This window comes from Phoenix dactylifera, unplaced genomic scaffold, assembly GCF_009389715.1.
Source record: "Phoenix dactylifera cultivar Barhee BC4 unplaced genomic scaffold, palm_55x_up_171113_PBpolish2nd_filt_p 000188F, whole genome shotgun sequence".
Lineage (NCBI taxonomy): Eukaryota > Viridiplantae > Streptophyta > Magnoliopsida > Arecales > Arecaceae > Phoenix > Phoenix dactylifera.
Window position 1 is genome coordinate 35,738 of NW_024067715.1, and position 72,089 is coordinate 107,826.

The 72,089-nt window shown below is 38.3% G+C and overlaps 2 protein-coding genes across 7 annotated transcripts; one reads left to right on the forward strand and one right to left on the reverse strand.

Moving 5' to 3' along the window:
- Positions 1 to 5,739: 5,739 nt before the first annotated feature.
- Positions 5,740 to 30,784, forward strand: LOC103697128 (nucleolar protein 14). Of its 6 annotated transcripts, none has more exons than XM_039117157.1 (16): positions 5,740 to 5,847; positions 6,725 to 7,298; positions 7,514 to 7,648; positions 9,331 to 9,463; positions 14,024 to 14,106; positions 16,845 to 16,904; positions 18,862 to 19,074; positions 19,811 to 19,939; positions 20,081 to 20,740; positions 20,883 to 21,075; positions 21,275 to 21,468; positions 22,269 to 22,373; positions 22,495 to 22,637; positions 22,733 to 23,011; positions 23,635 to 23,968; positions 30,291 to 30,784. In XM_039117157.1, the coding sequence occupies exons 2-15, from the start codon at positions 7,068 to 7,070 to the stop codon at positions 23,897 to 23,899; spliced, it is 2,823 nt and encodes a 940-aa protein (XP_038973085.1). In that variant the 5' UTR covers positions 5,740 to 5,847; positions 6,725 to 7,067; the 3' UTR covers positions 23,900 to 23,968; positions 30,291 to 30,784. The 6 variants fall into 6 exon arrangements, with proteins under 6 accessions (XP_038973085.1, XP_038973086.1, XP_038973084.1 ...); XM_039117158.1 differs by having other exon boundaries at positions 6,926 to 7,298; XM_039117156.1 differs by having other exon boundaries at positions 6,929 to 7,298.
- A 2,475-nt stretch (positions 30,785 to 33,259) lies between these two features.
- LOC103697127 (DNA repair protein XRCC4) lies at positions 33,260 to 55,154 on the reverse strand. The gene is made up of 5 exons (XM_008778923.4): positions 54,898 to 55,154; positions 54,667 to 54,809; positions 52,588 to 52,716; positions 47,996 to 48,118; positions 33,260 to 33,706 (listed from the first exon to the last, which is right to left on the reverse strand). The coding sequence occupies exons 1-5, from the start codon at positions 55,046 to 55,048 to the stop codon at positions 33,551 to 33,553; spliced, it is 702 nt and encodes a 233-aa protein (XP_008777145.1). The 5' UTR covers positions 55,049 to 55,154; the 3' UTR covers positions 33,260 to 33,550.
- Positions 55,155 to 72,089: the final 16,935 nt, after the last annotated feature.

Below are 72,089 nucleotides of genomic sequence, written 5' to 3' on the forward strand. Positions count from 1 at the left end.
CTTATTTTTTCCAATGTGGCTTCGGCCCCTCGGGTGGATTTCTAAATCTCGAGGGCTTCGGCCCCTCGAGCGGATTTCTACGCTCGAGTAGATGCCTATCCCCAAACTTATTACCCCCGAGGTGGCTCCGGCTCTCAAGTGGATTTCTAAATCTCGAGTCGGCCTCGGCCCTCGAGCGGATTCCTACTCACGGAAGGATGCTTGTCCCCAAACTCGCCTATGCTCCTGAATTAACAAGAGCCCACCAGACGGGCTTCTATCATTAAGATAATGTGCAATTGTTTGTCTTTTGCTCTCCTGAGCATGGCTTAAAGCGGCCCGCACTATTAAATGAAGAGCCACGAGCTAGCCTCACATGAGTTTTATTTTTAAATTAGTGGTGTACCGGACTCGGAGATCCCTACGCGTACTAAGTGCACCTCTGATATGCGAGATGGGCCCGGGTCTGAATTACATGATTCAGATCTTAATATCCAAGCATGAAGCGAAACAAACTCGAAACACTTGCTGAAAGAAAAGGGATACAAGAGCACCCGACCTCATGGTCAGGAGAGGCCTAAACGGCCAGCCTTACAAGAATAAGAATAAAAATCAATTGACATGGACGACCTTCGTATTAATATCGGCTACGGCCTCCGACTCAGTTGCAACCTCGGGAGCATCGTCCCCTCCTGCCTCGGTGGTTTCAGCTCCAACGCCGGCGTCAGGAATGACTGATGATTCCACCCTGTTGGCAGCTTCGAGGGCAATCTTCGGCCTGGCCTCGCCAGCGACTTCGGCAGTGTCCTCTTCCTCCTCGGCAGCCCCATCCAGGTTCGTCTCAAGGCCACTGAGGTCGACTCCAGGGCAGAACTGCTGGATTTGGAAACGATAATTGTCGAAACCTTGGACCATGGCGGCAGCAGCCCCTTCCGCCAGTTCGGCAATATACTCCCCCGACTGACGAAATTTCTCATCGGCCTCGCAGGCAGACAATTCCACCAGGTCCTCGAGCTGCTCGATCTTTAGCTCCTGCTCTTTCGCCTCGCCCCGGAGGCTGGCTAGAGCAATTTCGAGCTCAGAAATATGGCTCACCGAAGAGGAGCGAGCCCGGGAATGCTCAGCCTCCATGGTTTGGATCTGAGCCAGCTTGTCCTTTATTACGGCCTCGAAAGCACGCACCTTCTTCTTGGTCTTCCAAAGCCGTTGTGCAGCGGCTGCAGCTCTCTCTTCAGCTTCATGCCGCTGTTGCTCGGCGGCTGCCGCCTGATCCTCGGCTTCCTACTGGCGTTGCGTAGCAGACGCCGCCCGACCTTTAGCCTCTTGTCCTTGGAGCTCGGCACGCTCCGTTCTCAACCGAAGTGCCTTTAGCTCCTCTCCGATCGGTGAGCATGTTGGACATCAACACGTCGACCACATGAAGAGACTAGCACAGAAGGAGAAGTGTCAGCAAAAGTTAAACATACACAAAAGAAATAAACAAGGGACGAAAGGGTGAACATCACTTACCCGTATGCTCACCGAGTAGACATGGTGGACGAGGTCGCCGAGGTCGCCAAGGTCGCCCTCCATTAACGCACGGTCGCGCGAAAGCATGATGCTGCACACGAGCCCGCGAGCAACCTCTTCGGATCCGAGGGCCGAATCGCCCTCAGGTACGCGCCGTGATGGCTCCCCGCCGGACTCGGAAAACATTGGCTCAATCCTCACCAAGGCCGGAGCTTCGGAGAAAGTCGCAGCCTTGGTGCACAATGAGAATGGGGGGGGGGACTGAAGTCCTAGGCCCACGCCTCGGTTCAGAATCCAGCCTGGATGGTCGAGTTATAGCAGCGATCTCCGGGACTTGGTCGGTAGGCGCGACCACCGCCTGGGTAGGAAGATCTCCCCTAGTCGTCGACTGGGGCACCTCGGCCTCTTCTACAGGCCCCCAGCTAGGCCCGGCCAAAGCAGGAGCAGCAACCTCGGACTCTCCCTATCCGACCTCAAGGCCGGAAGCGACTCTTGCTTTCTTCGGCCTCCCCTCAAGACGGACCCCTTTGGGGGCAGCCCTCTTCTTCTTATATATGGCCACCAGTGTCTGGGTATTGAAAATCATCCCTGCGATATCCGAAGACAAAAAGTCTTGTCAGCATCCTCAACGTAAAAAGGAAAGAAGAAAAAGTCAAATTACTCTTACCCTCGGAACGAGCCGAGCTTAAGCCAAGATTCACCAGGGCCTCCTCGCTGAGCAGGTCAGGGAGCCGAGGAGTCTCTTTCAGTCCGAGCAAACTATCTAAGGTTTTCTGCTCGGACTGCGACAACTGCGGGAGCTTATTATTCACCGAGGCCAACGGAAAGCTCGAGGTCAGATTAAACCCCCACGACCGCTCGGAGGAGATATAGAAAAAATTATCCTTCCATCCGTGGATGGAAGTGGGCAAGCCCCCGAATAGCTTGCGGCCTCCTCGAGGGGAGAAGTGCCACCACCCTTTATCTACAGGGTGCCTTTTAATATAAAGCAACTTTTGAAGATATTCACCAAGGGGGGAAGTTGTGTACCAAGCAGAGGGCGAGAAAGTCGGTGATTAGCCTCCATGAATTCGGGGCAAGCTGCACAGGCACCAGGCCATATGCCGTCAGAAGCTCACCCACAAACCTATGAAGAGGAAACCTCAGCCCTGCTTGGAGCATGTCTACGTACACTCCGACCCAACCATTAGGTGGGTTGGTGACTCGGCCTCCGAGGTTCGGGAGTTCAAGGATGAACTCTGTAGGAATGAAACACCGGGCTCGAACCGAGCCCAGATCCTCATCAGTCATAAGCGAGCCGGTACCGTACAGGCTCGGGCTCACTTTGAGTTCAACCTTTCCTACCTCGAAAGAAACCAGAGCTCGCGATGGACCTACATCGAACATCGATGCCCTCGTTGGCGAGTCCATTACCCCGGCCTTAAGATTATAGAAAAAGAGGGGAATGGAAGACTCTCCGAGCGACCGAAAGGAGAGATAAAATGCCTACCCAAAAGCTCGCTGGAAAAAGATGGACGGCCAGAGAAGAAGAATGTCTGCCGGAAGAAGAAATCAACGGGCAACATAAAAGCTAGCAGGAAGCTCCCGAGAACACCCGAAAGAAAGCTCCAACACTCCAGCAACAATGACTGAAGAAAGGAGATCAGGAGCAGGAAGAAGGTCAACTAACGACCCTAAGACCCCCCTTTTAGGCCTTATATAGGCCACTGCAGTAGCCCCGATCAGACAACCTAAATGATCATGCGGCCTGAGATTCACCGCATGGCGAGCCATACGACGGCCTCAACAAATCTCTCCAGATCGCCTCACTAAATGCTGATCATTATGGAGGGCGCTCCGGAGCTCGAAATATTAATGATTGACCTCCTGCCTTCCGCCAGATGAGACGCTTCGAAGAAGGGGGCATTAATGGCCAACTCCTCATATTCCGCCGCCAGACGGAGTGCTTCGGGGGATGGGGAATTAATGATTGAAACCCTCCTCCTCCCAATCCAACAACCCTCTAGAAGGAAACATCCACATGGAACCCCGGAAAACTTCCGTGGCGAATTCTATTCCCGAAAAATCTAGCAGCTCGGACGTCCTGAGCCCGACGACGAATTCTCAGCCAAGAAATACGCCGAGGCATATTCAGCTCAGTACCCGCCTATTTTTACTTATATAACTGAAGCGCTGGACGACCAGGAGTCTGACTACTTCCATCGTCCGAGCAGCAAGGCAGCTCGGCCTCGAAAGTGGGGGGCAAGTGATAGAGAGAAAAATGGATCGTCCAGCCTACAACTAAAAGGCCACCCAGTTTTGGCCTAGTAAACACCAACGACGGATGACTGAATCTTCACTCCGGCCTAGGGCCAACTCATTCTTGAAACTCTGCCGAAGGCTCCACTAACTCCAGACACTCGCCGACTCCCCCGACCAAGCTCGGGGTACCTCCAAACAATCACCGACCCATCCCGACCAAGCTCGGGACATCGACCCCAGTGATACGCTCTGACCCTCGAGCTCGGGGCGCTCCTCCGAGCACATCTCAGAACCCGGGAAGCCAAGCTACTCCCAGCCTCTGCCAAGCCGACCTCATGAAATGCATGACATGACTACTTCACAAGCTTGGCCTCGCCAACGACCACACCCATGTGCGGGCCTACGCCCACCTATGTGGCCGTACTTCACCACGCTATCGTGTCACATCTCCATAATCGCCTAACAGTAGTTAGACGGCACATTGACTACTCCGGCCATACCCTGCTATAACTGTCAACACCCTATCGTTCTCAAGAACGGACTGTACTGCACGTCACCAGCCAGCCTGAGTTGTGCGCTATCCGACTCAGACAGTACCATGCCACCTCATGATGAGGACTGACAGTACCTCCGCCACCTGGGCCACTCCACCGAGGTTATAAATAGCTCGGTCAGGTAATTTCTAAGAGACCCTTTTTGGGTTGGACCAAATTTATCCACTCTAACTTGATCGTCGGAAGGCCCTCACCGAAAATACCGGTGAGGCTTTGTGCAGGTCCGCGGCCGTCGCATAGGAGGTGGCTCCCGTCTTCCTCTTTCTAGCACCGGCGGCTCCCTCAGCTCCACCGGCGTGGTCACCCTCGGGCCAGATTTGAACCACAACAGAACTATTGAGTGTAACTCCTAGGCCCTAGGCTCTAGGCTCTACGACTTTGTGCTAATAACTTGAGAAATATTGTTGATGTTTTAAAACAGCTGTTTCTTGTCTATTTGCAATTTTTTTGCCTGCAATGGACATATCAATAACTGATTTATTGTGTCTCAGCTACCTAAATATGGAAAGCAGAATTGAGTTAAGTAGAGTTTTGGTCGAACGTAAGGGTAAAGAAAGAAGATATGAAGAGCAGAATGATGGTATGAGTTGATAGACGAGCTATGTATTAGATGCATACCTAGATCCTTTGGCCTTGTTTATATATAGATGTAGCATAGATCCATTATGATTAGGCTCCGAGGTCGGGGGACAAGCTGTAACCCTTCTTCTTTATCTGGATCCTTTTAATCATGCGGAGTAGTAACCGGTCCTCTTGATCCGTTCAAAATTCAAATTTGCATGCCACATGTTGGATTATCATTGGACGCCTAATCCCAATTGTAACACCATTGGATGTCGAATTCGAGTTGTTGTAACTTGATAGCGGAATATTGAATGAGAAAGACTTAAACATAAAATTGGTACTACGGAATTGAACTATTTATTCAGATAAATTTTCTTAATTTTAATAATTAAAGAAATTTTTTTAATAATATTGAAAAGATTACATTTTCTTAATTTTGTAAGATATTTCTTATTCGAATGAGTTTATATTTTGGGGTGGCTGGGAATATCCTCATGCTATTAGGGCTGCAAATGGGTCGCGTTGACCCGCGTAGACCTGACCCGACCGAACCCGCGTAGACCCGACCCGACCCAAATTTTAGAATCCGCAGGGCTGGGTCGGGTCTTATATTTGAACCTATTCTTTTTTTTGGGTCGGGTCTGGGTCAACCCATTCTCAATCCGACCCGAACCTGACCTGACTCTTTGTTTGGATCAATTTTAGATTTTTTATTTAAAGACCCGATCCGACTCGACCTGATTTGAATCTGAATTATCCGACCTGACCTGCAGGCCCGCATGCGTTCCCGTGGGCTGTGACTCCTCATGCCCGCAGGCTCTCAGCCGCTAGCCATAGGCCCATAGCCCATACCATATAAGACATAAGCTTGATCGCTTGATTCACTTCCAAGTTCCGAGTGCCCTGGATTTGGACTTTGGAGAAGAGGAAGACCCAGGCCGGCTGCGGCGGAGGAACCTCTGGGGAAGACCCTGCCCGCGAGTCTCTTCGGCGTCCCAAGGTATGTCCCTCCTCCGGATTTTCTTTTAGCATAGGCAGGGAGGAGGTTCTGGCGAGGGGGGCTTGAGGCAAAGGGAGAGGGAGAGGTCGGGGTCGTCGGGGGTAGTCGGGAGATTTGGAGGAGGCGCGGGAGAAGAACAACCCCCCCCCCCCCCCCCCCCCGGGGGGGGGGGGCTTGAGGCAAAGGGAGAGGGAGAGGTCGGGGTCGTCGGGGGTAGTCGGGAGATTTGGAGGAGGCGCGGGAGAAGAAGAAACCCATCTAGCTCCCCCCCCCTCCCTGTTTTTTGGGGTCGTTCTCTCCCCGTCTAGCTTTGCTCTGTGTTTTTGGATTTTGGATTGGAGAGGGTCGGGCAAGGTGATGCCCTGGGGACAAGGTCGGGCTCGTCTTCTCTGTCCGCGGAGAAGAAGCACCGGTGGCTGAGCAACAGGCAGGTGGGTGAAAGGTTTCAGCCTTCTTTCGGTTTTCTCCGGATTTTTGCCTCGGGTGTGGAGGTTTTGGGATCGTTTGAAGCCATTGGTCTTTTTCTTTGAGCGAAATCAGCCATTGGTCTTGTTTTTGGGCTTTTTTTGGGTGGTTGAGGAATTTGGATTCCGGGGATGGTGTTTGCTTTCTTCCATGAGTTTGGTAACCTGGTTTGGAGTTTCTTTTGGGGTTGGGTACTTCGGTGAATATGCGATCCTATATTAAAGATTTCTGCTTTAGTTTCGAGCAGTCTCTGTTTTGTTTTGGTTTGGCTTCAACTACTATGCAATGCTTCAGAGAAGAAAAGAATGCAATGCTTCGTTGTTAAGTTCTTTAAGTCTTTTCTATTAGCATTTAGAAACAGAGTAATTTACCATGGAAACTCTTCTGCATTTATCTTTTGTCTGAAGTGTAGGTGGGAGGAAACGAAATCCAGATTTCAAAATTAAATCTTTTTCATCACTGTCACTATCATACCAGCCACGTTTCTTCCCTATTTCAAAATTATGTACAGAGATTTTTGTGGATGATGTGTTAATTCTGTGGTTAGTTGACATTGAAGCATCAGAAACAAAATATAATACATTATAAACTTGTCTCAACTGGCACTGCAAAGCAGCTGGGAAAAGCCATACTACACGACTGAGGTTAGGTGACCCGGACCTGGACCCGACCCGGACTAGACCTCTTTTCGCTCTGTTCTTGCCTTCTCCCCCTCCGAGTCCGACTTCGCTGGAGCCTCCATCCACCCGCCGCTAATGGCGAAGACGAAGGCCCAATTGAAATCCTCGAGCAGCTCCAAGAAGAAGAAGAAGAGCGCCAGGAGCTTGCTCTCCGGTCCGGCGGCTGCCGCCATGAAGGCAGCGAAGTGCGTCCGGGCGAACCCCTTCGAGACCATCTGGTCTCGCCGCAAGTTCGACATCCTCGGGAAGAAGCGCAAGGGAGAGGAGCGCCGCGTCGGCCTTGCCCGCTCTCTTGCCATCCAAAAGGTGCCCCCTTTTCTCCCTCAGCACCATGTCCATCTCCTTTCCAGTACATCCGAGTCTCATCTATACAGAACTTGGGTTGTCTTTTATTGATTACTTATATAAAGCTCACTTTTTATGAAAAGAATGGTATAAATTTATCAAGATTTGTATAAGGTGAAGTATTCTTGAGCTGGTATTATGTTTTCCTGCCTTTTCCCTCTGGATCTTGATAACAGAGAAAGAAGACTTTGCTGAAGGAGTATGAAGAGAGTACCAAGTCATCTAAGTTCCTGGATAAGCGAATTGGGGAAAAGGATGACACACTCCAAGAATTCGACAAGGCTGTCATGCGTATGCAACGTGAGCATCAGGTGATATTTTCCCCCTTTTTAATATTTATTTTTCTTTTATTAATTTGTATTTGAATTAAGTAACTTGATGCAGTTAGAGTTTCCTTTATATTGAATATGGATCATCTCAGTTGTTTTGTAAACTGTGCTTAAATTGGCTTGTGGTGTTTTCAGGTGTTCATGAATTTATACAAATGTAGCTGATACAATTGCTCTTCATTGTTTCCTGAAACCTCATTTTGTTTCCATCTATATTTTGTGTTCGATATAGTTTTCTTTGGTTTATGAAGTGTCCAGGGTTCATTCTTGTTCCTCTACCAAATCAGTTGTCAGAATATGACTAGTGGGATAATGCCATAAGTGCTTTCAAAGAGATACTTTTATCAATTGTTTCAGAGTAATCAAATGCTTTGAAAGAATGTAGGTAGCAAATAGGTGTCCAGGGGTCTTGTGCTTGGTTCTGCTCCTAGAGGTCAATGCTACCCAGGAGAAGTAAATTTAAAACACTAAGAAATACAAGAAGAAATTTTCAAAAAATAGTTGGAGTTCAAAAAATAAACATAATAAATCTCAAGTAATGTTGATAATTCCAAAATTATTAATCTTTTGGAGAGTATTTGTTCCTTTTGATTTCTTTATTTCTTCTAGTTGTGGTATATCACCTTGGCATCGAGTTCACTCTGCATCTCTTTATGCTTTTAGGAATAAAAAACTCTTGTTAATACTAGTAATGCCAAAGAAAAAAAAGCAAAAAAGGATGGGTAATGAGCCTTCATGCTAATGAATGAGCCATAGTCAGGGACCAATGTAAGTCTTCCTATCATAATCATTTTCATAACCATTAAGCCCTGTTCAGTGTCTGAACAATACTTTTTGAATTCAAATTTGTATTTGGTCATATTTTAAGCATTTCCATATTCTTTCCTATAATTTCTGCCCTTGTTACCTTGGGGCATCTCTTTCTGTTGACACATTCTTAAACAATGACCAAAGCACGCTCTTCTTACCTTCAGGTATTCATTATACATTCCTATATTGCATCAATCAATTTTTATTACTTTGTTTTTAATTTATGCAACTCATACATCTTCCCTTATATACTTATTTCTTGCTTTATCTCTTATAGTTATACTGTGCATTGATATAACATTGTAAGTTCTCCTGTATTCATCTTATTTTCTTGGACCCTCTTTGTTGTCCAACATCTTGAGCGGCAGAACATTGCCTGTCTTATTGTGATTTATAATTTCTTTTCCTTTAAAGTTACAAGTTATGTATCAGTTAGATACTTTCCAGGAACATCAATTTTTTCATTTCATCCAATTTAGATCTAATTTTGTTGTATATGTCTTTATCAGTCTCTCCTTTTTTTCTGTGTTGTAGACATAGAGAACTCTTTATTTCCTACGACTGTCTTGCTGTCACTGTTGGATTAAATTATTGCAATAATTTTATGTTCTTCAGTTGTGTCTTTAGATCTGTGATGGCTGAAACGTTTTCAGAGTTTCTGAATGAATATAAGTGCAGTAACCCTTATTTTTTGTCTTCCGAACACCTTTCTCTTAAACCACAGTGCTTCGTAATATCCAAGTGTTTGTCCTCCAGTATACCTTATCTGTTTTTCATGATTATTTCTCTTTAAACAATTTTCTGTACTTGCCTAAAACCTAGTGTTGATTTTTGGTTTCTTATACCTCTTATAGTTGAAGTTGAAAAGAACAAGCAAATATAATTTGTCTGATGGCGAGGAAGATGACTCTTTAATTTCTCAAGTGGATGACTTTGAGGACGAAATACCTCCAGATGATGATGAGGATGCGTTTCTTGGGACAGAAAGTATGCATTCTCTTTCTTGCAATGCATTTAGTTTCCCTCCTTTTCCTTGGGTATATGAGGTTGGCCTCATGAATAAATAAAATAAATAAATTCTAGTTTCTTCTTCTTAGGATCTTCTGAATTCATCAATGCACCAACGTTCTACTATTGTTTTAGTATATACTTGGAACTAAACTTGATAAAAAAGAAAAAAAAAGTACATTTCCTATCTTACATGTTATTTTATAGTTTTGATGTGTTAATATTGAGGTTTCTTGTTTGGCATTGTTAAGATGAATAAATTATCTCACGAACATGGCACAGTCATTTTGCTTGACTTGCTCATTTAGATTTTTTTTAAATAATTTGCAATTAATATTTTTAAAATCTTTAAACTTCCAATCTTGAATTTAGATTTGAAATACATTCTTGATTTTTTTCATTCATTTGGTTTTATTTTGAAGTTAAAAATTTATTTTTATAGTCATCAGAGGTAAATAAATCTTCTCTGTTGATTATTGTGGTTTTTGTGGATATGCATATTTGTGATATTGTGATATGTTATTTCCGTCCACTCAGAAAAGGCAGATAATTTATATTAGATGACAGCTGGCTATCAAGGGAGATGTCAAACTACAGAATGGACCGAATTCTGCTGTTTATGAATATTGGGTCATGGCCAATTTGAAAAAATAGAAGAGGCTAGCCTAAATAGGATTCTTTGAAGATTAAGGATTCACAAAGCTGATAACAAATATCTGGGATAAGGTTTGATAATTATGGTTATGATTATGTTGCATTTACTCATGGAATATGGGTGGCCGAGACTTCAATAGGGAGTCAAAGATTAGCAGAGGTTAGTGTGATGGCTCAAGTAGTGATTACCCATTTTTTTACTCAAAAGTGGAGGATCACCTTGCAGTTTGATTCTAGGAAACCAAAAGGTTCTTTTTCACATTGTATTTTGGGACACCTATTTTTACGAGTTTTGAGCTGCCAAGCAAGACTGCACACCATAGAATGATAGTGAAAGGTTAGTGCAGAATAGGAGGTTTGAGCAGCATCTTCATAAATCAGAAAAGATAAGATATCCTCTGTCATATTCTTTTGGGAGACTGGAGATCCTTTATGTTAGGAGATGGGCTGGAAAGGAACAAAATCCACATTTAGCAATCTGAATAAAGGTAAAGAGCTGTTTTCTTGTGAAGAAAGAGGTTTTGTTATAGAGGGTTCGAAAATCCAAAAATTGAAAAATCTGATTTGGGCCGTATGGTGGCTCACTGGTAAGTTTCCGTCTGAAGTGAGAGATGTAGGCTTTGTCACTGCACTAGATTTTTTTTCCCTTTTGTTTGCTTCATATATGATGATTACAGGAGCCCTAAAAGGAGGTTGAAATTTTGGAAAGGGAACATGGTTTATGGGGGTTATTGTCGCTGTACTCTATAGGTCCTTCAAAGCGCTTGCATTTGTTATTTAGAAGATTTAGAGCTTTCTAATTGTTTTCATATGAATTGCCCGGCAAGGAGAGGAGGCAAAGAAGAGGTTTGATCTTGTTGATGTTAAGAGGGGCGGAGCCAAGATAGTTTGCTAGATGGGCCAGAAAAAAAAAAAACAGTGACTTAAAAATTGGAATGCTATTTATTGTAATAAAATAACATTAGATATGAACATTTAAGTACCTAAGATTTTAATTATAATGTTCTCAGCGTTCTCCACATAGTTGAAGTTGAGTGCAAGAACAATAATTTCAATACATAGTAAGATGAGATTTGGATCACAAATTAATAACTAAATGGCCAGTATTAATATATCTAATGTCAGTATATCCAATATAAGGTGCAGTTGTCAGTCCTGATAGGAAGTCAGATTTCTGTCTTTGTTACAAACATCAATACTTTTAGGAAGTTGACTTACTTTGCTCTCTATAACATGATGTGATTTAAAATTAATCTATTGCATTGATAAAACATGATTAATGTGACATGAGTTCGGAAGAATATAAAATGCGAAATAAGTATTGCCGGTAAAAGAATATTAAAATAATTGCTAATCAATCTCCTTTTCCTTTCATCAAAATGAATTGCTAGCTATTAAGTACATCTAAAAAAAGAAAACTGGGCATGGAACAATTTTTTATTCTTAGAAGGATAAATTTTACTGCAAGAGAGAGGATACTGCCTTAAAGTGGTTCGAGCAACGTAGAAGAATTAGGTAAGATAGGTGGGTTGTCAACAATTATCAAGGATGCCTATGGGTCAGCCGTGAGTGAATCATATCCAAGAGCCAGTGCGCATGCGAGAGAGAGAGAGAGAGAGAGAGAGAGAGAGAGAGAGAGAGAGAGAGATTCTTAATGCAAAAAGGATGAAAGGTATAGACTGTAGAGATTATTTATATATTTATTTTTAAAGTGGAAGTATCAGCAATAGAGATTGATATAGTGGTGTTAATGTTTGAGAGGGCCATAGGGAGGAGGTTAAGTTTTTTAGTACTTATTGGACAATCTGATAAGATTTTGGGTGAGTTATAGAATGTTCCTTTTCTATTTGTTCTTAGAAAGAATGGGATTTTGGATTATTGATTTTGTGTTATTTTTAGAAAGAGTATATGTTACTCTCAATCAAACTAGGTTTCTAAAGGGAAGGCAATATTACGAAATTGTTATAGTAGGTGGTTCAGATACTATTTATCCAAGGACTAAAATAAGGGATCCATGAAAAGAAATTCCAAAATTTGTTGTCAGGGGGGCAGGTTAAATGGAGAAAGAGGCTATCATATAAAATATGAAGGAATTTCCACAAGCCAGGGGGGCTACAGCCCCCCTTGGCAGCCCTAAGATCTTCCTTCGTTTTTGCTTGATACATGATTTGGTAAAAGTGTCTGTTTTTTTTTTAAAATTTTGCAAGATATGCACAATCACCCACTCGGAAGGCTTTCATGATTATTGTCAGAGACAAGTCAAGCGTGGAGCATTTAGCCTATGTATAGAACACATTGTTTTCCTAATCCCTATGTTTCTTGTTTTTTTCTTTATCTTTTGACGTAATTGATGTATGCTGCCTGGATTTAGTGCCATTTGATATTTAATGCCTGTTAACTGAAAATTCTACTCCTGTCCTTGATTTCAACTGCGTATGTTTAGGCCTGGCCCTATACAACTGTGTATAAAACGGATATTACTATTATTAAAAAAACATGTGCAAATGTGTGCAGAACACTGGCCTAATTGAGTAAAGGGACCAAATAAAGGGCTAAATGTAAATGATAGTCAAACATATGATGGGTGTTAAATTGCCCTTAACCTTTTCACCTTGTCAAGGTGATGGAAGCTATCCTCTTCTTTCTTCAATTTTTTTTTTAATAATTGAGTGAAAAAGATGGAGGAGGGGATTGATTCTTTGCCTTCTACATTCGATATGCTTCCCTTTTAGATAATGGATACTTTCATTTCGTTATGTAGGTCTATATTCCTCTCTTGATGTTCTATAAATTACATACTCCTATATTGAATAGATAGTGGGTCAATGCCAAACTAGTTTACATACATCAATCTTTGAGCACTCATTGGGTAGATAATTATGCAAATGGTACATAACCATAACTAAATGAATGATGTGATGTCTAAATCTGTCAATAATGGTCAACGCGAATTTGACATGTTTATTAAAAAGGTCAAAAATCCAGACCCAGACCTCATCATTTTCCTGATAACTAAACCATCCCGACCTACAACGGGTTGAATCAAGTTAAAATGGGTTCAACATTGCCACCCGTACTTGACTATAAGTCTTGAAGATTTATTGCATCAACAAAGCTCTGGAGGTAATTGCCCGAAATTTGTTCACTAGAATATCAAAAATATGTGTCTAGAGTGATCGAGTGGATAAGTGTTTCTCAAGTGGTGTAACAACCACACACCTTTGTGATTTTTAGAAGTCTTTTTGGACAAAAATAAGCCTGCTAATATTGTGGTCGCATTGTTACGCAATATAATGCAGCCAGATGCAATAGATGGATGATGAAGAGATGCAATTGCTTAGGTGGATCATGAAAATATAACCGTGAAGGATGCTCAGGAGCCTGCAAATTGTGGATATGCTCAGGAGCTGAACAAATAGTGGATATAGTAATGGAAGTCTCACTAAGATGATATGGCCATGTGCCATGATGACTGAAGGCCCTGCTATTGGAAAGTGCTCATACTCTGTGGAGGTTTGGGAATGAGAAGTGAATGATATATCAAGAAACCTTGACAAAAGTGGCAATGAAGGATAAGGAAGAGCTTGTTTGGTCTGTGTACATGAAAAAAGATTCGTAAAACCTTTGATTAGCCGTGATAATGCTTAATATGTATAGGTGAGACAAGGCCCTCAGTGAAACAATGTCAACTGGACACTCTTCTATAATAAGCTCTCCACAGCTTATTGTTATTATGTTTGTCAAAAGAATTTATACTATTAATTTACCTCCTCACCTTAGGATGCATGTTTAATCTACAATTTGTTTTGTCAACTTCTAAAATGATATCCAACCTGTCTTGTATTGTCTTTTCACTGTTTAAACTTTTTTTTTACTTAATTACAGTGAGTGCAAACTCGTCAAAACACTTAAGTTTGCATCTTATGCCTGATTCTTCAGAAACTAGCTTGCCAGATGAAGAGGAAAAGGTGAGATTTTATTTCACTAATATAAATAATTCATGATCCTTGTTGATTAATATGAACTTAATTTTATTGTTTTAGTATGTAACGTTTCTCAATTATTGGTGTTGCTCTTTAGATTCTGTTCTATTATTTTCTTATGTAACAAATTATACGATCAATCTTAAGTTGGCTTTCAGTAGATTTGATTTCTGCTTTTTAAGTTGACTCTTTACTGGTGATATTTAATTTTATTTTGCATATTTATGTATAATGCTTAGGTGCTGTTGCCAAATTGGCATACCATATCATACATACACTTTCTATCGAGTGGAATGTTTCAAACTAATTTTTGAATTGACCATAAGTTGACCAGGTCCATCTCTGATCATCATTAGCTTCATAGCTACCCCAATTGTGTAACCTATCACCAGCTGGAGTTTGAAAAGTAGGACAAAGGACTCTACAACTTGCGGAAATTATGGGTCAAACTGTCAAAGTAAACATATTGCTTCTTTCCTATTGTTTACAGTTGGACAAAATTCCCAAGATGGAGAGCTAAAAGGGAATAGGGTTGATATCTTTATGCTTTTTAGGGGTAAAAAAGGAATAGTCATTCCATCATCTTCAACATTATCCAAGCAGAGACCAAGTGGTGACATATATTTACTCCTAGATTATGCAATACAATGCTTTCTAAGTTTGAATCTATTAGTAAAATACAATTCTCTAGTGCGAGGAAAGTGGGCTAATCTAATTCAGACAAGCGAGAAAGAAATTTGGAGATCTAAGTGAATAGTAACCTAATTACAAATATACAAATATACTACAACAATCTTAGATGAAGAAAGTTACCACGGAGTGTAGCAGACCAATTCCTTAGACCGTCATACTATAGTCTCAAGATTGATGATTGAAAAAAATGGCAAGCGTGGAGTCTTGAAATTTTGAAGCCAAGGTATGCTGTGCTAGTACTGGGACCTATACCAATTGCCCGGCGGGTGGTATGGGACGGATCGTGCTATTCCATTCCAGGCTTGTATCAACACAACCAAAGCCGACAAGGTAGAGGGAGAAGGTAAGAGAGGAAAAGAGTGAGTGAGAGAGAGAGGGGGAGGGACAGGCCGAGAGAGGGGGGAGAGAGAGATGGAGAGGTCGAGAGTGGGGGAGAGCGAGAGGGATTTTGAGCCCCTTTTCCTTCGGCCGCACGAAAACAAGGCCGGAGCCCCTGTTTCTTTAATAAGAGAGAGAGAGAGAGAGAGAGAGAGAGAGCTAGAGGGAGGGAGAGGGAGAGGGAGAGGGAGAGAGGGCGAAGCTCTTGTTTCAAAATGAAACAGGGGCTCCGCCCTTTTTTTTGATTTATTTGTCAAAGTGAAGTCGGCATGTGCTGCTGACTTCATTAAAAAATAAAAAAAATTAACTGAAGTTGACAGTATGTGCCGATTTCATTCGAGAGGGGCAAAATAAAAAAAAGCTACCCTCTGGCCCCTGTTACATTCGAAATAGGGGAACTGGAGGGCTTTCGGTCCTCCCTCCGCCTCCCTCTCCCTTCCTCCCTCCCCCTCTCCCTCTTTTCTCTTTTTTCATTCGAAATAGGGGAACTGGATGGTTTTCAGCCCTCTCTCTGCCTGCATGCGCCGCTCGCCCTCCTTCCCTCCCTCCCTCTCCCTCGTGTTGTCGGATTTCTCGAACCGAGGGGCAGAGTCGTGCTGGTCCACCCCTAATACAGCTTGGTATGCCCCAAGTTAAGCAGTTCGAAGCGGTACTACATTCTTTGCTTGAAATAGTATGGAGTGGTCATCAAAGTTTAGAAGGGAGTTAAATAACTAAAAAATAATGAGGAAAATTTAATAGAACTAAAGAATGTTGGATTATGTACATTTTATTTATTGGGTTATGTAAAAACATAAGGTAGACAAGAACTTTAACAACAGCGAAACCACCACCATAATTAGTAGCACATAGAATTATTAACTAGCAACAAAGATCATTTTGAAAACAATAGCATCCTGCTATTTGGATCTGGCTTGAGCTGTATGCAAGGTCTATTGGTTAACAAGATGTTAGGTTAAAACATAATTCAATTTTGAAGGAAATTTGGCTGGTTGTGTTGGGATCAAGGAGATGTCGGGCCTTAACTTCAGGTTTTAAGTAAGATTGATGGTGAGCTAAACAAGTCAGGGCTTAGGTTCATCTAAGGAGCGTAGCAAGTTTTAAGCTTAAAGGGACAAAGAATGGTCTTTTTCTTAATAGATTGGTGGCGCTGCTGTTGTTGGTAAAGAGGGTTATAAAAAAGGGTCTGTGAGGGTTGTTTCTTACTGTAACTTGGAAGTTGATAATGATAAACAGGAGATGGATTAAAGTCTTAATATCCACTGGTTGGGGGCTATTTTGTAGCTTGACAGATCAGAACTGGCAGCAGATCAGCTGGTCTGTTGTCTAGTGAATGTGTGGAACATGTGCAGATGCTGTAATAACTGTTTCATGAAATTTACAATGAGCGAAAGGATACATGCAAGTATCACTTTGAACATTTGTTCTGATAATTTGTATTTTTGCTGGCAATATATAGGCTTTTACTAACATATGCATTACCCTGGTCTTCTTCTTGATTTTCATATTCTATAAAATCTTATGCCTTGGATTGTTTCCTTAGCAGAATGTGTCTTGTTCCTGGATTCTCAAACTTTGTTCTCTTAATTAACTTTTCTTACCCATTATACGGCAGTTTTAGTTCCTCACTGTGTAATGTTTTTTGCTGGCAGGCCCATAAAAGCAAGAAGCAAGTAATGTTGGAGATAATTTCAAAGAGCAAATATTACAAGGTAGTGTGTCTCTGAGCCATTCTGTTACTTATCTAATTATTTAGTCCTCACTATATTCTGTTTTATACATATGTCAGGAATCTGTTAAAGATTTATTGTGTCTGTGATTAAGATTCATTAGTATCAAATTTGCATTGGTTTTTTAGCAGTTCATATTAGCTCAGATTCTCCTCAAGATGTTTGACATGTGTCAACAAATGCTTAAATTTGTGTGCTAAATGCTGAAGCAACTTACTCTTATAATTTCCATGAAGTGCTATTATACAAGATGGAATTGACTTTACCTAGAATCTGTTTCTTATTGTAAAGTTTGGAGGCAGTGAGTCTTCACTTTGAAAGCTAAAATTTCTTTACTCCCTCTGTTACCTTCTTTAGTGTAATCAAGGTTCATTCACTTGAGCTTTGTATTTCTTTTTTAACATCAACCTAATGGCTGCGCAATATATAGAGGTTCTTAGACAACCACCTCCTAAATCCCTGAATATTAGTTTCATCCACTCAAAAACAAGGTGCGCCGTCTCAGTACCGGGCTTTGTACTGGTGCCATCTTGTTGTTGTGTCGATACGCCTAGTATGGAGGCCGGTTCGGTGTACCGATTGTTGGTACGCTCCTCTATTATATATCGGTACCGAATCTGTACGGTACGGTATGTCCTATATCATCCGGTTCGGTGTGGTATGCTTCATACCATTCGATTTGGTACAGTATGACATACCTTGCTCAAAAGTGAGGTTGAACTTCCATTGTGCTTGTAACTGTGCGTAGTATATGCTGCATTGGTTACTGCAAGTGCTGAAGTAAAGGTCCCAGTGCTTTATTCAGATCAATGGATCCTGTATCTTTCCCTTTTTTGTTTTTTTTTTTGGCAGGGGTAGAGTATAGGCTTAAAGGGGCCAAGGTCCTGTTACATTCTTAAACAAGATACAATAACAGCATCAGCTTAAATAAGGCCATTGGGTTCACGTGGGAGGGTACATTGACATTGAGATCTTGTTGTGTTCCAGAGAACAAGCTAAGCTCTCAAGGAAATTGGTGAGTTGGTTACCTTCTCTGTAGACATGCAAGGCCTGGCTACTATTGGCATTTCCCATGATCTTCCAGGTATCAACTAAATAGGATGAGAGATTGAGATATCTGATTTCCCACCCATGAGATGATAGCAAAGGAATCTCCCTTGAGCCATACATGAGCTGAAGCCTGTATGAGATGCAGCCGTTATATTCTTCCTATGTTTATATTCTTTAAGAAACCTTGTCTACTTGTCAGCGTTATGGAAACTTTACACAACTTCAATATGATCAGGCATCAATAAAAATTCACTATTATGTAGGAAAATGGTGAAGCATTCTTGCATTAGGCCATTGAATTTGACCTTAACCCCATCCTTTTCTTCTGCCAATATTTGGTGAAACTGCAAGCCACATTATGTCCATTCTGGTTGCTTGAAAGTTTGGGATGCTCTGGGGAAGCTGTGGGCATTGATTAAAGTAACTTCTTAGTGTATTGCCATTGTCTGAGTCAATTAGCTAATCATCTTTTTGAGTATCATTTGGAAGATTTTCTTTTTGTTTTTTACTAATCTATAAATCTGGAGAACATATACTGCAATCCATGTATTTAAATTAAATGCTTCAGTACCGGGTGCGACATTATGTTGCTATGTTTATTTGCTTGCAGGTATACATGAAGGGCTTGTTTGAATATTTATAGTTATCTGGCCTGAGTCGCATATACATGTCTATGTACGTGCATGTCCTTGTTAGCTGTCAAACATGTAACTTTTGTTCAGTGAAATGAACATGGCATTGAACTAAATATTGTTTAAAGTTGCAGGCAAGCCATAAATGCACTTAAATGTTTGTGGTGGTCTTATAACAAAATATAGGAACTTAATGAGCTTATCATAAATCAAAGGCAAATTAGGTCATGGGTTCTTACATATTGTTCTTTCTGCAGGCACAAAAGGCAAATGATAGGGAAGAAGATGAACATCTAACGGAAAAGCTTGACACAGACTTCACATCCTTGGCCCAAACAGATGCTCTACTGTCTCTAACGCAGCCAAGTAAGATCAATGCTCTAAAGGCTCTGCTGAATAAGAGTGATGGAATACAGTCTTCTAAAGAAGCATTTTCTGGTTCAGCAGACAAAGAATCTTTCTTTAACAAGGTAAGCAGATCCTATGATTGTTTCTAAGAAGTATATTCTTACTTATAAGTTTTTAGAATAGTTAGTAAAACTGCAAATCTGACTTTTACTAAGAATTATTTTCTTTATTTTGTATCATGTATTATTTTAAAAGTATATTCTTAATGGTAGTTTAAGTTAAAACTTCATTACTTTGCTAAGCATTAATGGAAACATGAATTCCTTGATGATTCAAGCTGTTAAAATTGGCCTCAATTTGCTACCCAAGGAACACTTTTTCATGGGATATTCTATGTAGCTCTTTTCTGCACATTTGATTGCTTTGCAATTTTGTGTCAGTGGTGGGATTGCTGCATGACACGTCTATTGTGGGATACATGGAAGCCTTGCACTCATGAAAGCACTATGTTACTTTGATGATTCTATATATATGGTTAGCTTATTCAGTAAATCTTCAACACGTTGCAGTTCTCTTGGCAAAAATATTGTAATCTTGCTAGCAGAAAACAAGTGCAGTTTAATAATTTTTGTGGTACTATCTTCCTATGTGCTAAAGGTGCCTTCTCCATCCTCCTAAATTGTTTTTCAATTGATATAGTAGTGATGGGATATCTTTCTAAAGGCAAAAAGAAACCCACTATATTATTTTTAACTTGGTAATCTTTTATTTTTTTCATTACTAGGTTATGACCAACTTTATCTTTTACCTGAATTCATACTTGCATCTTTTGTCAATCTGTTTTGTTATTATCTGCAGGAACAACCTGATGCTTATGACAAACTTGTCAAAGAGCTGGTGTTGGACAGGCGAGCTCAGCCATCAGACAGGACGAAGACTCCAGAAGAAATAGCCCAAGAAGAAAGAGAACGGCTTGAAAAACTGGAGGTATGCATAGACTGTCTTCTATGCTAATGTATTAAGTTGCAATTTCTATTGTTCTTTGAATGAGCAATTGTTATGACATGTTAGATACATGCTTAATATTTGGTAATTTCAAGGTATATTTTGATTGTTCATATTTCCTAGGAGAAACGTCAAAAAAGGATGCTTGCTACTGATGATACCTCTGATGAAGACAGTGATGATGGTGAGAATCGCCATGAACCGGCATTGAAGAATTTCAGAGCTGTTTCTGGTGATGACCTTGGAGACTCTTTTTCAATGGACGAGAGTATTGCAAATAAAAGCGGCTGGGTCGATGATATTTATGAAAACCAGGATGTTGATGATCATGACCAAAATGAAACAAACTCTGAGGATTCAGAAAGAAATGGCCACGAAGGAAGTGATGATGATGATGGTGAGGGTAATGAGAATGACACCAGTTGTAATGACTTTCAAAGTATGTCCACCATGAAAGATTGGGAGCAAAGCGATGATGATGATCTGGATTTGGATGGAGAAGAAGCAGAGGGCCCTGATGAGGAACATACGGACATCAATAACAAAATGAGCATGGACATGCAGAAACAAGGCCCATTAAAATCTCATAAGTCTAATGCTATGGACAAACTGACTCCATCTGGACTGGAGGCACTTCCGTTTGTGATTGAAGCTCCAAACAACCTGACAGAGTTATGTTCATTGCTGGACAACCGTTCGGATACTGAAGTAATTGAGGCTATTAATCGAATTCGAGCATGCAATTCCATAAGACTTGCAGCAGAAAATCGGAAGAAGATGCAAGTATGTTTCTATTTCTGTATAACAAGTAATTTTGTTATCTTTTCCTCCGTAAGATATTTTTGGGATCTTGGGAAGACGACATATTCTTTGTGAGTCAACATGCATATTTTCACTTTTAATTATTTTTTTTTCCTGTTTACAGGTCTTTTATGGTGTTCTCTTGCAGTATTTTGCAGTCTTAGCTACCCGAAGTCCTTTAAACATTAAGATAATCAATTCACTTGTTAGACCATTAATAGAGATGAGCGTGGAGACTCCATATTTTGCAGCCATTTGTGCCAGGCAACGGCTAATACACATCCGGACTCGATTCTGTGAGGATATCAAAATCCCAGGTTTGGATAACAAGACTTTTGTAGTTATTCTTGTGAAATGATAAGTTGTATTCAGAGGAGCATTTGAACTCCTTTAGCATAGCCTTAATCTAAGTTATTATTTATGTCATTTGTCTTAAATCTCTTGCTGACACCAAATCGTTGTCATATAGCTGGATGGTTATGGTTATGTTTTCTTTTTCTGGTGATATCTTATCAGGGAAAAGCAGCTGGCCAACTTTAAAGACTTTGCTTCTGTTGAGATTGTGGTCACTGATATTTCCATGTTCTGACTTCCGCCATGTTGTTATGACACCTGCACTCCTATTGATGTGCGAGTATCTGATGCGTTGTCCCATAGAATCTGGTAGAGATGTTGCTGTTGGATCTTTTTTATGTTCCATGGTGTTCTCGGTAAGTTTTTATCGGAGCCAATACTATTTTTCCTTGCGACCACATATTTTCAAGTAGTCTGCCTAGAATTGCTGAAACAACAAAAGTAGTCTGCCTAGGGCCTTATCTCACTGGCCAATGACCTGGCATTGTGAGATACTCTGGCTATATAAATTTTGGAGTTGCTAATGTTAGTTCATCATTTTGTGGTTATTTCATTATATTCTAGGATACACAGATGGTCTCAAATTACATGGTGCGTCCATATTTGATATTTGTCTTTCATCCTTGTGATTGAATACACCTAGGATATGTGTTGGATACTCCTCTTAAGAATCATAATTTTTTGAAATAGGCTCCATAAAATTTCATTCAACTGCATTGCGGGAGGAGGGAAAGGCCTTTTTTCCTCTTTGGTGAATGTTAACCTTTAATGGTTGATAAGTTTGATGGTTAATTTAAAATTTTTGTGATGTTTAGATAGTTGTCTGGTATAGATTATGGTCTATGGATTTTAATAACTCCTTGATGGAGATTGTGGATATTGATTTTATCATATGATAATGGAATATGGAATATGTTATTGTCGTAACTCATTGTGTTCCATATGTTCTACTAATGCTTTTTACATGCATGTAAAGAAAAACTATATTATTGATTTATTGTTGTAACCAGCCATATCATATCTAATTTTTTCAAGATATGTTGCATTGGCATATTTATGTCTTGATGTTTCCATATCCCATTTCTTTGTTCATTCTTGAATAATTATTTTAAGTTGCACATTTAGTAGTCGTTAATTGACATAATTGCTTTTACAGGTTACTAAGCAATCTCGGAAGCTCTTCCCTGAGGCTATAGTATTTTTGCAAACTCTCCTAATGTCTTCTATAGGGTTAGAGTTTGGACTGCAACATCATTCTAAGGTATATGTTGCAGTTTGCAATATTTTGCTTGAACTAATGATTTTTTAGCTGGACAAGTAGTATATTGTTATGGTGTTTTCTTTATAGATGCTAAAGTCAAGGATGTGTTTCTTTTATTAAGCAGTTCATCCATCTTAAGGAAATTAAAGGACTGAAACCCTGGCTCAGTATACGTGATCAAGTGTGTGATGTACATCCCATTGATTTCCTCAAGGTCATGGACATGCAAGCAGACTCTCCTTTTTTTACCTCTGATAACTTCAAGTAAGTCCATAATTTTAGTAGTCAGAATAGATGCATAACCTTTGTAAGCATGTTCCTGTTTGATTCCACCCCTCCCTATGTTTTTATAATGACAGGGCCAGTATTCTACTGTCTGTGGCTGAAACATTGAAAGGCTTTATCAACGTTTATGAAGAATTAAGCTCCTTTCCAGAAATATTCCTGCCAATTTCTGCATTGCTGCATGAATTGCTTCAGAAAGCTAAGTTACCAGGCATTTTACGAGGCAATATGGAAGATGTTATTGACTTAATTAAGAAGAAAACTGATAACCATCATGTGCTGAGGCAACCACTCCAAATGCGAAAGCAAAAGCGAGTGCCAATCAAATTGCTGAATCCAAAATTTGAGGAGAAGTATTCACTTTTCTTAAAACTAGTATTTTCCATCATTGTTGATACACAGTTTATTATTTATTTCATTGCTGGAAAGGGCTACAATTTGAATCTTATTTGCACTGAGTTGTTTAAATATAGGCAGGTATTTTTCAGAAGGGCATTTGTAGTTTGTATTGGTTCTAATATGGTTTTATAAAGCTGAGGCTTTGCGTGGATGCCCAGCATCCCCATCCATGGGATATGCCCCACAAAAGTAAGCATGCCATGTAGAGAAGGATGAGAAACGAGAATGGGGAAAAATGAGAGGAGGCCATTGGTTCCCTCATCCACACATCTTAATGATACTTGAATGCATCTTAAAATATGATTTATAATATCCATATTATCTAGGAATGGTAAAAATCAAGATCTCCTCTCACCCTCTTAGATGTCTCCATCTTCCCATGTCCTCCTCCTCACCCAATTGGGAAATATCATTAGTATAGAGTGCTTGGGCATTGAAATAGGTTCTTGGTACTTTCTCTGAATTCAATACGACACTGCCGAAAAAATTTCATGTATAAATTAGAAACAAACAGGAGTTTTACTTTAGTATTCTACTGCAATTTGTTGACTTGTTCCTTTTTGGAAACATTGTGCAGCTTTGTAAAGGGTAGAGATTATGATCCAGACCGAGAAAGAGCAGAGAGGAAAAAGATGAAAAAACGATTAAAGAGTGAAAAGAAAGGAGCAATACGTGAACTACGTAAAGATAATCATTTCATATTTGAATTGAAAGAGAGAGATAGGATGTTGGAGGAAGAAGAAAGAGCAGAAAGGTATGGGAAGGCAATGGCTTTCCTTCAAGAACAAGAGCATGCTTTCAAATCTGGACAATTAGGAAAAGGAAGGAAGAGGAGGAAATGAAGCTCAACCTGGATTTGCTCTGCTGTACATACTCTGGATCATTTTATCATGTTGCCAAGCTTTCTAAAGGTACGTCAAACCTATGTTTTTCTTTCTGCCTTGTTTTTGCAGTGCTATGTTACTACCAGCACTGTCAGTTCAGTTTCATATCAGTTTTATCACTTTATGAATTTGCAGGAAAATATGGACAGGCAGTGCTCTTAGATATTTTTTTTTCCTTTTGGGAGGGATCACATTAAGAGACCTTTTGTATTTTTAATAACTGTTAGATATTTATTGAAACACGAAAGAATGAAGCAAATGGCATGCGGACATCTACTGAAATGGGATAGAGAAACTAAAGGAAACGCATTTTTTGCTGACAATACAAAATATAGGAAAGTTAAAGAAACACTAGTATAATTTTTAAAAACCTTTTTAGGTGACACATGATCTATTGAGAAGTAAATTGCAATCTTCCTACAATTTATAAAATATAATACGTATTGGTCATCTGGTGAAGTTCTCAACAGTTAAAAGTAAATGCAACAAGAAGTTGTACTAAATAATGAAAAATTAGTATAAAATTGAAAATAAATGACCAATGAATAATGTATGAAACTTGTAGCTGTAACTAAAAGTCAATGTGCGTTGTATTATGTGAATTGGCTTGCTCCAGTGGTCATACTTCTTGGCTTAGCAACTACAGATTTTGGTTTGTGCATCCCTGAAAATTTGTATTTGGATAGTTACAGTTCAGGCGGGTCTCCCTTCCTTTCTCTTAGAAAACCAGCTCCATAGTATAGGTCTCAGTCGGTCCACCTGGTCCTAGTCTGGTGGCTTCGTCCCTCACTAAGCAACAACCACCTATAGGGGCCGAGCATGTGATTAGGCCCTGAACAGGGAGATCAAGTTTGAGATTTCTTGAATTTTCATTGGATGATGGTAAATTCAATAATATGGAAATAGTTTTACGATAGTATATTCAACTATATTTAGGTTGTTAAGCCTCTCTGGAATTATAACTAGATTTCTTGCTCAAGAAGACTGTTGAAATTATAAAAGCAGAAAGGATATCTGTGCTTTTCTGCACTAATCTTCCTCTTTATTGTAGAATTTCAGACTTAAAAACTTGGAAGAAAATAAATCAAGTTAGGGAAATGGTAGATTTGAGGAATAACACTTCAATTGAGTAAATTAATCTCGTATGATCTTTTTTAAACATAAAATGTATATAATCACATCACTAAAAACATAATGCCTTTTACTGGTGTTTTATTTGAGAAAAAAGGAATCTGAAAATTATTATTGTACAATATGATATGATTACTGATGAGGTATGACATTCTAATTACAGAGTCGACTTCATTCTTGCCCTACACACACTTCAGTATCTTTTCATAACAAAAGAAAGCACAAGCTGTTGTAACTTAATAATCAACATTTGATTCTCATGGAACCCTATATAGAAAAACTCCAAGATCAGTCTTAAACAAATTATAACTTAAGGATTTTCATTTCCTCAAAAATAAGATGCTTATTTATAGTCAAATAAAATTTTGAAACGCTGAAAAACATATCGTGGTCAGAGAAGCATGAAGCTTCCTAAATAGGGATATGTTGCAACTTAAATTATCCTAAGAAAATTTAAAAGAAAATGACAACAACAAAACACCAAAGTTACCCTAGATGGTCCAACTAGCATACCACAGGTATCATCGACATAGATCAAACATAAATGACAAGGAGCAAAACCTTGGATTATCCTCTATTCATCAGTATAACCATATTGAATATAACCTAATATAAAAGCTACCAACATATGTATTGTATATCCAAATGGATTAGAGTGTTCACGTTCAAGCCTTTTGGCTTGGCAATTGGGCTACCACTTAATGTACCATCCTAAAATGTCTACAGAATGTGAAAAGTGTGATATCTGGAATGATTTGTGGGTGTATGTATCTATAACCTAATATAAAAGCTGCTAATCAGTGGCTTTCTTGTCGCCTCCATGTATTAGCCCATGTTTGAGGACTACAATGGGCCCCATCGGAAGCGCCTGCAGTCTACCAATTCTCAGAACTGGTAACAAATGAAGGATTGAATGCTCTCATGCTTTGCAGATTGCTTTGCCATGTGTCTTTGATTGTTGAATCTTGGGGGGACCTGCCACTTAAGGTCGAGTCCCAGTGGACACAGACCACTATAAATTTTTTCCAACAATTAACCACACAAGTCTTGTTTGATAGGGAAAGAAAACTCCAGCGTGTTGAACATCAATGAGTCTCAGGTGTACCCATCTCTCAGTATTGCTCGGACACATAATTCCTTGTGATATAGCTATTTAGTCTCCACCTCTGGGGCATGGGGAAAAAAGTTAGTTGGACAAACGAGTCTCTCTTTTGGATGTTTAAATCAACTCAACACCATTGAAAGATGTAAATTGACCTACCCATTTTTTCTTTTGTTATGATGTTTCTTACGAGAACTGTAGCAATTGAGCTGTATTTTATATGCTTCCCTTTTCTATCATATTTTCCAATCTTGCTTGTGGATCCAATTTTTGCGATCCCAACTTCCAACTAGATATGACCAGAAGAATAGTTTTATTTCTTTCCAAAACGGAAACATCAAAAATAAGTTTTCTTATTGAGATCATTTTTTTACTTATATAAAATTAAATGAATTGATACAGTGACTGTTATGCTAATTTTTGGGGCCTCCCCATTATGTTATATGTACTAGGTGCTTAAGTAACAATAATTATTCAATTATTATTTTACCATGTTGGGCATTATATAATGAGTAATGGTTAATCATGATCATGATGATTTTTATATTCCAAAAAAAAAAATAAAACCAAATGGTAGGAAAAACATAGCTATTAAATTTGTTAGTGCGATAAAAAACGATAGCCTTATGAGCCATCATCTATAGAAATACAATGCACAATTGATGTATTAAATGCATGATGGAGTATTTTATTAGTGGTCATGGTATGGTCATGGATGTCATTGGATATGGTCATGGATGTCATTGGATAAAGTGATATGCATGACTCTTATCATATTGGGTTTCAAATCAGACTTCCTCAGTCAAGGAAAAAATGTCTTTACGAATGGCTGTAAATCCATCGAAATTATGGTATCATCTACAGATGATAGTTGAACTTTGGCCATAGTTCTATGTGTTCTGCACAAGGTTTATTAGACCAATATTGGGCTCGTATTAGCTAGTAACTGGTTCGGTATGGTACCGATACGTACTGTATCACACTAGGGCGTACTGAACCATGGGGAGGAGGAAGAGGGAGAAGGAGATGAAGAGAGAGGGGAGGGAGAGAGAGAGGGGGGGAGGCTTACCAGCTAATGGTGTCACAGTGTCGGAAGGGGGACGTAGAGGAAGTGAACAAGCATTTGATGGAAAGAGAGAGGGGAGAGGCCTACTGGCTGACAGCATCACGACACAAAGGGGGTAGAGTGAGCGAGCGGCAGGGGGGAGAGAGAAAGAGTGGGGAGGCTTGATTGCCAATGGCATTGCAGCATCAAAGAGGGGAGCATCCGATGGAGAGAGAGAGAGAGAGCCTGCAAAGGCTCTCAAACCCTTGAACCATGGGGGAGTTATATAACCAAACCCGAGAGAGAGAGCTTGCAAAGGCTCCTGACATTCGATTTGGTTCGGTATAGATCAAATTGCTTGGTTTGGTTTGGTTCGTATATTGCTGCTGCTACACATGGGCTTCCTTGCCTTTGGTGACTTGTATACATCCAAGGCTGATGTTTGTTTTCAATTACTGGTCCCTTATGTAGGGCCACTAATTACAGCCCCATGCAAATCAAGTTGTTTTCACCATGATTGGGTTCGGTTAGGTTGTCTGATTTGAATTGTAGTTGGGCTCCACAAATTTCAGCATGTCTAAGTATCAAATTATTTTATATGGACAGCTGTTTCCATCTCATGATCCTCTCCTTCCCTGCATTCCATGCTCTTCTCTTCTCTGCTATCGACTCTTCGCCACTTAGGGACTCTAGATCTCCCATGCTGAAATGTGTCTCTTTCACTATCCTGTTCTCTTCTCCACATCAAAGGGATTTGCTTTTCTATTGGTTGTTTCTACTTGCAAATAAAGTTGCTGGAGCATTAGAGAAGTAATTTAAATCATTCACCACAGGAGTATCTCAATCTACTCGGGGTTCCAAATATCTATCACGAACTGAATATTTTGTAGGTGTAAATAGGTTTGCCACATTCTTTTAGCTTTTTTTTTTTATTGGAACCATACTATGCATGCCATCCATGCGTTTATGTGAATGGTTCATCCATATTTTTTTATGGTTTTATCCAATCGTCAAATGGTATATCAATTAATCATGCATTTATCATTAGTTATTAATATTTCATGCCACCCATTTTATGTTTGTCCAAATGCCTCTAGTACATTGTTATTTCTATCATGGAGATCATTATAGGAATGAGGATGCGGCAAAGAACATTTGTTCCCAGTTACCCACTAGTACATGCTAATTGACTAGTGCTCTTCTATATGAGCATATTTACATATATGCATATATACATACGTCATACTTGCATACTTGCTTCAATACATATATACATATATGTTTGTATATATATATATATATATATATATATACATATATACATATATACATATATGTTTGTATATATATATATATATATATATATATATATATATATACATATATACATATATACATATATGTTTGTATATATATATATATATATATATATATATATATATATATATATATATATATATATATATATATATATATATATATATATATTGGATGCACTGCGTCACCTCGAATCCAACGAATCTCAATCTTCTCACCTTAGTTCCAACTGGATATCTCTCACGTTTCCTCGATTCCAATCAAATCTCATTGCTTGACCATGGCTCTTGCCTGAATATTGCCTTGTAGCCTCAAATCCCATTGGATCTGCCCACCCTTGCTCTGAAGGCCGCTACGACTGGTTGCCACCTTGAGTCCTGCTGGATCTGGCGATGCTGCCTTGAATCCACTGGTATTAGCCACATGCTTGAATCTTGTTGATCTAGCCTCAAATCCCTCTCTTTCACTTGATAGTTCTACATGCTGGGTGAAAACCCCTTCAGCTGGACAGTCCAAATGGTTGGCATTTGGGTTATCGGCTTGAATGGGTTTTGGTAATTTTTGAGCTTTGGTTTGATATGACTCATAAGGCTAAAAGGTGATGAGTTGGACAGCTTGACCTGAATGAGTCAAGCAGGCTTCAGAACACTAATTGAGATGCAAATATTCTCGAGAAAGCTGGTACAACTGAAAATATTATTGATTATGATTCATTTGCTTGTTCTGTAACTTTTTTGTAATTCTTGGCATGATTATACCTTATAAAGAAATGTAAAAGTATAAAATAAAGAAGCTAGTATTTGTATGATATGGTTCAACATCTCCAACGTATACCACATGCCTATCCGCCACTCTTTTAAGTTGGTGGGTGTCTTATAATGTTGAAATCCTAGTTCATTCGCTATAAGAAAAACTCTTTTGGTTTGTATATCTCTTATCTTCAATCGAGCTGAACCTGAATCACCTTATATTGTGAGCACCCTAAGAAATTCTGCAATTTTTTTATTCTCTTATTGGCCTTTGCTTTAGTACATGTATCATTTAGAACTGGTGAAGTCTGATAGACTCCCTGGGTTTCTAAGATGACTCTTTTCCTGGTCATTGTATCTATGTGGACCCTAAATCCAATGACTAATATAAATAGAAAAGGGTCATTTGACCTGATATATTATATGTAATCCATAATACAGACATGCAACCTGTATGCCGGATTAAATTGGTTACATTGGTGGGAAATAAATTAAATATTAGAGGAGGGAAAATAGGTTATTAAAACCTCCACTGTAGCACATACCTGCTGTTTACATTTTTGGCCCTCAGGTTATGCCAGACATGCTTTTGCCTTTGCACTTTAGAACAGTATTTTAAGCTGTGATGGACATGCCTTCTTTTGTGTCTGGCAAAAGGAGGGAGAACCTTTCCGATTCTCATAAATGATTCTTCTTGACTAGCTATATTGATTCACTGGAGTGTGTTCTTCCACAAGCTTATGCAATTTCTTACATGAAAAATTTCTACAGTAGTATTAATATATAAGATTATCATTATTTTGTATTTTATGTAGCATATACTTGCAGTAAAGCAGAAACAACAGTTTTTTCATCAAATGTTAATTTGCAGACATTTGCTTGATCACTTAATATTTAGTGTCTTAGCTGCAGAATTCAATCTTACATGAGTTTTTGTTCTTACCATCTTTGTTTAGATATAGATTAGTTCCTCTTTAATTTACTAGCTTGCAATAGATTTTGCAGGGTGTATGTCAGAAAATATGGTATTACGGCAGAAGGAAACTACATGCATCAACATGATATACAGGTTTCCCAGAGATTGAGGGGATCAACAAATTGCTGATCTTCCGGTCTGACTTCCTCAAGAACTCAGCAGCTCTCAGTAAAATGTGACTAATTCAATTCTTCCGTCACCTGTTCCAATCTATGCTTGAGTTAATTGCCATCATGGGCTACATTTCAGATACGGTTGTCTCTTGGGATAATTTTATATTTAATATTTAATATTTTGTATTTGCTGTCATCTATCTGCTTATTAGGGATTAGATGACAAGAATATGCTCATGGTGGAAATAAGTTTTTCTGGTCAGATTATGATGTTGAAATTTAATGAATGCCTTAGATTTCTGAAGGGGAATTTTAGCGGACAAAGCAAATGGATGCTTGAGAAAAACCTGTCATATCTGGAATAGAGAATTGTAACAAGTTCATTCGAATGCGCTTGCGTTTTCTTCTTATTAGCTATCCAGACTGTATAGGGTGCATTCTGATTCTGATTCCGATTTTTAGATTTTAAACATCCGACAACTGCTCCTGGAATAAAAGAATTTAATAATTTATTGTTGGATCTGGTTTTCCCTTCTAAATGATTTCTGATCAGCCACTGGGTTAGAAATCAGGCCCATACTGATTGTATGTTTATATTGTATTAATTTTTTTTTATTTCCAACGAAAAGCTTGAGATAACAGGGTAAATCATTTATGCTCTATGTGGAAAAATTTATGGTTGTTTTAAATATTGGTGAGCGATTGTTTCATATATTTCATTGATCGAGATCAGATTCTCTAGCCATGAATCTTCTGACAAACTACGATCAAGAGGGAAAATTGCACCAAATAATGCACTAATTGTGGATCTATGAAGGCTCGCGGGATTATGATCTTGCCTTATACAGGTTCAAGATATGAATTTTGTGAAGTCTTTGATGGCCTACTGTCCTTCGAACTTTGTGACTCCCAAATGTTAATGAAGGCTACACTGTCCAAAGTTAATCACTGGGAGTATTGCTTGAATTTTAGATAACGGTATTCTCATAGACAGGCTTTAGCGAGGTAAATGTACTGCATTTTGAGATTGATCTTGTGCGTTTTGCAGGACGTAAAGAATGACAATTCGTTGACTCGGTGAAGACCAATCCGATAGGGCCAGATCTCTCTTCTTCTTTATAGGCAAGTTGGGTGCTCTCCCTTAACGTGGTAGGACTCTGTTGCAGGTCTTGACGCTGGCTGATTAAAAAAGGCATCCTCGTCGCAGCAAAGCCCGTGTTTCTTAGTTTAGTCAAAAACGTGTAAATTTCAATTTCAAATGAAATAAAGAACAAATACAAATAAAGCAAGAACTTTGCTGACAATTATAGATTTTTGTTTGGTCGGAAGAGTCCTTCTAATATTCTGGTCTTATATCAGTACCATAGAGGTAGATTCAATCATAAAAAAAGAGGATTTGATTGAGTATCGAGGAGCAAAAGAATTTAGTCTGAAATACCAGAAGGCACCGATGACAATATAAATATCTACAGGAAAGAAGCTTTGGGTGCTCCATGAAATCCTATTCGAAGAGTCTCACAAGGACAAGTAGAAGTGAAGAGTCCGATACGACTGCCACATAACCGAGATACTCAGTAAATTCTTACCAGCGCTATATATTGGGTGCCTTCTATGGTGGGACTATCTCCCGGAGATCAGTCAAACGTTGTTAGATCTAGAACGATGAGGTGGTCATACCGCTTCTGGGACCACGATATGCACCACCGGGGGCTGTTTTTCCGACAGGAGTTAGGGGGAAGGCTTTTTCAACCCATTCCTTCGTCGAAATCCGTTCCCCAGCAACTTTGAATTTGTTATGAGCCCAAACGATGGATTCAATGAGTTCTTGCCAATAACCACGGCCACTGAATAGAAACACGAGGGGACGCAAAGCAAACTTTATCATTTTCTTTGGTTGGAGAAAGGGCGGGGTTATGAGGCAAACAAATGAAAAGCACTTGACCCAGTTGCAGGGCAAGCAATAGACAATCTATTAAATAGGCTTCTTGGTCGGACAAATTGGATCGGAAAGAGGACTTGGAGACATTGAAAGAGATTATTAATAGATTTGCAATCCCGGAAAAAAATAAATTATTAATAAAACTTTCGTTGCTTTTCTTTCTGTTACTTCGAAAGTAGCTGCTTCAGCTTCAGCCACGCGAATTTTCGATATTCCTTTTTATTTCTCATCAAGCATCTTCTTCAGGAATTTTCGACTCTTTTTAAGTTTTGGGTCATGCGAGCGAGGGTGGATGTGGGTTTCCTTGGATTTATATTGGCTTGAGTTGTAGGTATTTTAATAAAATACCGACATGATTCTAACCTTTAAAATCAGTAACTCCAAACTGGAACCGGAGTTGTTTATTAAATATATACAGCTTACCAGTTTTAAGGCTGCTGCCGGAGCGGATGTGGCAGGATCTCATTGGCAAATTAGTAGGTCCCGTTAAACAACATTCTCATCGTTCTCCGTGGGTGCCGTTAGCTACACCCTGAAGTGTGGAGGTACGAAATGCTTATAAAAATGAAGGAGTGCTATTCGTGAGCAATAATAATAGTCAAATATTTCTCATTCCACTATACAATGAGTGCTAATAATTCTAATACTAGTTTGATCTGTTTATCTGAGTAGGAAGCTTCTCACAACTCGTTCGGTCTCCTAGTTATCTAGGCCGAGTCAATTATTTTGGCATTAACTTACCGGATCTTGGGTATCCAGTTTTTGAACCATGGATGCAACTTTAGCCAAAACAGCCTGGCAACTATGAATATTATCTAATCCAGCATCATGTAACTTGCTCTATTATAACTGCAATGAACTTACCCCCGTTGATTAAAAGCACTACGTCCCAAGCCTAAGCGCAAGTAAATTGGACATCAATTCCTACTGCTAAAACATCAGGTTAACAAAACCTCGATCAGACCCACCTTGGCTTTAATCTAAACAAAATCTGAGCAAAGCATTTACTCGACCTACTCTGACCCTACCTGAACCAAACAATCCACTATAACCAGGTAAGAATCTCTAACACAACTCTCTGAAAAACCAAGCTCATGAGAGAGTGAATGCGTAAAATTTTGTACAAAATGATGGATAACTGACATGCTTTGATTGTTGTGCAGAATAAAACTACTTCCGTGTCCTCTTTCTGCCCTTTGAAGAAATGGCAATGTTCTCCGAAGTACAAGAAATATCATCACCAGTTTCCTCCATCACTACCTTCATCAAAGGTCTCTGTTTTATCGGTGGAATCATCTTCTTCCTTGGAAGATTTCCCCGTGGCTTCCAGTTTTGATATCCGATCCCTCAGCTCTCTCAGTTTGGCCTTCTTTGAGTTCAAGACAGCAACAAACTAGAAGCAGAATAAAAAAATAACATGTTGAAGAAAATAATCTTGAAGGAAATGTGAATTAAAGCAACAATATGCTATGAAACTATGCACACTTGAAAGGATGCTGCATAAGTTTACTTGATCTGAGAGTGCAGGGGTGTGAGTTGACTGGTTTGCTTATTTCTTCTTTCTTTCTTTTGTTTGAAGTTTGTATCAGTTTTAGTGAGTATGCTGTTCGATCCATCATAGTCATCCATATGACTTGACTGTGTCAAAAAGGTACAACAGTACTTTTTGAAGTCACTGACTTTGCCATGTATCTCCCCTGCAATCAAGCTGATTGGATGGTTATGATGGACCAAACAACATCCTCAATATTCTGGGCCAAAAGGATGGCTGTGATGGATTAAACAGCATCCTCACTGTTCTAGGGGAAAATGTTTCCCTTCAAGCGGTCTAGCAGATCCCGGCTGTCATAAATGGTTGCAACTCAGCAATTGTCTGACAGGAACCACATACTAAGCTAATGGGTTATACAAGGACAGGAGCTGGAACTACATGGCCACCTATCAGGGCTTGTTCTTTGAATATTTTCTGAAATGAAATCTGACATATCCAATCAGGATCTTACATCCTATGATACGAGACAACTAAACTGTCCATCTTAGATGCAGCAGGAAGAAGAATGTGATTTGGAGATCTATACAAATGAAATAAAAGGTTGTACTAATGCATTTAAGCTCATCGTGACTACTGTAAAGTCATAGCTTGCAACCGAATACTTGCTTCTACCAGACAGTATCGAAATATAACTGAAAATTACACCACCACTATGCATTGCAAGTGGACAACCTGAACTCATGTTATTGCTATATCTGTTTTCCCTTCAATAAAGATCGTGAAAATTGCCATAAAGAGTAGATTTTACAGTAATTCTTTCTAGCATTGATTATATCAGTTCAAAGAGAGTCATGCTTCTTGTCATGGTTTGGAAACTTGAGAGTGGTGGTTAGATTGTTAATGCCAAAACTGTTTCGGATGAGAAACTTGGATGAGTTTAGCCCTATATTGACTTGGACATGTCAAATTATTAATAAATGTTAAAAATGCTAAAATCATTAGCATCCAACATGTACTCTAAAATTTATGCGCTGACATGGTGCCCCGGTTTGGCCCTACCATGTCAGCTATAGAGCACCTCCAACCTGCCCCCCACCTCCATTGCCCCTCACTGGCACAGCCTCTCCCCTGGCTCCCAACTCTCAAACTTCCAATCATGTATAACATGCCACCTGCAGCTGCCAAGCCCAGGCACCATACCTCCATTTTGGGGCCTCCACCAGTATCCATCATGCACCAGCCATCAGATCATGCCAATTTGGTGAGGTAAATCTTCTTAATGATCACCATGGCAGTGAATGTTTTACGGTGGAAGAGGGTTGGGGCGAAGGAATATCATGTCTGTCCACCTAGCTGACGAAGTAGATCAGGCAGCCTACAGTAGCGAGGCCAGGGTGGGATGAGTATCATCGAGCAGAGGAGAGAATGCCCCGCTTCTCATCAATCTCAATAGCCATTGCCATGAGCTCAAGAATCCTGGCAGCCATGATGTTGATGGTGCCTTCTCTTGCTGCCGTGGCCTTGGCCTTGATGTCCTTGTTGCTATCAATGTCAACTGCCTTCAAGGTCATCACCGTTGCCCTCTATGTTTGCTCCTTTTGTCTCTAGTCTGCCATCAGCACTGCTAGATAATCTTTCTTGATGAGATGGAGGGGTGACGGAAAAGATGAGACCAAGACAGACATAGGCAAGGTGAAGAAGCAAAGGACCATGGAGTCACCATAGGTGGGGAAGGATAGAAGGGAGACAGATTTTTTTTTTTAAATTTTGATTTAATTTACTGATGCGACTAGGCCACATCAGCATGTAAAACATGAGTAACTATACCTTGCATGGGTATTGCATTACCTAAGTATCAATAAAGCAAAAAAAATGCTAAAATCATGAGCATTTATACTCAAATGACAAAAAAATCTCTAGTATTGTTATGCTATGATTAAGCAAATATTAAATTTTGGTTAAGTTCAGTCTCCCAAATTTTTTTTTAAGGAAAATGGAGGGAGCACTCACCTGCTTCACTGAGAAAATGAAAAAAAATATGCAGACATCGCCCATAGCTAAACTAGACAAATGCAAGATCTAAGTCTAATAATTATTCGTCATCTAAATTTGAAATATCACAAGGATTGACATGATTGAAATTATAGGTATAAGATGGAACTTTAATATAAATTTTTTTGCATATGACACCACCTTTGTGAGGGCGGGCCCTGGCGCAAGGGTAAAGTTGCTCCATTGTGACCTATGTCTCACGGTGTTCGAAACACAAAAATAACCTCTCTATAATATGGAGATAAGGCTGCACATATCTAACCCACCCTAGACACTGCAGTTGCAGGAGCCTCGTGCACTTGGACGCCCTTTGTATGGCACCACCTTTCCATGTGTTAGCGAAAAAGATCACTACAAAGGTCTGGATTCAACATCCTCAACATATTCCAAGAATGCAGCAAGCATCGGTTCAAGTACCCATGTAAACCCAATTTATACTTAGAAAATAACCATATATTCAAATGCATGCGAAAACATGGAAGTAAGCCATTTTATTAAACCGCTAAGTGTTGTTTAGGTTAGTTTCAATGTGTCTTAAACACATGTAAAACATCTTTCTTACCAGAGCTTTGAATTTTAGTAAAGTTTACTTAATTTACAAGATCTTATGATTTGAGAAGTATCATTGTATTCAAAGTTGTAATTTTGAGCCAATGCCAAAAATTGGATTTGAACTAAAATTGAGAAGTCAATGTTTTCTCCTTGAGGAATTTGAATTTTCAAGTATTTTTGTTGAATTCAAATGGTGGGCTACTTCCTCATCTACATTAACATCTTAAGCAAGTTGCCAGCAAATGTGTTTCCCACTCAAAAATTAGTTTCTCAGGAAACCGAATTGCAAAATCAAAGGGAAGCGTATCTTGAGGAAAGCAAAGTTCGCGCTCTATAGAAAAGTAATACACCATATCCCTGCCATCTCAATTTTTTTATGATTTACTCCTTATCATGTTTTACATAATTGGATTTACATTAACCATTTGATTGGACTCCAAAAGACCATGAACTTTCTCCAAACAGATTTTCTTTAAAATTAAATCTAATTATAATCTGAGGATACAAAATGAGATTTTAAACCAAATCAAATTTCCTTTGATTAGAACTAAATCAAATTAGATTGAGAAGATAAAGAATGAGGTTTAAAACCAGATCTGAATGGGATTGGGTTGGGAGAGAGGAAAGAGATACGGATCAGTTACATGCAGAGGGATTGGAGGAGGCCGGGGCATGGAAGAGAAGATAGGATTGCACGGGCCCATAGTTGTTGTGGTCCAACTGCCCACCTAAAACCATCAAACACAATAATCTACTTCTTTTGTTTCTTTTCCAATACCAAGTTATTTGTTTCTAGTTTCTTTCTAATTATTTATTAATATTTATAAATTTTTTAATATTTTTCTGTAACATTTCCCATTTCCTACTTTAAGAAATGTTGAAACTGTCATTTTCCACTTCCCGCTTTTGTAATGTTTTTTCCCTAATTCATTTCCCATAATGCTGACTATGGTCTTAAGTAAATGGCAATAAAAACCAAAATAAAAGTGAATTTTGCATAACAAAATCACTTAATTACTGATTTAGCAGGAAAAAGGTATATTTGTTCTTTTAGCAGAATAAGACACATTTAGGGATTCCTCAACGGTTTTGCCCTATGGAAAGTAGTCTAAACAAACTAGAATAAGTGTATCAGGCGTTCAGCAAATGTGTATTGGATGTTCTACATCCATGTATCACCCACCCTCATAACTAGAACTAGGGGCAAGATCATCCAAGAACTTCTAATTGTGTATTATTCAAATTTGTTATTTGATTATTTTTGCATTGACTCATGAATTAACCCATTTAAGTCTCTGATTCTGTCAAATCTTCCTTTCATTATTCTAGACATATTTGTTTCTTAGTAGACTGCAGTCAAAAGTTGGCTAGGTCACGAAATAGATTAAAAAGCATTTTCAAGTATGCAGTTAAACTTCTTCATACATAGATGTATAATTGTTTGTCCATTGCCAAGTTTCAACGTGATATAATAAATTTATCATACCCTATTAACTGCTAGTTAGCAAGGATAGTACATGTAATAATTTAATCTTGGTCCATCCAACAATTCCTAAATCTCTTTTATGCAAGTATAAGCATCTATCACAAAAACACCTTCTCAATGTCATTTTCATATTACATCGCAATCACACTTGAGGTTAACAATCATGAATTATACAACAGAAGGCATGAATAGGAGGTGACTGTACTTGCACTGGAGCATGTACATATGCAGGTATGCACACACAAGCAACATGCATCACATTTGTGCAACTCTCATCCTCTTAGAGGTACAGGTCTTCCATTCAAGCATTGAAGGTTTGGATCATTTGATCAAGCAAGACTACTCAAATCCTCTAGCCACTACCACTCAGATTTTGATAACTATATTGCATATCATATTTTACCACCACAAACAAATCCAAGCTCTGCTCCTTATTAGGTATCCGTGGTCTTTGTTATACAGCCTTATATCATTTTTAAGAGGTCTTTACCTTCCAGACACACACACATATATGCAGAGAGAGAGAGAGAGCATGGAGTTATAATCTTATCAGCAGGATTTAAGCCATATCTTACCAGTGCAAAATAATTCATATTGAAAATTAACAACATTAATCATGATCAGCAATACATAGAATACCAAAAGATCAAAATTCAAATGTATTCTTTTGTAAATGAACTCAACTGTCTATATTTTTATTAACATCCAATAGTCATGAAGACTAAAATTTTACAATGATAGGATATAATGGTTTATACTGTTTGATTAGATCATTGAATCTAAAATTCCATACAGCTGCATTTGAGCGTATGATTAAGCATTGCACAGAAAGTTTCATGGTTATGTGTTGTCTTAGTTGCCCACTGTGCATTTTGGTACCCAAATTCAGGGGCAGCTTTCAGTGGAAAGGTATAATGATTTGTATAAGGCCCCAGTTGTTGGCAGTAGAGCTTTTGGAAGTAGAGCTGTTGGAAGTAGAGCTGTCTGAAGTAGAGCTTTTATAAAAAGCTGTTTGCTGTTTGGTAACTATATTTCTAAAGTGCTGTGGTGCTTTAACATGTGTTTGGTCAACAAACTAAGAAAGTACTTTTGTATGACAAATTAACCATAAAAGATATCACTAGTATTATACAACAAAGTATAATAAAATATATTATGTATTAATACATAAATATATGATATAGTATAATATTAATGTAATGTAATATAATATTATTATAATATAGTACTATAACATTGTATACTATAGGATAATAATTTAACATAATATTAAATTATTTAATATAACATATCAATGTATTATGATATAATGTAATATAATATTATATTTATAGCATAATACAATAATAAATATATAAAATATTATGATTATTATTGTAAATTAATTTTTCACCCTTCTAATGACCATTTATCTCTCTAACAAATTTTCTAGCTAGGTGATAAAACTAGTTAAATAATTACTAATATTTTTATTTATTATTTTATTTCATTGAAATATATTTATTTATTTATTTATTTGTTCATTTATATACATATTTATTTATGTATTTATTTATTTATTTACTTATTTATTTTTTCTTTTCTTTTTTTTCTTTCCTTTTCTGTTTTTTCTTCTTTTTTTTTCTTTTCTTTTTCTTTTCTTTTTTCTTCTCTTCTTCTCCTTCCTCTCTTCCCTTCTTCTCATTTCCTCTCTTCCCGCGGTTTCTTTTTTCTCCTCTTCTCCTTCCTCTCTTCCCTTCTCATTTCTTCTCCTCCCGCAAGGACGGCGGCGCCGAAAGGGGGCCGGGCCTCGGCGGCCGCGGGAGGAGGCCAGGCCTCAGCGGCTGCGGGAGGAGGCTGGGCCGAGGCTAGTGGCGGCCGCGGCCGGCCAGCAGCGCCTGCAACAGTCTCAGCGGAAGAGAGCCGAGGCGGCTCGCCCACCACCATCGCGGGCGCACGTCGCCGCCCAAAAGAGCACCCCACGACCGGCTGTCATGGGGGCTTCGCTGCGGCTCGCCTCCTCGGTCCTGCGGCTGGCAGAGGCCCGGCTACCCCACGGCCAAGCCCGTCCGCCCCACGGGCTGGCCGCGCGCCACGACCCGTAAATTTATAATATAATACAGTAATAAATATATAAAATATTATAATTATTGGCGTAAATTAATTTTTCATAATATAACATAATATTAAATTATTTAACATAATATATTAATATATTATGATATAATGTAATATAATATTATTTTTATAGTATAATACAATAATAAAAGTGTAAAATATTTTACCCCGACTATTTATCTCTCTAACAAATTTCTTAGATGATAAAATTAGTCAAACAATTACGAATATTTATTTTTATTTATTTATTTATTCTTCTTTATTTTTTCTTTTCCTTTCCTTTTCTTTTTTTCTTTTCTTTTATTTTTCTTTTCTTCTTTTTCTTTTCTTTTCCTTCTCTTCTTTCTTCTCCTTCTTTCCCGAAGCTTCTCCTCTCTTTGCTTCTTTCTTTCTTTCTTCTCTTCCCCTTTCCCTTCTTCCTCCCTTGCTTCACTTCTCCCGCGCGGTCATGGAAGGGGCGATCAGGCTCCTGGCGGCGCGACGGCGGGAGGGTGGGTGGCGAAGCCTGAGGGAGATGCGGTCGGGGGAGATGCGGTCGAGGGAGATGCGACAGGGGAGGAAAAAGAGGCGGAGGGCGTCGGGGGCGGCGGCGGGGGAGAGGGAGTGGCGGAGGAGGGAGAAGAGGAAGAGGGCGTTGGGGGTGGCGGCGGGGGAGAGGGAGCGGCAGAGAAGGAGGGAGAAGAGGCGGAGGGCGTCGGAGGCAGCGAAGGGCGTCGGGGGCGGCGGCGGAGGGAGAAGAGGCGGAGGGCGTCAGGGGCGGCGGCGGGGGAGAGGGAGCGGCAGAGGAGGGAGAAGAGGCGGAGGGCGTCGCGGGGAGGGGGGTGCGGCCGTGCGAGGGTGGCACTGAAGAGGGGGAGGGAGGGGGATGGGTGGGAGAGGAAGAGGCGGCGTGGGAGGAAAAAGGGCACTTTTAAATGGAGGGTATTTTTGTCAAAAATATGGCTTTCCAACAAAGCTAAAAACAGCTTCTTCGGAAAGCTCTAAATTGGAACTTCTCTCCAAAAGTTATTTTTAGCTTTCTGGAAAAGCTGAAACAGCTTTTTAAAATTTTTACTAAACACCTTTTTTCATCCAAAAGTACTTTTGGAGGGGCAGAAAGTACTTTTTGGCCCTCCAAAAGCTCTCCCAAATAGGGCCTAAATGGTCTGGAAGCAACTAAAATCATCTATAACATGCTTCATCCAAAATGGTGAGGATTCTCAAATTATATGGCTGACCTTAACCTAGCTTTATTCTACCATCTATCTTATGGACAACTGATAATGGGCATTGAAACTCCAGAACATTTATCAGTTTCTGGGTATTGGAGCATCAAAAGATTTTCCTATCACTTTTTAGGCATTTCAAACATTGTGGATCATGAATAATATTCCCAAGGTAAAGATATCATTAAATATGTTGCACCAAAAAGATTCTAGTTCTAATAAACACATAAATATATACATGAAAACATATGCATACATACATGTATGAATGCATGCATAGACCTACAATTATCAACTTTGGATCCATTTTATGGTCTGACATGCTTTCTATGACATGCAATTGACCTAATGCCAGCTCTCCACCTTTCTTATCCGGGCTAGGGACCAGCAATGGCAGATAAACACAAATATTAATACATGTATTTATTTATCCATATGTACGCATGTTTGTTTATGTTCTCGTGGACTTAAAAACATGTATTAATAACTATGCTAACTCATCTCACTTCTCCTTTGTTTCAAAACACACAAGAGTTCTACCTTAAGCTTGGGTATACCTGGTACCTTTGTCAAATATGTAGAGTAGCCCACATAAGCCTAAAGTCGCATATAATGGCATTACATATCTGTTACAGAAATAATGTTTAATACCCTTAATAGGTTATCATAAAGGATTTGAATATGCTAGATAGTTTTCACATCCACATCAGGATGACCAAAGATCCATTCTATTTGCTTTTAGGAATACTTGAGATAATAACTAGATAGTATTATAACAATTATTATCATATTATAATAGCTATTATAATTAAATAATATGATAATCATAATTGTTATATTAATATAACAATAAATAACATGTTATTATATTATAATTATATAGTATTATATTCTATATAATTGAGGGTGAACTTTGGTGCAACGATCAAGTTGCTCCATTTTGATGTGGAGGTTATGGTTTTGAAATATAGAAACAGCCTCTTCACATAAAGGAGTAAGGCCCTATTTGGGGGAGCTTTTGGAGGGCCAAAAAGCACTTTCTGGCCCTCCAAAAGTACTTTTAGCTAAAAAATGGTGTTTGGTAAATTTTTTGAAAAGCTGTTTCAGCTTTTGCGGGAAGCTGAAAACAGCTTTTGGAAGGAAGCTCCAATTTGGAGCTTTCCGAAAATGCTGTTTTCAGCTTTTTCGTAAAGCTGTATTTTTGACCAAAATACCCCCATGTAAAAAAAAAATTCCTCCCCCAAAAAGGTTCCTCACCACCTGTTCCTCTCCCAACCGACCCGCCCCCCCTCCCCCCGGCCCTGTTTCATAATACATTAATATGTTATTTTAAATAATTTAATATTATGTTATATTATGAGAAATTAATTAATACTAATAATTATAATATTTTATACATTTATTATTGTATTATACTATAAATATAATATATATTACATTATATCATAATACATTAATATGTTATGTTAAATAATTTAATATTATGTTATATTATCGAAAATTAATTTACTCTAATAATTATATTACCATTATGCTATGCTATGCAATATCATATTACTATATTATAATAATAATATTTTATATTACAGTAATATTATACTATATCGTATATTATGTATTAATATATGTTATGTTTTATCATGCTCTATTGTATAATACTATGCAATGTCCTTTATGGTAATTTTGTCATATAAAAGTACTTTCTCAGTTTGTTTACTAAATATATGTTAAAGTGCCACAGCACTTTAAAAATATAGTTACCAAACAACAAACAGCTTTTTATAACAGCTCTACTTCAGACAGCTCTACTTCCAACAGCTCTACTTCCAATAGCTCTACTGCCAATAGCTCCCCCAAACAGGGCCTAAGGCTGTGTACACTTGACCATTCCTAGAGCCCTCAATAGTAGGAGTGTCGTGCATCGGGCTGCCCTTTTTATATATTATATAATTATTTTTATGATTTTTTGCATAGATACCCTTCTAAATATAACGGTTGTTCTAACGGTGTTTAAAAAAATCGTATTTATATTAATTAAAAATAAAATTAAAATATGAAATGACATTATTACCCACTCTCTTCCACCTCCACACCCCCGGGCCCGGCTTCCCCACCCCCGGCACCCCCCACCCCCCAGGCGGCTTCCCCACCCCCCGCGGGCTTCCCCCCCGGCGTCCGGCTTCCCCACCACGAAACCCAGCACCAGCAGCGGCGTCTGCAGCGACAACTCGCACGTCGCCGAGCTCCGTGCCAGCCACAGCCCCCCCTCCGATGATCGGAATCGACGCCAGTAGCATCAAAAGGTTCAAGTATCCGATCACCGTGTTGCTGAATCGGTACACAGCCATCTCAACTCCTCTTTTTCTTCTCTCTCTCTCTCTCTCTCCAAGACTGGTTGGTATTGTTCTTGCTTCTTTGCTTGCTTTCTTTCTTGGACTGCTGGGTTTGGGAGTGGGGATTACTTTCCACTTCTTTTTCTTTCTTTAGATTGTTTTGAGCTGGGAGATTGGACTGCCTTGGTAATGTGGTTCGTTTTTTCTTTTTTTTTCAAAAAAAAGGGGCCACCTTTCCTAGTTTTGTAGGGTGTTGTAATGATGCTTCCCTTTTCCTGGTCCAGAGCATTCTGAACAGGATTTTAAATTTTCGAGTGCCCTGTGCGCAGATCTTTTCTTAGTTGGATGTTAAGAAAGAACGGAGGGAGGTTGCTCTACGCCTTTCACTTTATGGATTCTTAGTGGAGATTCTTATCATTAGTGCATATAATGATGCTTTTAGGGATAAGATCACAGTTTCAGCAGCATGCTTTTGATAAGAATGAACCACACTGTGATCACTTTACTGCTTTAGGATGGGTCAAGCGTTCAAAAGAATCAGAACATGAAGTGACCTGTGCTTGATAGGATAAGGGCCCGATTCTGGGTGTCGAGTACAGCGTGCCAACTAGTATGAAGGGACTTCTACTGTTTTTGGACCAAGAGAATCTACTGCAAGCTTCTTGGACTATTCACAAGTTATGAAATCATCTTCCACAAACTTAAAGATCATGGAGTTTTGCAGAAGACTGTCCTTGATTGGTAAGATAGCTCGCTTCTATTAGGCTCTTTTCAAATCTTAAATCTTGCTGAATCTGGCCCTTATAACCAATCCCCCCAGGAAAGAACAACCATTGCTGAAATAATCAGAACTGTTTGTATGGATCTTTAAAACGTGATATTGTGTTACCGTGTGTTTTGCAGGAATTTTCAGCACATCAGAGTTGGATTGTTGCATACAAATTTTCAAATTACGCAGCCAGGTTTGTAATGCCATGATACGAACTCGATCTGCTTTGATTTCTGTATTTGAATTCTCATGATTTATCGTATCTTAATTTCTTGTAATATGTGATTGCTCGGGCAAATTGGTAGATTTTTATTATGACATGAATTCTATCCTAATCCATCCATCATCGTGTTTGTGAGAGTTGTGATTGATTTAGAGTTTTTAAGATTTGTTGAAAGATCACTTTTCTTTTAACCCCAAAAAGATCGATTTTCTATTATTTTCTTTTTAACCAATGCCTTGTTCTTGCCTGATCTTTCTGATGACCGATATTTTTCTCATATTAGTCCATATATAGCCCTTAATACTGATAGTCTGGTTCATAAAATGTTAAGTTTTTTGGCTGGAAAACAGGATATTTCTGATCATCTCTTTTCAGAATTTTGAAATATGACCTTTTTTTTCTTCTGATACTCCTAAGGAGATTAAAAGCAGAATCATTCTCGGATAAACAAAAAAAAAATTCTGAAGAATTGATTAAGGAGATGTATGAATTAAAAAATAAATCATGTATGCCATCAATATATATGGTCTTTCTGTCAACTCTTCAACTATCAGCTGCAATCTGATACATGCAGAAAATAGGTGAGTCTCAGGGTTAGTCAACATGTCAAAGTCACAAAAACTAAGATGATTGAAAACCTTTAGTCGGTAGTCTCACTGTCCATGATATTAATCCCATCATTAAATTAATTGCAGGAGGTAAATCTAGATACAACCAATTTTTTTTGCGTATATACCCTTCTAAATATAGAAAATTATATGAATATCCTTATAAAGTTACTATTTAATTGTATACCCTTATAAAATTTTTTATTTGCACTCCTACCCATTAAGGGTATTTTAGTCATTTTAATTTGAAACCGTTAATTTTTTAACGGCATTAGATGGCATGGGTATATATGCAAAAATAAGAATAAAAAAAGGGTAGAATAGCAAAACAAGTATTTTACGAGGGTATACATGCAAATATCAATTTTGGAAGGGTATTCACGCAAAATCTGATATTTAGAAGGGTATCCATGCAAAAAACCCTTATTTTTATATAAGTAATTACATTCTAAGAAACCTGCCCCCATCGCAAGCAAGCAAACAACCCTTAAATGACTCTTGTGAAAGGGTCACAACGTCAATCCCATTGTTTTTCTGCTAAAATAACTATTTTTCAGATTGGCTACAATAGAGCTCTTTAATAGGACAAGCCAAAATAAAAAAGCTTATAAAAAAACTAAGGTTGTGTTTGGCATCATGACTAGTTTTCTATTTTTTTAAAATCTGGAAACTAAAACTATGTTTATTTTTCTAACTTAAAAAAATATGTAAATATGTTTAGTATAGTTCATTGTTTTGAATAACATAATGGCAGTACTGGTGGCATGTGCCATGATGGTGAGTGGTGGTGCCCGTGGTAGTGGAGGCAATGGTAGTAGTGGAGGTGATGGCGGTGGCGGTGATGGTGGCAGTTGTGGAATGATTGTGGTGGCAATAGTGATCGTGGCGGTGGCGGCAATAGGAGAGTGGTAGTGGCGGCGGTGTATGTGGTGATACTATGGTTGCAACGATGTAAAATAGAATCCATTTCTCTTTTCAAAAAAAGTGAAGGCCATTTTCAACAGCTTTTATTTTTTTAAAAACAAGCTAGAGTTTTTTTTTCAAAACAAAAAAAACAGAAATTACTCTACCAAACAGGTTTTCTGCCTCTATTTTTGTGTTTTAGTTTTTAAAAATCAAAAACAAGAAACTTCACTTATACCAAACAGAACCTAAGAAACTTTAAAACTTAGTATAAACATGAGAATGATATGTATTTGCATCACATTTAAGATCCACATGTGGAAGGATTATCAAGGAACTAAAATTTTTTGTCCTGACATCAACATGGGTGGAGCTCAGTCTTCCTTCTACTATATAATCAAGGTTTGAAGATTCAGCCGAAACCGAGTAAAATTTTCAGTTTCAGTCAATTTCGGCCAATTTCAGAGAAGTTTCAGTTGATTTCAGTATTGGAACATTTCTTTTATCTTTTCTTTTGTTTAAAAGTATATGTGCTCAATGTTTTCAAGCATTTTCTAAGGTCAATATTAATGATCTAATCCATGTTATTTTTGTCTAAGCTTTGTCATGATAGTGGGCAAGCTGCAATCTTGATTGTGTTTACTAATTACAAATCAATATATGTTTCTTATATTTTTCTCTTTTTTAGAATAAAATACACACTAGACTAAGATAATGAAATAAAATGGTATTCTATTTATATGGGTGTTTGCTTGGATAATCAAAAAGGAAATATGCTTAGAGTAGTTCAGTTGAATACAAAATTTAGGATGGAAAATTGTAAAAACAAAGAGTAGAAAAATTAAGATAAAAAAGTGATGATCGAACTTGTCCAAACCAAGAGTGGTCATGGTGTGTGCCCAATATAGGATCATGCTGATGAAGGGTATCAAGGAGGACACATAAATATGTCTCAGACATGCTTGATACAGCCCTTTTTTGGCCTTTATACTCTGGTTTTGGGTTTCTTATTATGTTTTTGGTGCTGCATGTACATCATATAAAAAATCAACCCAAATGGAAGCATTTGCACCAGGTTGCCTTTAAATTTTTTAATTTTTAGGCCTAGGCTAAGGCGGAACTTGAGCACATCTTTATTAACCCCATAATTTGCGAAAATTTGGTAGTGTGTGTACATTACAAGTATAAACATGCTACCAATATTTCCCAGATTTTACTTATTTATTATTTTAAAATTATCTTTGAGTAAAATTAATTTTAAAAATCAAAAAACATTTGTGCATTTGGACATGGTCAGCAACAAGGAGCAAACATCTATTGATTGCACACTTACTGTTTGAGTTATCATCTACCGATCAATTTGCAAGACTAAGAATGGGCTGATCATGTAAATCACGTTAACCACATCACACAGTACAAAAGTTGAAGATGCCTTGATGTTAAGGTTTATTCCATATCAGTATATACAATGACCAGGTTGTTGAAGTCACAATCGAAAGAAATGAGTCAAAGCTACTAGAAGTTCCCAACTGATAGATAAAGTGTAAAAGGATTTTCCTAGATTCAGCATGTAAATAGGAGCATGTAGATCTACCATACAATAAGAATAAGGTTTCAAGAAGGTAGAAACTACCAGAAACAAGTTATGGCAAGTCCACCCTCTTTCATTTCAGTAAATGCAACTTGACTTTCAATGAAGTATTAGGTTTTACAAAATTAAATAAAATAGTTCAGATATAATCCTTTAAACACAATATAAAATTGAAAGGCAAGAAATATAAGAAAGTACATCAACTGCTGAGCAAAATATACTTTAGATTATGTGCAAAAGAGTGCAGCCAACTGTAGAGCGGAGAACGAAAATGAAAAGTTTCAAAAAAATGTTGACAACTATGGTTAACTATGTTTAAGTAACATACATTTAAAACAAATGAGTGTAGATTGTGGGACACCATAACATACCTTTGAATAGACTGCAGATTCAAATTCAGCTTTCTCATTGTTAAATTTCTCACTTTGTAATAAGCATCTCTCAGCTTCTGCTTTCAGTTTCTCTAAGGACTGGGTCTTTCTAACTACTTCTTCCTACATGATATTACTTAAACACATTAATGTATATAAACATAGAAAAGAGACTACCAGGGTTAAGTTATTGCATATCAAGATAACAGCTGAATTTATAGATTAATGATCTCTAGGAAGAATGTATTTTAAGAAACAAACATATGAATTTCACATTATCATTAAACAGTTTCTTAACAGTGCTGCAGTTATAAAATGAATCAAACCTTCTGTTCAATTTATGCTGAACCGTTGGTAAACTGTTTCTTATGAAACACATGATATTGACATCAAACTTGATGTACTGAGGACTTCAAATGATCTGATTTCACATTCAATAAGGTCTGAAACCTAGAAGAAAGGAGCACAGATTTATAGTGTTGCTCAGACTCAAAGCAGCATGGTAAATGGAAGCAATAATCTGAGTGTAGGACTGAACAGGGAATCAGTTTGACACCATAGGTTGGTATTTCAGCTTATTTATAGTGTTCACAAAACTAAACAAAATATCAGTCCCTTTCCTTTCACTGATGTTGTAAATAATCAAATGTAATGTATATCAGCCTCATAAAAGGCAAAAAAAAATGTTTTTATATAATCTCAGTAATAAGCCTTTGCATATAATCGTCATGTTAAGAATGAAGAAACGAAAGCCTCAATAAGTCATCAAGCAACAAAGCCAAAAACATGACGTGGCTAGATCATGTGATAAGATGCGAAGAAGTGAAAATTTTAAATCATCGGGTGTAAGACCCCGGAACTGGGCCCGGTCCAAATGAACGGCCCAGTCCCAAAACCTCGGCACGTGAGGCGACGGGATGGACTGTTTCCATCCCGAAGAAGAAGGAAGCCCTGTTTTTAGGGCTTCCTCTCCTCCTTGAGGCCACCGAGAAGAGCCGCCAGGGAGAAGGGGGAGAGATTTTTCTTCGCGTTGCCGCCGAAAGTGAGAGGGAGAGAGAGGGCTATTGGGTTCGTACGGGGGTCTTCTTCCTCTTCATTGCCGTCGGAGAGGGGGAGGCGCCGGTCTTCGTCGGGGCTGAGGTAAGAGTCCTTCGCTTTCTTCTCCTCCTCTTCTGATGCTTGGCCATGATGTGTTGTGGGTTGGGGCCGGCCGATTGCCGGATTTGGATCCAAAACGGCATGCCCTAGCCGTCGGCATGTTCGCCGCCGCCAGTCGCCGGAGGTGGCCGAGCTTGCTCTGCCACCTCCTGCCGCTGCCAAGGCCGGCCACCGCGGCCGCCTTGGGTTCGATCGAGAGGAGAGAAGAGGGGGCGGCGACAGGGGGTCATGGGGTCCCCTGTTTCACCGAAGGAGAAGAGGGGAGTCGGGAGAGAAAAGAAGAAAGAAGAAAGAGAAAAGAAGAAAGAAGAAGAAGAAAAGAAAAGAAAAAGAAAAGAAAAGAAAAGAAAGAAAAAAAAATAAAAGGAGGGTGGTTTACGGGTATGAACCTGGAACCGAACCCGAACCTGGGGTGCTAGACACTTCGGCAGGGTCGGCCCTGGGAGAATGCTAAAATTTAGGTTTTATATATATATTGTGATGAATTTTAAAAGAAAATATGGTTTTTGAATATTAGGTTCTGCGAGGGATTTGCGGAATTAATTGGATTTGTTGTGGATCGCGTTCGCAAGGTAAGTGATGTAACTTCTTTACTAGATTTATCGGCAAACTAAATATCTGTTTTACGAATCGAATTATTCGTGATTTCGAATTTGATGCATGGATTATATGTATATTTTTAGAATATTGTATGGCTCTGATTGAACGTATTTACTTTAGATTTGAATTGTATTTACTTGCTCTGACATTGTACTTTTCGGCTTGGAACACTGAACATAATGTAAGAAAAGATAATGACCTGAAATAGATTCAGACTTGCAGTCGGGCTATGTTGAGGACCCTGCCAATGGGGGCTAATACATTGGTACCACAAGAAGAATAGTCGGTGATATGACCCTGCCACAGGGAACATGTGGTCATAGTTCCTGGTTGTTGAGTTGAATCTAATAAATTGAAAGAAATTAAGATATGAACGGTATTTGATTTTGACACTGTATGTTTTCTTTTATATAACTGAAATATGAAATAGAGAACAAACTGAACTTCGACCTGGCTATGTTGAGGACCCTGCCAATAGGGGCAGATACGTTGGCAATTGACTGTCCTGAAGGACTCACCGCAAGAAGAATAGTCGGTGTTGATGATCCTGCCATAGGGAACATGTGGTCATAGTTCGGAATCGACAAGATGAATTGAATATGTGAAAGAATCTTGAATATGTGAAAAGAATCTTATGAATTTAAGAAATATTTGACTTATACTTTGGAACTGCATATTTATTTATTTTCCACATATTATTGCTTGATTTATCTAGCTAGAGTGTTCATTACTTACTGGGCTGTCTAGCTCATTATACCATCTCTTGTTGTTTTACAGATTTCGAGAACTAGTCTATTGGGGATTCAAAATGGGAGAGCGATTAGAAGGATTGTGGCACAAGTTATCTTAAATTAGGGTTATTTAAGTTGATTTGTTATTATGGACATTTATTATGATTGGTGGACTTTTGTTATTTTAAGAACTAGGTTTCTGCATGTTGGTAAATGATTATTCCGCTGCGTATTTAGACTTGTGAGACCTTATGACTTGAGTTAGTCAATGGAATAAGATTTGCATTTATTCAGTTAAATTATTTTAGAATTTCATATTTGAGGTGTTTGGTTTAGATGCCTTGCATGCTCGTGGGGAGAGTTTCCTACGAGTGTGCGGCGGTTGGCGCGACCCCCGGCTCGCGATCTCAGGCCGGGGGCGTGACATCGGGAATAGGCACGAAATAAGGGGGTGGAGATATAACACAACCTAGTTGTCCTAAGAATATTCAGACAATGGTGGGTCATAGGAAAGAGGTGACTTGATCAAAAATTCAGCTGCAAGTAGATCAGCATGGTAATTTGGCTTTGAGAATGATATTCATCCAAAATTTTGATATCCAATTCTTCGTATGACATAACCTTGAATGGAAGATCTCCCATCTGACTGCTTCATGTTCCCCTGTATATTCTTATTAACATTGGAAAATTAAGATTCTTCATGTAATTCACATGGTTATAATTTATGACTATATAGAAAGAGAGCTAAAAGCCAAGGATAAATTCAAAGATGAGATAACCTAAATATTGAAGTTATTATTAGAGTTCCACATTTTTCTCTCTCTCTCTGGGAACAATGTACCCCACCTTTGTTTTTTAAGCCATGAGATGACATAATATATAACCTTTTGTCTTAAAATTCTAAATTCACTTTTTTTACCTACAACCAAAGTTTTCTAGCTCAAGAAGGAAATCCATTTCCTTTATTTCATACTCAATTAAACTTCTCTAAGAATAGATTCCTATAGAATTTAACTCTCTCCATTAACCTATTAGCCATTCATTCTAGATTTCAGAGTCAGATACAATGCCAAACATTTCAAATAAAATCTCAAGACAACCAGCGTTACCCACATTTTTCAAATTTGGATTCTTGGATGTGTCTAGACACTGCTTGACACTCCTTAGCACTTCAAATCAACAAACTATGATGTAATCATGGTTACATATCAACTTTTGGCACTTAAACCTCGAACTTTTAATTCTAACCTAACATTTAGCAAATGTTTTATCAGTTTTATTAAACTCATACATCAATACATATTTACAGGTAAATCTCCATAATATGGATGTCTCTCCATCCAGTATTTTGAAGGTTCCCATCTCTGACCCTTCTGCATACTTGACACCCATGTCACATGTCAAAGTAACATTAGAGACAACTCAATCCCCTACCAACTATCCTTCCACAAGTAATTCCAACTCCCTTCCTAATCCATTACTTTATTCCTACGCCATACCTGAGCAATTCTCATAATACATTGTGCACCAAACCACTACAACATCAGATATAACACCCAAACTCCCAACACTCAACTTTTATATAAACTTTGATCACTCCTTTCCAGAAGTCCTCATCAGTCTAATACTTCACATTATTAAAGACTTGCTCATATTATCTAACCTTATTATTTCTGATCGCCGTCGGGGATAGGCATGTGGACCCTATAATGTTTTATTATCAATTTACCTTCCTCCCTCCTCTCTAAACTCTCCCCACAGAATCATGAAAATGCTCTTAATCATTTGAAAAAATATGTCAGCGATCATAAATGAATTAGTCTTGAAGTTCCAATTCACATGTTAACTAATCAAAAGATAAAAGATGATAGTTGTCATATATCGCCTGTTCAATTGCACAAGAGGCAATGTTGAAGATCTAAAGTGAAACTTAAGGCATTATACTTCAAATAGCAATTCCCATCAAATAAAATCAAGTTCAGAGGCTTCACTTTAGACCCCAAGAGTTCGTACATAATTGATTAATCAATTATTTAAACAATGCAAATTATATTTGAAGAAAACTTCAAAATTTTATTAAAAAAAAAAAGCAACATGGCTTACACTTAGGTGTATATTTGCATCCATAAGAAAATCAAGGATTTCAGATGTAGTTTGCTTATTATTTGATGATGGTTGGCACTTCCAACGCCACTCCATCTTGGTACCTTGCTTTTCAAATGTCCACGACAGCTTCAAAAGAATAAAACAACAAAGTCAGTAACTTATATATCCAAAAGGAAAGGGAGAATAATATTTTGCTATAATCCTGTATAATAAAAGCTTAATGAAGCCACTGATTTAAGAAAAGTATTCTTAGTGCGGGCACCAGTACCATATCACCCGTCACTCGGGTCTATAGTCGCCGCAGGAGAATGGTCTAGTCAGTTTCATTGTGGTTAGAGTGATTTTATTTTATTTTGATAGCCTTTTGGGCTTATTTAGGTATTTTGTTATTTGATAGCCTTTGGGCTTATTTAAGTATTTTGTTATCTTTGAGGGCCTTTATGAGATTAGCTTTTTTGTATGGTTTCTTTTTTGCATTTTGGGTCTTATATATATGTTGGACCATACGTTTGTATGAGGTATGCTATGAATGAAGTAATATTTTTTCCTTGAGCCCTGGTGTGAAGCCAAGAGCAAGAGCTAGGCGTGAAGCCTAGTTCCCTTCCTCCCCTTCCTCTTCTTTCCCTCCTTCTCCCTTTCTTTCTTCCTTTGCAGTCCGGCATCAATTCTTTTTACTTCATAATAGAAAGAACATGAGAGAATGCATATATTTTCTGATTTATGTCTTTGATACACTGATTAACCTGGTAAATACTTTATTTACTTGAGTAGTTAATCTTCTTTTCCTCATATTAAATTTTGATGCTTGTTTATGTCAATCAAGATCTTCATTTCAGCTTATTAGCTATGTGCGCATCGCCATGGGAATTTTGTATTCTGAAATGTGTGAAAGAAGTACAACAATACCCTAACTAATATGCTTTAGATAATTCATATTAGTGATCAAATACCCTAACTAAATGAATTGTGTTAGTTTTGCTTTTTGTTTTCTGGTAGTATATTTATGATCAATCGTGTGCCACCTGGGTTCATGTTTCAAGAGCTAAATATGATGCGAAGCAAGGTAATGCGATGGTGTTGAGTATTTTTTTTTATAATGAGGGACTCATCCACTAGAGAACTTGCAATTGCACCTCCTCCTCCAGACAACATGGTATGTCAGAAATAAAGTACAATACTTTTAGAAGTTATAAGAAGCGCTATAGTAATATATGCATATTTCCAAGAAGTTACAGGCGAATGATGTTAATGATATCCAGTGTTCTTGATTTTATTTTTCAGCGAAGTCCAGTGGCTTGATTTGACTTAGCTAGATGCCCAAGTTTTTCTGTGAATATCTTGATCAGTCTTTCTTCATTGTGCCTTTAAAAGTTTTTAATATTGTTTTCTTAATGGAGGAGAACGTCGAAATATTGCTCTTTGCAAAGTCTAGAAAGTCTTGGCGGATTTGCTTTTACTGGACTTTTTCCCAGAAATAAACTGCAGCCATTTATTTTCTGGATTCATGGCCCATACAGGGCATAAAATAGTTTCAGTATAAGACCCTGCTATCCTTTCCCACAGCTAGTTGTATCATCTCTTTAGACTCAAAAAATTTGTATCTGCTAGCATCAAACATCTACAAATTTGTATCACACTTTCCTACCACAATACCCATCACCTTATTAGGAGAATTGTGGAAAGAGTGCTCCTGTTCAAGTTCTTTCACTTTTCTAGTGTTGTGAGAGTACTAAGAAACTGAAAACCAAAACAGTCCAAAAACCACAAGATATCTACTTAAAATACACCCTCTCACTCTTTTGTTTCTCTTCATAATTTCAGTATACCTCACCGGCTCACCCTTACACTTCCCTGACGGTAAACAATTTAGCAATGGTTATCAAATTGCAATATTTTTACCTGCACTCAAACGAAAGACAAGGTATGAAGAAAACATATCGAGTTCGTAATCAGTTTCAAAATCAACATAAAAAATTAATCCCTTTTTCTCGAACAATCAACATAGGAACTCTATAACAGGAAAGGCAAATGTCAATCATCAAGTGGGAGCAAACTATAAGGAAAAAGATTACAAACTCTTTTCTGCCCATGTCCGGCATCGTCGAAGCCGTATTTCGAACCCGGTTGCCGAAACCCTAGGTACCGCTCGGCCAGGGCGACGTACTCTGCCGGTGGCTGGTCCCACTGCTCTGCTCTCTGCCTCACCTCCTCTTCCGACGCTGTTGTCCATAAAGAGAATACTCATCAGAAGCATAACCAAGAAGTATTCCATGATAGAAGAGAAATCTCTCTGAGAGAGAGACAGACCGCGGCAGGTCCAAGCGTTGAGGCCGTCGGTGATGGCAAGGTGGAAGTGGGAGGGGAACCAGGTGCCCTTTATAAAGATGGCGTCTTTGACCTTGGGGTCTTCGACGGGGAGGTCCAGTTTGAGACAGGTATGCCGGACGGAAGACTCCATGCCAAAGATCCGCGGCCGCGACCTAGCTGAAAGAGAAATGGCAACAGGCAGAGGGCTTCTTACAGGGAGACGGCCTTTTCTAATGCGCCATGACTCCTGATCAATCAGACGGTGATATGTCTAATGAATAAAATCAATGGCCAATCAAATTTCTGAATAATCAGCATAATTAATTACAGCTCAACACGATCTCAACATGCTCGGATATATTGTAATCAACCAAATCAATAGAAAAAAAAGTGCCTCATCACCAGGCATCCAAAAAAAATTATCCTAACCATCCCGATTAGCTGAGATAGAAGAGTTCAATTGCTTATTTGCGAATTGCGCAATCTTAATCACGCAAATTCACATCCTCGCCTCTATAAATACCGGGCACGAGGAACCCCAGAGATAAAAGAGATATTCGAGTACCTTACTTTCATACTTCTATTTTTTTCATTTCTTATGTTTCCTCTTGAAACATGCCTAACTCAAGTATTAAAGAGTCCCCAACCGGACACTGGCAACCCTCTAATCATTTTATATAGTTGCAGAATAACTCCAGCATCATACTACGCTCCTCCAACTCAACCGAGTAAATCCTCCTAGTTGAAAAAGCTCTCCAAGAGAGAGGTAGACCTCGACTGAAGGATCGAAAAAAATGAACAACAAGATCGAAGCCCTGAGAGAAAGGCAAGCCGACCAAGAAGAGGATTTGGAGATTACAACCCATCCATCATTCTCTAAGGTAATCATGGACAAGTCGTTGCCAAGGAGATTCAAGATGCTCTAGTTTGAGGTGTATGATGGCACTTTGGATTCGATGGACCATCTTGAGAGCTTTAAGGCTCTCACGATGTTATAGGAGGCAACTAATGCAGTTTTATGCCGAGCTTTTCCGACCACTCTAAGAAAAGCAACTCACCTCTGGTATTCTAGTTTCCGACCAAGATCTATTTGTTCTTTTGATTAACTCAGTCAATAGTTTGCGGCTTACTTTGCAAGCAACTGAAGATAGAAAAAAGACACCATCAATCTATTCATGATGAAGCAAAGGCAAGACGAGTCCCTTAGAAGCTACATCAACCGCTTTAACATGTAGATGTTGGAGATTCATGACCTAAACGAGAAGACAGTAGTATCGGCAGCAAGGAGCATGATGAAATCTATCCGCTTTTGCTTCTCCTTGGAGAAGAGAAGTCCCCAGGATCTAGCTAAGCTATTGTCCCAAGCTGAAAATATATCAAGGCCAAATAGGCTATGGTAGCTCGAAGGGAAGAAAACAAAGGTGGAAAGGGTAGAAGAAGGGGCCAACAAGAAATAAGACAACCAACAAAGAGGCCTAAATGCAAAGAAGACAGCCACCAATGATCGAGGAGCCCACTACCGAGATTCTAGGGGTATACTCCTTTCAACACACCCAAAGCCCGGATTCTAATGAAAATAGAATGTCGGGAGTATTTGCAATGACCGAAGAAGATGAAGGCCCTTTCAACTATCAGGAATCTCAAGACGTATTGCCGGTTCTACAAGAATTATGGCTATGATACTAAGGAATGTGTCTAATTGAAAGACAAGATCAAAGCTCTTATCTGTTGAGGATATCTTGGTCGCTATGCAGAAAATCAACATCAACAAGAGGGAGCACGGTGACACAGACGCTCATCCGAGAAGTTGTTACACCACTAACCCATGGCGAGGTCATTATTACCATCTTAGGTATACCTTCTTGTTTGTTGGCCTAAAAGACTTATGCTCGAGCAGCCCGAGTGGGAGATTGAGCATTGAATAGATCAAGATGTGAGGAAGTCATATCTTTCTCAAATGCCAACTTGGAGGGAGTGCAGACACTCTATGATGATGTAGATATAATCTCTTTTATAGTAGTAAATTATGATGTAAGAATAGGTTTAGTAGATAATGGAAGCTCTACATATATCTTTCTCTATAAGGCATTCTAGAAAATAAATTTTTTAGCAAATTGGCTGAGGAGAATTGACTCTCCTTTGATTAGTTTTTCCAGAGACCCTGTACCAGTGGAGGGAGTAATCACCCTTTCGATCATAGTCGATCAAGAACCTTAATAGGCGACCGTCATGCTGGTTGTCAAGGTTCCCTTAGCATACAACACAATCATTGGTTGGGCCAGATTAAACACGATACAAGCCATGGTATCCACTTACCTTCTGATGATGAGATTCTCCACTACCAATGGGGTTGGCGAAGTTAGAGGTGACCAGGTGTTGGTTTTATAATGCTATGTAGCCACCCTCAGAAGAAATACCAAACTCCTAGAAATGTTGCCCATTGAAGGTCTAAACGTCCAACACAAATAGAAGGAATAGCATAGAGAATTAGCTGAGGAACCCATCACCATCCCACTTTTCGATGAGGGAGACAGTCGAGCAATTCAAATCAGCTTGTGGCCTGATGAGGAAACGAAGAATCGACTAATCCAGTTTCTCTGCTCCAACACCAACGTGCACGCCTGGTTGACTGTCGACATGTTAGGTATAGATCCTTTTGTTATGATACACTAGTTAAATGTAGACCCTAAGATTTGTTGATACATTAAAAAAGAGGAGCTTTGCTCTTGAGCGACAATAAACCATCGACGAAAAGGGCTATAAGCTCTTAGAGGCCAGAAGCATCTTTGAAGTCAACTATCCAAAATGGATAGCCAACATGGTGTTTGTCAAAAAGGCCAACGAACGTTGGAGAGTCTGCATCAACTTCACCGACCTTAACAATGCCTACCTAAAAGACTCGTAAGGATTAACCAACTTATTGATGCCACCTCCAGCCACCAGCTTCTCAAATTCATGGATGCATTCTTGGGATACAATCATATGAGGATGCATCCTAAGGATGAGGAAAAAATAGCGTTTATCATCAATAAGAGATTGTATTGCTACCGAGTGATGCCATTTAGACTACATAACTCTAGAGCTACTTATTAATGGCTGGTCTATCGAGTTTTCAAGGATTAGATCAGCCAGAACATAGAGGTATACGTAGAAGACATGCTCATGAAGAGCCATAAGGCTGAACATCATGTCACCGATCTACATGAAACCCTCCAAACCCTGGAGAAATATAGGATGAAGCGCAATCCGAGCATATATGCATTCGTAGTCACATCAGGAAAGTTTCTAAGCCTCATGGTGATGTAGCGAGCAATTGAAGTTAACTTAGAGAAGATCCAAATAGTATTGGTGATGACTATTCTAAAGATAGGGAAAGAAGTCCAGCAGCTTGCTGGTTGGGTATTTGCTTTTAGCCGATTTGTGTCTAGATCGACAGAAAGGTGTCTCCCTATTTTTAAGGCCCTGTGAAACACCATAAATTTTGAATGGATCAAGGAATGCCAATAGGTGTTCGATCAGCTGAAGCAATACCTCGGGGCTCCGCCACTCCTTACTAAACTCGAGGTTGGAGAAAATCTATATGGTTGTCTCTCCCCCAGCGATTAGCATGATTCTTGTCAAGAAAGAGTATGCAAACTAGTGGCCTATTTACTATGTGAGAAAGCTACTTCGGGATGCCAAGACAAGGTACCTAAGAATTGAGAAAATGATGTATGCCCTGATTATTTCATCTCGAAGATCATGGCCACACTTTCAAGCTCATACCATCACCATCATGACCAATCAACCATTGAAGTAGGTATTACAGAAGTCAAAAACTTCGGTCTACTTGGCCAAGTGGACCATTGAGCTTGGAGAGTTCAATATAAATTATCAACCTAGGTTTGCCATTAAAGCATAGGTCCTTTTCTAACTTCATTATCAAGTGTACTGTGTCGGAGGAAGCTAAGCCCAAAGACCAAATAAAAGTTGAATCCAAGTCTGAATAACACGAATCAGAGGCACAACCTTTTTGGACACTCTATATTGATGGGTCCTCTAATGCAGGAGAATGCAAAGTTGGGCTGATCCTTGCTATCCCTAAGCATATAGTGGCCAAATATGCCCTGGGGTTTAACTTTAAAACCTCTAATGATAAAACGGAGTACGAAGCATTGATCACCAAATTGAGGTTAACCCAAGCTATTGGGGTAACCCAACTTAAGACCTATAACAATTCTCAGTTGGTCGTTAATCAGATCCAAGGAGAGTATGAGGTCCGATATCCTACAATAGCAAAGTACGTATAGAAGGTAAAGGAGATCTCCTCAACCTTTGGCAAATTTAAAATTCAGTAGATACCTCGAGATGAAAATATGAAGGTGGATGTCCTATCCAAACTAGCCAAATTAGTGCATGAGTCGACCCTTGTGTTTAAAGAGGTGACTCATGAAGAAGATGAGTCAACCCTTAAGGTTAAAGAGTTGACCCTTTGAAGTTATCACAGCAAGAGCCATCTTAATATCTTGAAGTACCGACCCAGGATAAACATGAGTCGACCCCTGTACTGCTGGGACCACAACGGAAAGCTTGCAATAACTTTTGTCATCTTCTGTAACATAAAAGATTCCTAACAGAACGGAAAGAAAAGAATTCAAATCCCTCTAAAGAACTCGTCTATAAATTCAAGAAAACCTTAGAAGGAAAACAATAAGAAAAGTGAAAAAGATTCTATTAAGAAAGAAAAGTTTCCACTAAAGAAAGGAGAAGAAAAAACAAAACAGTTCATCATCCTTACCGGCATTCATCTGAAACTTACTCTTGTGAGGAAATCAGTCGAAGCTTCTCATTGCATCGAGAAGAGCTGTTGTTCATGCATTGGGACATTCTTCCACAGCCAACTTCTTCATCGGCTTCAGCTTTTATTTTTTATTGATTCATTCTATATACTCTAAAGCTTTAAGTTTTCTAGTTACAATATTCATTTATGTGGATTATTTTTTGCTATAACAGTTTCGCTGTCTGAAACTTGTAAAGGCTCTTCCAAGCCTTGATTGAAAGTTGCTGAATCGGGAGTATTCGGCAAGGAAAAAAAATTTTGGTTGGTTTGTCTGAAAACTAACTGGGTTGTTTGTGAGCCCGGAAAACAAACGGTGATAGATTTTCGGTTGGTTGCCTGGAAAAATCAATTGGGTTTTTGATTGTGAGCCCAAAAAACAATCAGGCTGTAATCTGCTGGGTTATAGTGAAATCTCAAGCTAGGCTTGGGGAGTGGATATAGGTGCTGGAAGCGCACCGAACTACTATAAATTTTAGTGTTTGCGTGTGTGGTTTATTTTTCTTCTTCCACTGCATATTTTTAACTGCTTTCCTCATCTTATTCATTGCTTTATTTGTGCAACTTTAATTCCGCTGCTAAATCTACAAGTTATTAGAGAATTACTATAACTCATTCACTTCACGCTATTAATATTAAATGACCCAATTCACCCCCCCTCTTGGGCTACACCTCTGGGCAACAATTTTTCTATGATCTATAAACAAGATTATAACTCAGTTATTTTTTGGGCTCACAACTAAACTCAACTGATTTTTCTTGGCAATCAACCAAAATCAAGCTATTTTGTCGGTACAACTAAAACCAACCCTGAGTTCCAACACCTACGAACTCCTTGTTAATTTCCAAGCTCAATTTTTTAGGACAATCGACCGCAACCTAGCTATTTTATGGGTATAGCCAAACCTTACAAGCTAACTGATTTTACGGTGTTAGCCACGCCAAAAAATCCACACGAGATTTTCTAATCTCGTACAATAAACAAAGATAGAAAAATACATACACGATGACCTTTACACATGTTGGATTTTCTCATTGTAGCTCGTGCTTGATTTGCTCTGGATGTTATGATCTTGGAGAGTAGAATTCAGCTCGTTCCCTTTTTCTTTTTTTTGCTCGATCTTGATATTGTGTGGAATTCAATGATTGGCAATTGAAGCTCTCTCTCTCTCTATGGATGTGTAGAAGCTCACTCTAAAGTGGGAGGCAGCTTTGAATGGTCACTTCTCAGATTGATCCTCAATTTGAAGCCCAAAAGGTGGTGTACACTTGTATTCTTTTTTTTTACCTCATCCACTCAATCTTCTTAATCCATCATATTCTCCAATTCAATTTGGAAGCATTTATAACTTGAAAAGTTATTGGAGAATCATTTCTAGCCATTGGAGAGGAGAAACTAGCTATTGGGAGTGAATATGGTCGTTCTGGTTTTGCAAAAAAACTAGTTATTACTGTTGTCAGGCGCAGATACTCGAAACTAGCCATTAGCGGTCGATTCATAATCTTCAGGGGTTGACTCATGAAAGAGTTGTTTTTGACTGCTTTCTAATTTTATCTGTATTCATTTAGGGTTCGACTCGTTTGTGCTGGGTCAACTCGTGATCTTTAGGAGTTGGCTCAAGATAACCAGGGTTTAACTCGAGATAGCCCAGGGTAAACTTATCCATTACAAAAACTTCCAAAACTCTTCAAAAACCTTCTCCATACTTCTCTAATCTTTCAACCTCATTGAGGTCCCTATAAAACAAATTTAACTTCTCCAATGACACAAAATTATTAGTATTATACTCAAATATTTTGTACTTATCAAAGTCAATCCATTGGGTCAATAGGTGTGAGCACTACTGGAAACTTTTGAGGAAAAAAAAAACTGCAAAGGAAGGAAGAGGAAGCTTCAATCCAACCTTCAGAGTCTATCATAAAGGCTAATCTAGGTAGGATAATAGGCATTAGCATAAAGGAGAAGCTGGCTAGGACATAGTACCTTTTCAGAACTAGTCTAAGTCATTATGGTCCAAAATGTACTCCTTATGCCAGACCGAAGGTATCCAATCCAGTGCTATTAGAGCCGTCAAAAAGCAGGGACAAAGCCACCTGCGTTGACTGGCTAGTAGGGAGTTCAATGTCAAACTAAGTGGCTATGGCAGTCAAGGAATATGAGGAGGCGAAGGAGCCAACCTATGAAGGTTCGCTACAAAAGTGACCAATGGAAGGGCATTGGAGAAGGGAAGAAGAAAATAGTTGAAGCTTTTACCAAACAAAGAACTCCAAGAGATGGAAATGCACTCTTCAAATGGAAAAAATTGACTCAGGCTTCTGCCCATTATATAGAGCCTCAAATGGTGTTGATCTCATTACCCATCCGATTATCCATCTATCGACCACCATGTGTAAGCTCAACATTCGAGGGTTGAGGACTCCCACAAATCGATCCTCTTTGGAATTGCGAGAAGGAATGATGGCAGCGGCGAAAATGTCGCCCATATGCACAACGCTTAGAAAACGGAACCAACTCTACAAAAATCATGCCTGTCTTTAAATATAGTTTTCAGAAGCACCCAAGATTGATCTGACAGCTCGAACTTAGCTCGATTGGGTTACTGATAGTCAACTTTAAAGACCACGCAATAGCACGTATCTGGTAGGATAGTGATTACGGGTATCGATCCACAGGAATTGGGGTACAGTTGTTTTCTTAAAAATAAAAATATTTAAAAGGAAGAGTTTGTGAAGAAAATTAAACTAAGGAATTTAATAAAAAATGCAATTAAGGTATTATCAGTTTGAGGGAACCTAGGGCAAGGAATTCACCACTAACATTGGAACAAGGATTAATTGTATTTTAATTTATTCTTGGATTAACATGCAAATTGGCTACAAGCCTAATAAGCATTTAAATAGAAATTCACAAAAGCAATTTGGGAATAATCTATTTTCAGTTAGCATGAAATGTCTACCATAAACTAATGTGGCAGGATACTGCATCTTCCTTAAGCATGAACTATCTCATATTTACTTAGTGATCATGAAGAACAGTTGTATAAACGTCATATTTAAAATCACAGAAATTAAATATGAGATGAAATAAAATATTCATTAAGAGCAAAATAAAGTTTATACAACTCCAAGAATAAAAATCAAAAATACAAAACCCTTAGCCCTTTGTTAGGGCTGCATCTGGCCCTAGAGAGGAGATCAGCCTTCCATGGAGTCGTGGGTGACAGCAGCAGTGGCACAGCAGCGGGCTCCCATTTCTTCTTTTCTTCCTCCCTTCCCTGGATCTCTCCTTCCTTCTCTAGCAATTCATTATTTTTTTCTTTTGAGAAGGCATTTCCAAAAAGACCCAAAGTATTCTCTCCCTTCTTACTTTGGTGGAAGCTCAACCTGAGAAGAGCCGATTGGGATCAGCGGGCTCCCTCCTCCCCCTTCAGGTAAAATATTCTAAGGAGTCGCCGAAGAGAAGTGCCCTCCCCTGTTTCACATCTGGGCCTTTTATAGGCTGCAACTTCTCTCTTCTTTTCCTATTTCATGTCAAGATAAGGATGGATCGAAGTCGTTGGCTGCATGCAGGGATTCGTGGGCTGCTGTGGTTCGGATCTTGATACAGAGAAGCTTGGCTGCGGATGTTGAAGGCTGCAGATTCGTTGCAGAAGACTGGGTGTTTGAGGTGTTGTAGCTTATCCCGTTGACGTGAATCCAGGGAATGAAGGAATCGAGCTTCTTCAACGCGTGGGAGAAGATTCTGGATGCGGCCGAGACATGGAAACTGTCGACATGGATGCAGGGGACTATGCTCATGGCTGAAGCATGGGAAAACAGTGGGTTTGAGAGGATCTCGGAGGGGAAGAATAACATGAAATTCGGAAGAGATGAAGCTGGGACGGCTGGCAGTTGGGATGCGAATGGATCACAGAGGAAGTGGATGGGATGAATCCAGAATGCTGGGATGAATCAAGGGGAGTTCGGCTGAGATTGGTTCCGAAACAGGGGAGGATGGCAAGTGGGTGGCTGGGAGCTTATCCATTGAGAAGAACGCAGCTGCTGTGATTCGTGATGAAGATGAATGATTTAGGAGCAGGGGATTTGAATGAATCAGTTGTTTCATTGCAATTTGTTGGGTAATTTTGCTCTTCACGACTGAAACAAGGGAAGGTGTTTAGATGCCGTAAAATCTGGGACTTGGTTCCGAACAGGAGGGAGAAATGGAATGGTTGAATGCGAGTGGATGTGAAGGAAACTTGAAACAATGGTTGGGACGTTGGGAGATTAAGCCGGAAGATGGGATTTGAGTTTATCCCATGGAGATGGAACCAATCCGAGCGGGATGAGCATGGGAGATTCGGCGAAGAGGATGAGGCTGAATCTATAATCGGCTAGGAGCGTGAACAGAGGAGATGAGCTGGGGCTTTGATCTTCATCCATGGATGCGGGAAGGGATAAGGATGATTACGAATGTGAGATTGATTAGGAAGAAGGGATCTCATGCAGATGGTGTTAGATCACAAAAAATCCGAAAGTGCTAGGAAATCCGGAAGAAGACGTGGCTTTGTTCGGACGATAGAATCCTCACGGGGTTCGGATAATGAAGGGGACCGTGGGTCTCGGCTGGGCGTGAAAGAAGTTGGGGATCCGGTCGTGAAAGAAGGGAATGGCTGGGGTCAGGTGATGATTTGTTGGGATGAAGATTGGTCGGTTTGGGATGAGGAGATTTGAAGTTATTCGACTTGGAAGAGGGCAGATACGTAGAGATGCAGACACTGGGAAGAAAACGGAATGAAGGAGCTTGGACATGGCTCGGTTCGTGGGAGAACAATGCGGAAGGATGACGCGGACATGGGTTCAGCTGCAAACGCGACCTGCACACATTAGACTCGACCAATAAAATTAAGCAAACTCGAATTATTTCTAATAATTTATTAAAATGAAATGATGAAGGGGAATGAATTTTCTTATGTTTAAATTTAAAATATGAGAATTAAAATAATGATAAGTGCTATGAATAAGATATTAATTTATGCATTATTTAGCACTTATCAGTTACCCAATGAGCAACTTGATTACTTCCTTCGTCCGAGCTGAGCGAAACAACTTGGGCTCAGAAGTGGGGGGAAAGTGTTATCACAGATTCACCATCCCTAAAATCTTGTCGACAGCTTAGCCTGTCAACCAAATGGTGATATATGTCCAGCAAAATCAATATCCCATCAAATCTTTGAACAATCAACATGGTTGGTTATAGCTCAACGCGAACGTGTTCGAAAATAAAAATTGTAACTGACTAGATTAGCAGATAAGGAAGTGCTCGATCATGGCACACTCAAAAAAGAATATCCTTACCATGCCGATTATTAGATATGGAAAGAGCTCAACTGCTCATTCATGAATCATGCGATACTAATCATGCAGATTCGCATCCTCTCCTTTATAAATATCAGGCACAAGCACCTCTAAGTGTAAAAAAATCTAAATACCATATTCTCATACTTTTATCTCTCTTTCACCTCTCTAGTTTTCTCTCAAAGCTTTGCCTGATTTAAATATGGGTGGGTCCCCAACTAGATACATTATGATGACCCTCTGATCATTTTCTGTGATTGCATAATAGCTCCAGTGTTGTGCTATGCTCCTCCAACTCAACTGGGTAGAGTGACTCATCTATTAGCTTGTCCACTCATCAGGTTAGGTTTTGAGTGGCAACAAATGTATTACATATAATGACAATGGTAAATATTGGGCTACCTACACTTCTAAAATAAAATATTTGATATATTCATACAGATCATCAAAAACCACATATAAAGTAATTTATCAAATTTACAACTATGCAATTTAAATACTTAACATATTTCTACGATCCTTAAATAATTTTTAATACACAAACTATCAAAGCTAAGTCTAGTTTATACTACAGTTTGGCCTAGCCTCCGGTCACACTCTCGACAATATACTGTTTGCACCCCATTCTAATCTTTAATGGAAGTCCAAAGTCCATTTGAGTAAGATAATATCATATGGGTAGTCTTGAGGAAGACCAAAAGGTAATTGAAAAATGAACAAGTTTGGGTTGATCAAGATACCACGTAGCACCACATAAGATAGGTCGAGCGACATTTGAGAGAAGCTGATCAAATCAAGTCGAGTGACTAAGGCCCTGTTTGGGGGAGCTTTTGGAGGGCCAGAAAGCACTTTCTGGCCCTCCAAAAGTACTTTTAGATGAAAAACTGTGTTTGGTAAATTTTTCAAAAAGCTATTTCAGCTTTTGCGGGAAGCTGAAAACAGCTTTTGGGAGGAAGCTCCAATTTGGAGCTTTTGGGAGAAAGCTGTTTCAGCTTTTTCGGAAAGCTGTATTTTTGACAAAAATGCCCATATTAAAATAACATAATTACACAGTTTGTCCCTTTATAAACCTAAAAATCTGCTGGAGCCAAGAACCCTAGCCGTCAGACTCCCTTCCATAAGAAAAGGTATTTTTCTTTTCAATTTTTGTATGCATCTCTTGAACCACATTTTAGAAGAAAAAAATTTTAATCCTTTTCCATACCTTCCAAAATCAATCTATTATTTTTTTTTATCATCAACCTCGCAGCCCACGCTAAGGTCCTCCTCGAGCGTGGACCACGAAGAAGAGCCCCTGGACCACGGAAAATTATTTTATGGAAAATTATGAGAAATTATTATGGAAAATTATTTTATACTAATAATTATAATATTTTATAACTTTATTTTTGTGTTATACTATAAATATAATATCATATTATATTATATCATAATACATTAATATGTTATGTTAAATAATTTAATATTATGTTATATTATGGAAAATTATTTTATACTAATAATTATAATATTTTATACCTTTATTTTTGTGTTATACTATAAATATAATATCATATTATATTATATCATAATACATTAATATGTTATGTTAAATAATTTAATATTATGTTATATTATGAAAAATTAATTTATACTAATAATTATAATATTTTATACCTTTATTTTTGTATTATACTATAAATATAATATCATATTATATTATATCATAATACATTAATATGTTATTTTAAATAATTTAATATTATTTTATATTATGAAAAATTAATTTATAATAATAATTATAATATTTTATACCTTTATTATTGTATTATACTATAAATATTGTATTATATTACATTACATTATAATACATTAATATGTTATTTTAAATAATTTAATATTATGTTATATTATGAGAAATTAATTTATACTAATAATTATAATATTTTATACCTTTATTTTTGTATTATACTATAAATATAATATCATATTATATTATATCATAATACATTAATATGTTATTTTAAATAATTTAATATTATTTTATATTATGGAAAATTAATTTATAATAATAATTATAATATTTTATACCTTTATTATTATATTATACTATAAATATTGTATTATATTACATTACATTATAATACATTAATATGTTATTTTAAATAATTTAATATTATGTTATATTATGAGAAATTAATTTATACTAATAATTATAATATTTTATACTTTTATTATTGTATTGTACTATAAATATAATATATATTACATTATATCATAATACATTAATATATTATGTTAAATAATTTAATATTATGTTATATTACCAAATATTAATTTACTCTAATAATTATATTACTATTATGATATATCAACATAATATTATTTTATATTACAATAATATTATACTATATCGTATATTTATGTATTAATTTATGTTATGTTTTATTATGTTCTGTTGTATAATACTATGCAATGTCCTTTATGGTAATTTTGTCATACAAAAGTACTTTCTCAGTTTGTTTACCAAACACAAAACAAAGTAGCACAGCACTTTACGAATATAGTTACCAAATAGCAAACAGCTTTTTATAACAGCTCTACTTCAGACAGCTCTACTTCCAACAGCTCTACTTCTAACAGCTCTACTGCCAACAGCTCCCCCAAACAAGGCCTAAGGTATAGGCCGACTTCCAAAGAAGGTGTAAGTAGAAGCTGATTGTCAGTACAACTTACTTGAAAGGCTAGATATTGATTTAAAGGCTAACCAAGTTCTGTTCTAAGATATCAACCTAATAGTGGAACCAAGAAGCGAGACTTGTAGAGATGGATGCTAAAAGGTTAAGATGTGGAAAGTGAAAAACACAGTTAAATTCAATTGTGGCAACCATTAGGAGAAAGTGGATGTAATGGTAATGGTAAATTACAGGTGGAAATATGGAAGATGGGCAGTTGTCTAACAGTTAATGAGAAGATCTATGTATACTAAGTTGTGATTCTGAGAGAGAGCCTTTTGCTAATCTAATGATTATCATTTATTTAAACCCTTTAGTTATCTTTTTTTACTTTTATTTATCCTTTAGTTCATATTTCAAAGTTCTTAGCATATCACTAGAGTTACCACTCCTTTCCCTAGAAAAGCGGTGACCCAATAGTTAAAATCTTTAAAGATCAAGAAAATGAAATCGAATACCATACATCCTTTCAAACATCAGTGGCATACTGGCGCTCAATCTAGTCCAACCATAGACTTGTACTCCATGCCACCCCATCCCAAGAGGAAAAGGAGGAGCTACTTTAAATAGCTAGATCAAGCAAGCATCAAAGAAATTTAACCCAACATATCCATATACAACATAATACATTTTAACCAAAATAAATTTTATAATAAAAGTTTCATATTCGCAATTGTACTTATATTCAAATATTCATTCATAAATACAAAATTTCAAATCCATCTCAACTCTACAGCCTGCAAGGTTATGGCTGTATTGATTCCTATAACAATATCATAATACTGCCTTTAACCCCTACAGATAGATATAAAATCATTTAATCTCTATAGAGTAGGTCTAAAATTTTGCATGGAACCTTGATGGAGTAGATCTAGAATACTGCATTTAACCTCTATAGAGTAGGTCTAAAATAATCAAGTTCATAAATCAAGGTGCAACTATATAACTTCACTGATAGGTCTCGAATATAGTCAGACTAAGAATAGAAAATATATACATATACATATACATATATACATATATATGTACATATATATATATATCCAATTCAAATAATCATTTTTGAACTTGTACAATTTTTAGGATAATCCAGGAATTTTCAAAAATGGAATTCTTCTAGAGATTTAGTAATTTTGACTTATTCATAATTTACAACAATATTCCAAATATGTCACCATATTTACAAAAAGGTTTTCAACAATTAGAAGTATACCTGCTTGATCTAATCTACTTAAATACAAGAAGGATTTGCACAACAATATAACGAACAATGTAGCTAATTTAAAAGATATTGTTTAATTTCCACTAATCATGAATCAAGATTATTTTTAAAATATTTTTATTAGTGATAAATTCAAGAATTGAATTCATGTAGTTGAAATATAAATTTATAATTTTAATAATTTACACTTTCTTTAGTATAAAATATTTTCTAAAACAAATAAAAAACCAGGAAGTTATTTACCTCGCAAACACCGACAAGTACATTAACTTATTTCATGTGGATCCCTCCAAAACCTAATAATCAAAAGTACATCAAAACAATACCATATTGATATTTTACGATAATTTCTAAAAACTCTTAGAAACTCCTATTTAAAAAAAAAACAACGGTAGCTATAACACAGAAAAGGGCTATCTTTTGAACACAGGCACCAACCTTTCTACTTTCTAGGGCAAGCTAGGGCGAGTGTGAGGGAATAAGGGAAAGGGACCAAGAGAAACGAGATGGAGAAGGCGTGTATGAGGAGCAAGTGCTTGGTTAGCGCACAGAGAGAATGAGATAAATTTAAGCATGTTTGGTTAATTATAGATTAGTGGCACATCCCAAAGTGGTTTATATTTGGTTGAGCATCTACTTTTCTAGAAAAGTTGTATAATATATATATTATATCCTTAATAAAAGAAAAGATATTATACCTAATTTTGATGGCTTAAGAGTACTTTTGGAAAAAAAAGACCCCCAAATTCTAATTGGTGCAAAAGTAGCTTTTGTGTCTCCCATAGTTTTTTTCTTTAGTATGAAATATAGCAATCTTATTTGTGTGAGAATTTTACTTTCCCATTTCTCTTCTTTGAAAACTTTAACCAAATAGGATGTATATATTTGTTTTTTCATGGACCACACTTTCTCCCTTTCTTTTCCAAAGAGAGTGTGCGAGAGAAGAGGAGAGAGAGATGCAAACTAGTTGCAGACCTTATATAGTTCCAAAAGCCCATGCCCAAAAACTTGTTTTGCAAGTGAAGCTCCGAGTGTCGAAAAGTCTCAACTTGGGCATCTTGTTCTTCTGAAATAGACATTATAATAACATAATGCAATATTTATGCAAACTAAACACACTTAAGTCAGTTGAAATTTTGTTTTTAAATGTTTCAAGATCTATGGTTTCAAGACTCGTTTGAAGTTTTAGGGTATATATTAACTTTTTTGTATGAGTTTCATTCATTTTATATTAACTTGATATATTAATAGAATGGGATAGGCCGGGCCAAGCTCGAGAAAGGCTTTATCAAAAGACACATTATTCATTTAGGCTGACGTCCCCCCGGCCTTCGGGACTACCTTCTGGATCCTAGTCAGGCTTTAGACTTGGGGCTGGGCCTTGAGATTCTCCAACATTCTTTTCTAATTTCTAAAAATGTAGAATAATAAAAAATGCTAAATATAAATAACTAAATATTTTTAATAGTAATTTCAATACTCAATAACTAAAATAATGCACTTAATATTCTAGACTTCTCCCATTAAATTTGTGTATGAACAAAATCTAGGATTTAATCATAAAAATTTAGCATTAGAAAAATTTTGGGCTTAGGCCAGGCCTTAATCCCAAGCTCGAGCCTGGCCTATTTAATAAACACGCTTATTATCTAGGCCCAATCTAGCTTGCTGGGTCTCAAACCATATTATTCCAAGTCTTTCCACTGGGATGACAGCAAGGTGGCCACCTTCCACTGCTCCTTCCTCTCCCAGGTAACACTAGACCTCTCCAATCATGGGACCTTGGGCTCCCTCCAGGTGGAGGATCTCGCCATCCCACACCAGGAAGACTCAACTTCCTTTGAGTTCAATTCTGGCGCACATTTTGGTGTGGGAGTCTTGGGATCGACGGCATTCGAGAAGGAGTTGACTCAATGGGGGCCGTCCCCTGTTGTAAATCATCACTGCCAACTAACCAAACTAAAGCAAGAAGGCAAGATGCAATGCTACATAGACGGGTTCCGCCAATTGCAAACTATGGTGGACGGGTGATTTGAAGAAGCTTTGCTTGGCACCTTCATCGATGGGATCAAACCTGGCTTGCTAAGGAACTCAAACTCAAGCAGTCCACACGCCTTCAAGATGCAATGAGAATGGTCGAAATTCTTCACCAAAGCAGCTACTCCGACAGACGACCGACCAAGAAGATACCCAGCTGCAAGGACATCAAATCCTTGCAGCCAAGAGTCACACATGCCGCCGCAAGCACATCCAACCACAAGGCAAGGAAGTCAAGAAGCTCTCCCGTGAAGAGCTTCAAGACTCCATCAAAAAAGGCTTATGCTTCAAGTGCGGTACGAAGTAGGAGAAAGGCCATAGATGCCACCCCAACCAATCTTTCATGATTCACATCACCAGCAATGGGGATGAAGCCGAAGAAGAGGCTGTTGCAACTTCAGATGACAACAATGTTAGGAATTGTGTTCTAAAAGTCAATCATCAGCCTGTTAATGATTGAATTGTATATAAATTAATAAATTAATAAAAGGTTATTTGGCATTATTCATCGCATATATTTTGTACATCTTCTTGAACTCTAATAATGTGATGAAATCCTTAGGACTCTTTTAAAAGATAAAGGAGGATTTGTCTATGAGTCCTTAAACCTATTCGCAATCAAATGATATGCTATTACTAGGACAATAGCATTATCAAGAATAGGTCGTTGTGTGCCATATCGTTGGTTGTCCTCTTAACCAAGGAGTGTAGAGACACTGATATGCCACACAGGTGAAGTGTAGGAGTATATTTTACTGAACGTGTCCAGTTTCGGAATGCTCTGTTGTCAAGAGATGTTCCAAGTGGATATGGGTATATGTGTCCCTCTGACCTGAGGTCACCACGGTGACTAGCAAGCAACTCACTATACTTTGGTACCAGACTATCTGAGTTTCTAATTCAGTGATGGAAGGTTAATGGGTGCAGTCAAGTACTTGCGAAGTCGGTGTGTGAGTCAAGATAAAATTGATCCCTTCTAATGACAGGAGATAATGCCCTTGTGTTCAATTTAGCAAAACCTTGGCCAGGGTAATCCTTGTAAGGAGTCACAGAATTTGTAAAGTTA

Bases quoted from the DNA above. Each gene is read 5' to 3' on its own strand.
- LOC103697128 (XM_039117157.1), top strand. From the start codon at position 7,068: ATGGCGAAGACGAAGGCCCAATTGAAATCCTCGAGCAGCTCCAAGAAG. The intron at 22,374-22,494 runs GTATATGTTGCA...TCTTTTATTAAG, and splicing joins GACTGCAACATCATTCTAAG to CAGTTCATCCATCTTAAGGA. The intron at 23,012-23,634 runs GTATTCACTTTT...AACATTGTGCAG, and splicing joins AATCCAAAATTTGAGGAGAA to CTTTGTAAAGGGTAGAGATT.
- LOC103697127 (XM_008778923.4), bottom strand. From the start codon at position 55,048: ATGGAGTCTTCCGTCCGGCATACCTGTCTCAAACTGGACCTCCCCGTC. The intron at 54,810-54,897 runs GTCTGTCTCTCT...TATGGACAACAG, and splicing joins CAACGCTTGGACCTGCCGCG to CGTCGGAAGAGGAGGTGAGG. The intron at 52,717-54,666 runs GTTTGTAATCTT...ATTCTTTTGAAG, and splicing joins CCGGACATGGGCAGAAAAGA to CTGTCGTGGACATTTGAAAA.